The 68,238-nt window shown below is 53.2% G+C and overlaps 3 protein-coding genes and 1 long non-coding RNA gene across 5 annotated transcripts in view; 1 reads left to right on the top strand and 3 right to left on the bottom strand.

Moving 5' to 3' along the window:
* Positions 1 to 5,261, bottom strand: part of Hcrtr1 (hypocretin receptor 1) — a 7,281-nt gene extending 2,020 nt beyond the window's left edge. Inside the window, exons 1-6 of the mRNA XM_048349861.1 lie at positions 4,957 to 5,261; positions 4,591 to 4,769; positions 3,458 to 3,701; positions 3,071 to 3,186; positions 1,870 to 2,096; positions 1,308 to 1,429 (exon numbers count right to left, since the gene is read on the bottom strand). Of these exons, the coding sequence (XP_048205818.1) occupies positions 1,308 to 1,429; positions 1,870 to 2,096; positions 3,071 to 3,186; positions 3,458 to 3,701; positions 4,591 to 4,769; positions 4,957 to 5,155 (1,087 nt within the window). The 5' untranslated portion in view covers positions 5,156 to 5,261. The remainder of the gene's footprint in view (positions 1 to 1,307; positions 1,430 to 1,869; positions 2,097 to 3,070; positions 3,187 to 3,457; positions 3,702 to 4,590; positions 4,770 to 4,956) is intronic.
* A 19,846-nt stretch (positions 5,262 to 25,107) lies between these two features.
* Positions 25,108 to 36,680, bottom strand: Tinagl1 (tubulointerstitial nephritis antigen like 1). Of its 2 annotated transcripts, none has more exons than XM_048350734.1 (12): positions 36,564 to 36,680; positions 35,771 to 36,094; positions 34,827 to 34,890; positions 30,103 to 30,195; positions 29,776 to 29,890; positions 28,622 to 28,745; positions 28,385 to 28,535; positions 28,065 to 28,254; positions 27,917 to 27,962; positions 27,345 to 27,468; positions 25,685 to 25,730; positions 25,108 to 25,542 (listed from the first exon to the last, which is right to left on the bottom strand). In XM_048350734.1, exons 2-12 carry the CDS (start codon positions 36,078 to 36,080, stop codon positions 25,402 to 25,404), a joined length of 1,404 nt encoding a protein of 467 aa, XP_048206691.1. In that variant the 5' UTR covers positions 36,081 to 36,094; positions 36,564 to 36,680; the 3' UTR covers positions 25,108 to 25,401. The 2 variants fall into 2 exon arrangements, with proteins under 2 accessions (XP_048206691.1, XP_048206692.1); XM_048350735.1 differs by having other exon boundaries at positions 35,771 to 36,099; positions 36,563 to 36,641.
* On the top strand, positions 34,916 to 47,483 carry LOC125354839. Its single transcript, XR_007211553.1, has 2 exons — positions 34,916 to 35,210; positions 47,027 to 47,483. It is a non-coding gene; the product is annotated as an uncharacterized LOC125354839 (long non-coding RNA).
* Positions 47,484 to 54,685: 7,202 nt separating this feature from the next.
* LOC125355655 (antizyme inhibitor 2-like) lies at positions 54,686 to 62,743 on the bottom strand. Its single transcript, XM_048352101.1, has 9 exons — positions 62,558 to 62,743; positions 61,771 to 61,944; positions 60,807 to 60,979; positions 60,151 to 60,285; positions 59,033 to 59,198; positions 57,653 to 57,800; positions 56,476 to 56,576; positions 55,167 to 55,384; positions 54,686 to 54,710 (listed from the first exon to the last, which is right to left on the bottom strand). The coding sequence occupies exons 1-9, from the start codon at positions 62,741 to 62,743 to the stop codon at positions 54,686 to 54,688; spliced, it is 1,326 nt and encodes a 441-aa protein (XP_048208058.1).
* Between the last annotated feature and the right edge of the window lie 5,495 nt (positions 62,744 to 68,238).

Below are 68,238 nucleotides of genomic sequence, written 5' to 3'. Positions count from 1 at the left end.
TGAGCAGGAGGGAAGGGAGGGCTGGAGAGGGGACAGAGCTGATCCTCAAAGCAAAATGCAATTGTTCTGATTCCTTGACAGCACTCTGGCTCCGGGCCTGGCTCAGAATGTGGCAGCGTCTGGCTCAGGAGCCTCGGGTCACCTCTGCCCTTTGTGTGCAGGGGGAGGAGAGAGCTCAGGGCTCGTTCTGTTGCTGGGCTCTGCCCAGCTCAGCCCTGGGAGGAGACAGTGACAGCAAGGGCTCCTGCCAGGTGTAGTTTCGGCTGTGCCAGGCACTGTGCCGGGACTGTGGCCTCTGGCCATCTGACCAGCGCTAGACTCTGCTCCTATTCCAAAGCCCATCTCTTCTGCAGTGGCAGAGGACAGATCCCACTCTGCCCTGGCTCCCCCACACAGACAAGGGGAGAAGAATTTCTCCTGGCGCATGTGGCATCAGCCTGCCAGCCTCTGTGGTGCCCAAGCACGGGGCTGGGCACATAATAGAAACTCGGTCAGTGCAGACTGGACAAAGGCACGTGGGCCAGGAAGCCTGCCTGCCCTTGCCTCCCCAGCAAAAGCTCCTCTCCTCTCTCCTCTGAGTCACCATGTGACTGTGCTGCTGAGCTGTGCTCCCTCAACCCTCTTAGTCCTTCCTGAAAAATTTGTATCCAGCCTTGAGCAGTCACCTGGACAGATTTCCGAAAAGTCCAGGCCCCAACTGGAAGTCTGTGAGTCACTTCCACTGAGCCACGCCTGAGAGGCCAGGCCATGAGACTGGAAGGTGGTGAGCAGAGCGGGAACTACCGGACAGCAGAAACAGGTGACCCACGGTGGGCTGGGCATCTGGGGATCCACCTGGGAGACTAAGAGGGCTGTGGCTGGAGGCAGTGGGGCCAGGTGCCACCTGCCAGAATCTCCTGCTGGGCACGTGAGTGTCCTTCCAGAGGCCTGGGGCAGGGAATCCCACCCTCCTCCCCCAGGCCAGGCATCCTCTGGAAAGATGGACCACTCTGCCTGTGTTGGCCAGAGAGGGACTTGGCGGGACTTGCGCATGTGCAAGCAGGGCTGGGTGAGGCAACTGACGCTAGCCCTGCCCTCTCCCCTGGTCTTCAGCATCTGCCCACCTCTACCTGGCTGCTGGCCACTGCCTCCCGCTCAGGCAGGGCTCTTGGAGAGAGCCGAGTCTCCCTTGTGAGTGGGGGGTTCCCAGAGCAGGTCCGCAATGCCCAGGAGAGAACAGCTACCTCCTACCTCACCATCCCAAGATGGAGACTGCTGTTCTGGGGACTGCGGGGCCCTCCTGACCACCACCTGCCCAGCCCACTCACCACTGAGGAAGTTGTAGATGATGGGGTTGGCGGCGCTGTTGGCATACACCAGCCAGTGGGAGAAGGTGAAGCAGGCATAGACGGCTTCCCGGTCTCGGGCTTGGTGGAACATGCCGAACACCCTAGGACAGCAATGGAGCAGGTGACTGGGAAGTCCTGGGGCGCCTGCTTCTGGTCCCTATGACCCTCTTGGGAGCTTCTGGGTCTGAGGTCCTGACCACAGTTTGGGGTTCTCAAGCACACAGCATGACCAGAGAGGGCCTAGGAACAGGTCACCAGTTATCTGATCCTCTCCTTTCCTGATCCATCTTCTTATTCATCCTCATAGCACATGATAGCTCTATGGAGGCAGGGACTCTGTCTTGTATACCTGTTCACCCTGCACTTGACCTAGTGAAGGGCAGAGTGAGTTTGTACAGTCATCGGGACTGTCGTGCCCATGGAATGATGGAGGAGATTGACTCACAGAGGAGAAACAACCTGCCCAAGGTCACCCTGTGGGAAAGCAGTGGCCTGGGACAGCTCCTTCCCCAGCCCTGTCTCCCCGTCCACCTCCCCATACCTCTTGAGGACATTAAGGACACTGATGGGCAGGTAGCAGAGGGCGAAGACCAGCAGTACCACCATGAGCATCTTGGCTGTCTTCCTCCGAGCTCGCATCTGCTTCACCTCAGCCAGGAAGGCGCGGGCCCGAGGCTGGGACTCAGTGCTTGGGTCTTGCCCCTGGGCCTCCAGCTGGTCTGAGGGCCTCTTCCAGTTCCTCACCAGGGCCGAGGTGGTACCAGGGATCTGTCCAGCAGACACAGAGGCAGCATGGGGCTCATTCCACGAGAGAGGCCTTTTCTTTGGCTGAGTTCACCCCAGGCTGGACCCTTGGGCAGGTGGAGGTGGACGAGGGAGCAACCCCCTCCCCCCCCAAGAGGAGGGAACCTGACATTCATGAGAAAGATGAAGCTCTGGCCTCGCTGTGAGCAATGTCTTTTCTCTTTCCTCATAAAAGCACCATGCTTCTGGAAAGGTATTTTTAGTCCTTAGCTGCAGATGAAACACCTGAGACTCACAGAGGTGAGGGACCCTTGACTAGGCCCTGGGCTCCAACCTCTTTAGCTCTCCAGTTCCAATAAGCATAGGTTGTTTGTGCTGCCCCAGGTCAGGCCATGGGGGCTTGCAGAGGTGGGGAGAGGAGGAGGACAGCTGTGAAGCACCCGTGCCTCTGATCATGCCTCTCCACCAGGGTTGCAGTTTTCTGGGCTCTCATCTTAAGGCTTAGGCTGGCCTGGACCACCTGTCTACATGTATGGCTGGGATGACAACTGTGTGCCACCACACCCAGCTTTTATTGATTGAGATGGAGTCTACAGAACTTTTTGCCTCGGCTGGCCTCCAACTATGATCCTTTTGATCTCTGCCTCTGGAGTAAGCGAGGATCACAGGTGTTGAGCCACTGAGGCCAGCATGTAGATATATGTGTTGATTTCTGATTTTCTACTCACTAGCTGAGGTTCTGGGGAGACATTATGTTCTCTGAGTCTCACAGTTTTCTCACATGTCAAGTGGTAAAGAGGCTGAGGGTTGGCTATAACAATAGTGGTAGCTACTGTCATTAGTCATCCTTCTACCAGGGTAGACTCTAGCACTTGGGCCTCAAGTTTCCTGTGTCCCTGGGACTTGCCACTCTCCTGTTACATGTTCTGAAGGCAGGGGACCGTCCACTCCCTTAGACTGGAGCCCCTCCCAGCTCCGTGGCACCGAGTGGGCCTCACCTGGCGCCCCCAGAGCTTGCGGAAGATCTGGAAATAGGCCATGGCCATGAAACCAAGTGGGGCCAGGTAGGTGACGATGAAGAAGCAACTGTGGTAGATCTTAGGGTACAGGTCATCTGTGGAGGGATGAGAGATGCAAGGGTTAGGTCTAGCCTGAGAACCCCTGCCAGCCCTGATTAGCCATGCCACCCTGTCCCCACTAGGGTCCAATCAGGGCTGGGAATAGCTAGACCCCATGCAGGCACCATGGCAAGAACAGAACCTGGAGTTGCCTTATCTGTCAGTGTCTGCTCAGGATAGACTGCTAGCAGATGCCCCCACATCTGGAGAGAGCCCCAACAGTTGCCTGTCCTTGGGGGTATATGCTCAGGAGGTACCCACCATTACCTGTCCAGTGTTCATCACAGACAGAGAAGAGCCGGGTGCGATTGGCAAGCTCGGGCAGCACACTGCTGCATTCCATGACAGCAGCCTGGGGCACCATGACAGCCAGAGACACAGCCCAGATGCCTAGGATGGAGCCACGGGCTCGCCGGGCCGTGCTCTTGAACAACAGTGGATGGCAGATGGCATACCAGCGGTCCAGGGCGATGAAGCTGAGAGTCAGTACTGCCACAGACACGGACACGGCCTGTCCCATGGGGACACGACATCAGACACATGGAGGGTGAGCAAGGATGGAGAAGTCACAGCCCAGAGATGCCAGGTGCTGGCTGTGGTACAAATCCTGACTGTACTGCTTACTGCTGTGTGACTTTGGACAAGGCACTCACCCTCTCTGAGCCTCACCTGCACAATAGGAACATAGCATCTACCTGGCAGGACTCTGGTGAGAATAAAAGAAATCTTGTATGGAAAATGTCCAGTTAGAGACCTGGCACACAGAACTGCTAAATGCCAGGCAGGACTCTCCTTATCCTCACACCAACCCCATGAAGTGGGTGCTGTGTTACAGATGGGGAAATTGAGGCCCACAATGACCTTATCTGTCTACCTTTATGCTTAAGGTCACCAGATTGAATCAAAACCTGAGAACACCAGAAAAGCCATTTCTGTCACTCTGAAATGCCTTCCTTGCACCACGCTGTTAGGAAAGCCCTCCTGGGGGAGACAGAGATGAGTCTGACCAGAGCTTGGGTCAGCATTACCCCCACGTGTGCCCTCCAGGAGGCAGGGAAAAAGTCACGGGGGTACAACCAAAAGGCTATGCCAGCTCTGGTCAGCCCTTCTCTACCCCACTAATCCCATTTGGGCATCCTGGTGCCCACTCGGAGGACAGGAGGAGACGGCTTCCATTAGACCCCATGAAGTCTGCCCCCTGTAAGATCAGCAAGCAGACTCAGTGAGTGTCTGTGTCTGTGACCCTGTGGCCTGGTGCTGTGACTCTGCATGCTCATCTACGTGTCACCGGGAGAGATCCCCGTGTGAGTGCAAGCCTAAGTGTGGCTGACACCAGTCGGTCACAAGGGCATGACTCCTGAACAAGTGCGGCAGGCAGGGGAGAGGTCGGGAGAGCTCACCTGTAGGTAGGGGATGACCTTGCACAACGCATGGCCAAAAAGCCACGACTCAGTGATGTCGACTAGCAGGCTGGCTGGCAGGCAGATGGCTGTCACCAGCACATCAGCCAGAGACAGGTTGACAATGAAGTAGTTGGTGACAGTTCTCATGTGGTGGTTCCGCCACACAGCCAGGCAGACTGCAAGTGCAGGTGAAATGGGGTCAGCCGCAGAGCCACGCCTATCCCACAATCCGACCCCCCTCTGCCCTTCCATCTCCACCATCCCCAGTGTGGCTCTCCTCTGTGCAAGCAGGCAGCGGAGCAGGCGGGCAAGCGGGGAGGCCCCAGCCCCTCCCGCTCCCAGGGGCAGGGCTACAGCACCTACCCAGAGTGTTGCCCACCAGGGCTACCAGGAACACTGCCACGTAGGCTGCAATGAGGACCCATTCATACTGCTTAGGGTACAGATAATCGTGCCACAGGTAGCGCAGGAACTCGTCTTCATAGTCTGGAGGCATGTAGGAGGGTCCCCCGATGCTGGTGGGGACCCCTGTCTGGGCCCCTGGGGTGGCAGAAGGCTCCATGAGCTTGGAAGCCACTGCATCAGAGGGGCATCTGGGATCCGCAGAGGGCCACCCTCAGCCCACGTCCCTCGGGAGGCCTGGGTCTTGCACTCTGGTTTTTGGGGTGCAGAAGGTAGGAAGGAGGGAAGAGAAGAAGGAAAGAAGGAAGAAGGAAGGAGGGAGGGAAGAGAAGAAGAGAGGAAGGGAAAGATAGATGGAGGGAGGAAGGGAAGGCTGGATGGTTGGAGGGAGGGAGGGAGGGAAGGAGGGAGGGAGGAGACATTAGGGATTGTGCTACATGGTCCCTCGTCATTCTCACCCCAGAAGTGGTGGCGGGAGGCAGTCCTGAGCTGCATCCCAGTTCCACACAAAATGCTCTTGGGTAAATGCTTCCCTCTTTCGGCCTCAGTTTCCCCATCCAGTACCTACCTCCCAGCTGAGCGCGCCTAAGTCAAGTGCCTCCCCCAGTTCTCCCGGCCCCCGGCGCGGGAAGCCCGGCGTTTCTGGGTACGGTTATTAGGGAGCCCTGCTTCGCAGATGAGGAGATGGAAACTCAGAGAGGTTGAGCGGCTTGCTCAAGGTCACAAAGCCAAGCCGGGCTAGTGTGACGCCGCCAGCCCACTGGCTTTGGTTTTGGGTTGTACCCAAAGGGGTCGAGGGAATGGATGCGGGCTTAGGCCCCGCCCGCCAGGCCGGCCGGCCCCTTGCCGGCGGGGCGCGGACGCGCGGGCGCCCACAGTCACACATACACACACGCCCGTCCGGGAGGACGGCAGGAGGACCCCGCCGCCAGCCCCTCGGGCCCCGCGAGTCCCCGGGCCGCGATGCTCCCGGCGGCCGCCAGGGGTCGCGGGCGGGCGCCCAGGCCGCTCTCCATTCATAAATCCGGCCCCGCTCCGGCCCCTCCTCCGCCATCCCGCGCGGCGCGCGGACCACCGGGACCCGGGCGGGCCCACGGTCCCCGGAGGCCCAGGGGGAGACGGAGGGGGCTCCGGGCCCCATGGGGCGTCGGCCTGCTGCCCCCCCCCCACACCCCGCGAGACCTCCTCGCACCTCGGGGCTGCGGGGGGCGCATCGCGAGCGCCTGGGGTCCGCAGAAGCCTGCCGGGAGGTGAGCGCGGCCGGAGCGCGGCCCGGCCTCCCCACATCGAGGGGCCGCCCCCCCGAGCCTGGGCCCCCCAGTTCCTCCGGAGCCCCCATCCCCGGCCCGGGAGACGCCCCCCCCCACCCCCCGCCCCGCACCTGTTGGCTCCGGGACTCCCGCGTTCCCGTTTCTGGTCCCCGCACCTTGCGCCCCGGACGTCGCCTTCCTGCGGGGGAGACGGAGAGCGACCCCGGGCGAGGGCCGGGCTCCCCGCCCCGCCGAGGCGCCGCGGAGCCGGCGGTGGCGGCGCGGGCTCCGCCGGGCTGCGCGCCGCGGGGCGGGGGGCCGCGGGTCTCCGCTCCGAGTCCCCCGCCGGAGGCCGGAGGGCGGGAGCCACGCTCCTTCCTCTCCCCCCACCCCCGCCACGGCGCGCCCCGTCCCGCCTCCATCCACGCGCCCCTCGGTCCATTCATGCTGTCCGCATCCATTCAGCATTTACGCCCAGGGCCGCCCGCCCTGCGTCGGGGCGCAGCGGGTGCGTGGCGACCCGCCCCGGGCAGCGTCCGGGGCCGCGGGGCAGAGGCGCCAGCGCCGCCCCTCGCCGGTGAGGTGGGGGCTCAGGTGGGGCGCAGCCAGGTGTGGGCTGCTGCGGAGGCCAGCCGCCACGCATTCCAGAACGACAGCCCTATCCCGCATCTCCTGGCCCTACCTGCCCCAAATCTCTGTCTGTCACTTTCTCCCCACTTTTTCCCACCCTAGTCAGGGAGAAGAGGGGGAGCGGGAGAGCCTCCTTAATTCAACAGATATTTACCCAGCTCTGTGCCAAGCAAGAAGCCTATAATGACACAGCTGCCATTGCTATGGGGAGCTCCATGCGTGATCTCATGTCAGCGTCACATGGGCCCAGTGAGGCTGTGCTACCTCCCCATGTTGCAGATGACAACTCCTGGCCATGCTCAGTGACTTGTCCAAGGTCACAGATCCGAGGCAGAGCTGGAGTTCCAGCCCTTGCTCCCTTTAGATCTCCCAGCTCCCTCCTCCAGACCCGCTGAGGGCTTTCAGAGACAGGTACACAGCCAGACAATTTGCTTATAGTGTAGTTGGGAAGGGGTTCAGGGGGTCCTGGGGCCCAGCAGGGCAGGTGAGCTGGGCCAAGGTTCCTATGGCAGGACCTGAAGAATGAGAAGGTGGCTCTAGGGGGAGGGGCAGCGCTGGGGGGGGGATGGTTACTGGAAGAATGAGGAAGTCTTCAAGATAGAGGAGCGGCAGGTGCACTGGACTGCAGACTTGGTCTCCTGGGGACTATGGGCTGATGAAGGACACCCTTGGGCCTTGGCCATCCCCTGCTGCACTTGAGACCACACTCATCTCTGGGGAGGTGGCTCCTGAGCTCTACCCCCGCCCCCCATCTCCCCTGGGCAGCTGGAGTCCTTTCTTTCCCCAGGCACTGGAGATGCTGTCTGGCACAGCATGTATGAGGGGAGGTGGGCAGCCACTGGGCAGCCCGATGACCTTTGCTTCTGCAGAGCGCTGAAGGGGAGAACTGAGACGGAACCTGGGCTTTGTCCTTGGGCAGCTGGGGCATCACCACAGAGGGTGATGCGACATAGAGGTTCTCTGTCCTCCCTGCTCCAGGTGCTGGCAGAGGAATCCATGAAGGGCTCAAGAAAAGAGGAGTGGTGGCTGGAATGTGTGTGTGTGTTGGTATTTGAGTGTCTGTGTTCAGGCGAGAGCCAAGTGTGTCTGTGGGATTGAGAGAGAAAGAGAGAGAGACAGAGAGACAGAGAGAGAGAGAGAGAGAGAGAGAGAGAGAGAGAGAGAGAGAGAGAGAGAGAAGAGAGAGAGAGAGAGAGAGAGAGAGAGAGAGAGACCCTGTGCATGGGGCCCGGCCTGGGAGGTGTCTAGACGTGTCTGCACCTGTGTGGGTCTTGATTGACATTGTCCCTGTCTGTCTGTAAGGAGGGGTGGGGGGGGCTGTCTTTGTGGGTTTCAGTGTGCACGGCCTAGTCTCCTTGGCCCTCCAGTGTGTTTTCCTGCCAGTGTGGGGGTGGGAGTATGGGCACGCCCTGTGTCGTGGCTGTGTGAGTGTGCAAATGTGGAACTTGGTATCTCTTCTCCACAGCAATGACTCATCCCTCCACACCCCTCACCTAGAGCGATGACCGTTAGCCATGAAGGGGCTGGGAGGGGGCACAGCACGTGGGGGATGGGAGAGAGATCATGCAGGGACTCTCAAATGATAGCGGCTGCCAGCGAGGGTACCAGCTGAGCCCTGCACGGCTCAGAACCCAGCCCAGAGCTCGAGTTCAAGACCACCTAGACACCCCTGGGCTGGAGTAAGCAAGGGGGCTGCCCAAGTTCCCCCAAATCATTGTAGAAGGGGGTGCTTGTGTCTCTTTGGTGTGGGAATCATGGCTGAGATTTACCCAGATCCAGAGAAAATACCCAGTGCCACAGAGGGAGTCCAGCCCTCTCCTTCCAAGCAATCCCCAATTGTCAACCTTTCCTTCTTTATCCCAGATACCTCAAAGAGGGCTGGATGAGGGGGTCACAAGAGACTCCTTAAAGCAGTGGGCCTCTCTTCCTCCCCAAAGCCTGGCAAGCAGAAGGCTGTGGCCCCAGGTCCCTCCGGTGGACCGGGGGCCCATTGAGCTGCGGCTGAATGTGGAGGAGGCCAACTACTGGGTCTAGGAGCATGAGGGAGAGACCCCTGAGTGTCTGCTCAGAGGAAATTTAGAGTGGGGGGGAGGTCCCAGAGCAGAGATGCTCTGGAAATTCCACAAGGAGCTGCTGTTGAGTCCTTAGGCAGAGCAGCCCTAGCCTCTGGGAGCTCCCAGAATAACACATGCATCCAGGAGAGACTCGGGATGCGGGGTCTTCCATCTTCGGGCGGGGCACTCCAGGAGGGGCTCCAGGCCTCCTCTGCTGGGGGAGGGCCAGCCTGAGGCCTTGGCATGCTCAGGCTGTCAGTCAACTGCCGCCCACATGACCTTTTTCTTGGAAGCAGCTGGCCTCAGCCTTGTTGATCTAATCCTGTGCCTCTAAGCCACAGGTCCCTGTCACATCCATCTCCAAGTGTCAGCCTGGGCCCTGTCCCCAGGTGCTGCCTCCTCCGCTCTCCAACCCCAATGTGACTTACAGTAACCTCTGTCTGGCTAGGACTAGAGCAATTGAGAGGCAATTGGGTTTGGAACTTGCTGACACTGCTGCAGGCCTAGGATGTGGGGGGGACGGGGGAAGATGTCCCAGTGCTTTACAGAACAGAGGTCCAAAAAAGATGAGAGGCACCAGGCTGAGCTGTGGCCCAGAAGGCATTCCCGTGGATGGGTCTGGGGAACCAGGGATGAAGCTGTGGATTTGGGGTCCCTAAGGGCCAGTGACACTGGCCTCTATGAAGGAAACAGCCTGAGACATCATGTCCTTAGGCCCAAGCTGAGTCCCTGCCTCTATTTTCCTTTTGGTAAGTCCCTCCTTCAGGTGTGTGGGGCTGGAAGGGGCCAGCATCTGCTGGGAACCAGGACAGCATCTGCAAGCAGGGGCTGGGGCTAGAGAAAGCTGGAGGGAGCAGCACCCTGCCCAGTTGCTCTCCCCATACTGGGGGCCAGGCAGGCACCAGAGGGGGTGCTGCTGTGGAGGCTGGGGGACCCTCCTATAGACAGATAGTCGGAGATAGTAGGAAATGCATGGGGTGGGAGCCTGTGGAGTCGGGTGGGGGAGGAATGGGTTTAGAACCAAGAAGGATGAGAGTAGATGTGAGCCCAGGGAGGGACAGCCAGCACCTCTGGTCAGGTCTAAGGGGGTGGGGGTGGGAGGAGGGCCCAGGCTTTGGGACCAGAAACATGGGTTAGCTGCCAACTCTGCCTCTTCCTGCCATCTGCTCCTGGATCAGTCAGCAGCCTCTGTGATAGGCTGCATAATGGTCTCTGGTAGAGCTCCGAGGCAGAGCCTGTTCCTTCTAAGAGGAAGGCAGGAGCGCCAGAAAGGAGGCAGAGGCTGAAGCTGGAGTGAGCTGGAAAGGGCCACAAGCCTAGCAGTGTGGATGGCCAGGGATACTGGGGCACCCAGAGGCAGACCCTCTCCGCAGCCCCCAGCAGGAACTTGATTTTAGCTCCACGAGTCTTGTTTTGGACATTGATCTCAATGGAATAAGAGGATATACTTGTGTTATTTTCTGGCCATGCTGGGGTTTGACCTCAGGGTGTTACACTTGTTAGGCAAGTGCTCTACTACTTGAGCTATGCTCCCAGATCTTTTTTTTTGGGTCAATAGTGGGGCTTGAACTCAGGGCCTGGGCACTGTCCCTGAGCTAAAGGCTAGCTCTCTACCACTTTGAGCCACAGCACCACCCCTGATTTTTGGGTGGTTAATTGGACATAAGAATCTCACAAGGACTTTTCTGCCCAGGCTGGCATTGAACTGCGATCCTCAGATCTCAGCCTCCTGAGTAGCTAGGATTACAGGCGTGAGCCACTGGCACCCGGCAAATAATTTTATTATTATTATTTTGTTTATGTGGTACCGAGGAATCAAACCCAGGGCCTCATGCATGCTAGGCAAGCACTCTACCGCTCAGCCACATTCATTCCAAACACTCCCCATCTTTTTTTAGTTAAATTTTCAGATACAGTCTTGTGGCTTTTGTCCCCGCCTGCCTTGGGCCCAAGCTTCCTGAGTAGCTGGAATTATAAGTGTGAGCTATTCTGCTCGGCTTGATTTTATATTGTGTTGGTGGTTTGGGGGTTTATTTGTGTGTGTGTTTCATGGTATAGGTTTTGAACTCAGGACCTTCCTAGAGGACTAGCTAGGCAGATCCTCTTGAGGCAACACCCCAACCCTTTTTTTGCTTTAGTTATTTTTCAAATAGGGGCTCCTGCATTTTGCTCTGTTTTGCCACAGCTTGCCTCAGGCCTCCACCCTTCTATCTAAATGTCCCAAGTAGCTGGGAATGTAGCCAGGAATCACCTGTTTGCGGATGGAAGTCTCACAACTTTTTGCCAGGACTGGTCTTGAACTGAAATCCTTGCAGTTTCAGTCTCCTGAGTCCCTAGGATTCCAGACCTGTATTGACAGGGATAACTTTGAGTGAGCCATGCCAAGAAAGATGCAGAAGAAGAAGGGGTGACATTTTAGGCCCAGGGAGCAGGGTGCACACAGGCAAGGGTGGGTGTGGTGCAAAGCCTGTTGGGGGGGGCTGATTTGGCTGGAGGGTGCCCTCATGAAGAAGAGCATTGAGAGACAGAAGGATGGGTGAAGGGTCGGCTTGCATGTAGGCTGAAGAGCTTAGACACCATCCATCCTGAGGGCAATGGATCCCTGGGGGGACTGGGCAAGGGTGTGGCACAGGCAGAGGGACAGGCTGGCCCTGTGATATAAAGAAATTGGAGACTAATAAAGAATTTACTTTCCTTAAAAGCCATCTATGCAGCATGACAAATTACACCGGATTCTAGATACCCACACACAGCGAGAACAAAAGAAGATAGCCTTAGGAGACAATCACAAAGGTACAATGCCCAAGGACCTCCTCATAGGTATATAAAATAACATACATACTGAAATGAACTCCGAAGACATGGAAACAAAGGACTTTTTTCTTAATTTGTTTTTCATTTTCCGATGACTCTGTATTCTTCACCTCATGTAGAGTGTATTCACATGCATGTCTGGGGGAAGGTGGGAGGAGGGCACAGAATCAGAGGGATAAGGGTGAAAAAGTGCAGCAGTGGAGTGCACTGAACGTGATTGAACTATGCAACTTATGGGTGGAGAGAGGAGGGAGGGGATGGGAGAGAGTGAGGGAACAGATGACCCTGTGAAAGGGAATGTACTTATTACCTGATGCCTGTCAATGTAAACCCGCTGTATATCACCTCTATAATAACAATAAAGTAATCCTTTTTTTTTTTTTTTAGAAAGAGTCATCTATTCAGGAGAAAATGAAGTAAGGCCATTTTTAATTCTGTAGTGCTGCCATGGCTTCTTGAGTTAGAATGTTCTTATTGCAGCAGATGACCTGGCCAAGCAGAAACAATCATTCCTGTCTTTCTGCAGGCTTGTCCAGGGCTGGTAGGGTAGCTCTGCATTGATCAGGAAGCCAGAGTTGTGCCAAGGTAGGTCACGGTCACTGTAATGCGCACAAATGGTGACACCACGCTGCCTGGGTTTAACTCATGAATCTGCCATTTACCTGCGGGGTGACCCTGAATCGACTACTTAACTTCTCTGTGCTTGGGTTTCATCATCATCTCTAAAGGACATAGTACTAATGGAAATGACATAATACCATTCTGTCGGTAGGGAAAATACATTCACCCAAATACATTCACATCTTAATTGTTAGAGTCTGTAGCAAAAAAACAAACAAACAAAAACCTCTAAACAAACAGGACATTGAAGAAATGATTACTAATATAATTATGACAGCCTTCATGGAGGAGGGAGGCAGAGTCAGCGTCGCAGTGGCTGTTGTGCTGGAAGCCCGGAATAGTGACAGGAGGAAGGGATCAGGAGCTAAGGATTGCACTGGAAGCAGACACCAGCACGGAAGTGGGTTTTCCCTGTGCCTGCAGAAGGCAGACCCCACGAAGCCTCTGGAGCCTGGCTACAGCAGCCAAGGGAATGAATACATCTCCGTGGGTAAAGTGAGCACTCTGAAAGCATCTGACGTGTGACTAGCTCGTAGATGCTTCAGCTGTTATTACTTGCAGCAAGACTCTTGGCCTTTGTGCATCAGGCCTGGATGCGCTGACCCGGTCACCTGCGGCCCCAAGGGAGGCCAAGAACTAGAATTTTCCTAAGGAGAACCACATAAGTGTTCTATGAATAAGGGATGAGAGAGACTTACCTGGCGTGGTTCTTACTGCGAAAGATGAAGAGTATGGTGACAGTAATGCCTGTCCTTGGGTTTGGTGAGATACACATGCTTTCCAGCTCTGCTTTCTGGTGCCATTAATTTTATACAGTATTTCTTTTTCTTCCGTGTCAGAGGAGACGTCCATTATTACTCTTATCATCTCCCCACCCGCCTCCCCTAGCTCCTGTTTTTTTTTTTTTGGCCAGTCCTGGGCCTTGGACTCAGGGCCCGAGCACCGTCCCTGGCTTCTTCCCGCTCAAGGCTAGCACTCTGCCACTTGAGCCACAGCGCCGCTTCTGGCCGTTTTCTGTATATGTGGTGCTGGGGAATCGAACCTAGGGCCTCGTGTATCCGAGGCAGGCATTCTTGCCACTAGGCTATATCCCCAGCCCCCCCCCCCCCAGCTCCTCTTGCTGAACATTTTCATCTGGTTTTGCATCCGTACTTAAAAGACTCTGGCCAGGTGTGGGAGAGCACTGTTGCAATCCCAGCTACTCAGGACGCTCAGAGACGAGGATAATAGTCCAAGGCCAGTTCCCGTTCCAGGCAAAAAATAGCTAGAGCAGAAATGGGCCGGGCGTGTAGCTCACAGAGTAGAGCCCCTGAGTCCAAATCTCAGCAACACTCCCTGAAATATCCTGTCTATTGTCTACTTCTGAATTTCCAGTGATGTTCTAATTTGGTCTATTGCCTCTCCCTGAAAGTCAGTGAACTCTTTTCTAGAGTATTGCGCTTGTTTAAACACGATTCCCTACACACGCACACAGCATCCTGGGCCCCCAGAGAAGGCGCCACCGAACATCTTAAGGCTTAAATGGTGTGCAAAGGGAACTGCTGTTCCAGCTTCAAGTTCATGTGTATCTGTCCACACAGCCTCCCATCCTTGAAGTCATGCTACCCTTCAATTCATTTCCTATGTGGGTCATGACTTTCTTTTTAGGATTTTTGTATTGTCATTATACAGAGGAGTTCCAGTGAATGAGTACCTTTCTTTTTAGACAATGTCACCCCTTCCCTCGCTCTCTCCCGGTTTTTCTCTCTCATCCCCACTCACAAGTTGTATAGTTCATTTTTCACATAGTGTATAGTGAGTCCCACTGCTACATTTGTTCACTTTGTCCCTCTATTTCTGTGCCTCCCCTTACCCTTCCAAAGACAGATCAACGAACAAACAAGACAGAAGGAAAAGAAAACAACAACAACAACAAAGGAAAAAAATAAACCCTCTTGTTTCCATTTCCTGGGGATCAGGATGTTCTTAGACAACTTTTTTGTTCTCTTGTAGTTTCGAATTACTTTTCTCTTTGCCTCTTTAGAAAAGAAACATATGACTTTTAAATTGAGTCATTAAGACCTTCCAGCATCTTAATGACATTATTTGTTGAATGAAACCATTTTCTTCTTTAAAACCCTCTGACTTCCTGTTCTAATTTTGACTGCTGGCCCTCTGGCCCTCTGGTATTTGTAGTTATTGTCCTCGGGGTTCATTCCACTGCTTTGGGGATCTGTGAAGTCTCTGTCTGGGATTGTGTCCCTGCTTTGCAGGAGCACATCTTCAAAGAACATTGTCTAGAGATGTGCAGGGAAGCAAAGCTTTGGGGAGCTCTCAGTTGTCCTTACGTGGCCTGAGTGGGGAAGGCCCGACAGCAGACTGCAGTTGAGGGGCCCAGCTTACAGATAGTCAAAGCACCCCAGGCTCCCCACAACCCTGGCCAGGAGGGAGGAGAAAGATTTGTTCTAGACACCACCACGTCCAGAAGTTACTTCAGCCTCAGGAGAAAGATCCTGCAGCATCTTTAGAGAACAGTTCTCTGCCATTTTGAAATCTGCCCCTGTGTCTGTATGTTCCAGATGTGCATGACTTGTGTATATGTGTGTGGTATGTGTGTGACATGTGTGCATGGAATGTGTATGTGTGTGTGTGCATGATGTGCCTATGCATGTGTGTATGGGGTGTGTGTGCATGCTCTGTGTGCATGGGGGTATGTGTGTTGTGTATGTGTGTGTAAGCATGGAGTATGTACATGGGGAGTATATGAATGTGTGTGGGGTGTGTGTGTGTGTGTGTGTGTGTGTGTGTGTCTGTGGTTGGGTGGGGTGATTGATGACTGACTCCAGCTTGTACTAAATAGGCTTTCACTCACTTTCCAAACTTGCGCTGTCCTCATATCACATTTCATGTCTTACTACTTTATGATGATTCCTTATGGCAAAGTTTCCTTAAATGGACTCTCCTGGCCCTCCTCTGTAATCTGTGAATTTGCAAGTTTGATGTGACAGTTCTATCTTTAATTATTTGTAATTATACAGCCATATTTTCCAATCCACATGCAACTACTCCTCTGACTCCCTGAGTGCCAGGCTCGTTCGGTTATTCCTAACCACCACCCGCAGTGCGGGGTGCGCACACCCGCCTTTGGGGGAGCGTTTCTCTAATCGTTTACCCTGTCATTGCCTCTAATCAGTCATGGACGCCTCCTCTCTCTGGTTTGTGTCTCCCAGAGGATCTATTTTCACTCCTCCTCCTCCTCTTTAGCCAGATCCTGGCATAAATCAAACTCATTGTGGAAGGCAAAATCCCCGTCCTTTCGGCTCATGTGCGTTCGTGAGAACTGAGATGTCACTTCTGGAATCTCAGCGGCAGCCATCACTGCCTGGGCCCCATTGCAGGCCGCGAGCCTCAGCCTTCTCCTTCCCTCTGATGTCCTCCCACGTTTGGCCACAGCAGTGGAGGGGTCCAAGGAGTGACAAGAGCCTCCTGGGAAAGAAAATCCTCCCACGGACCAAGCAGGAGGGACAGTGAGGCCTGAGCCTGGTGGCAAAATCTCTGTCATCTCAAAGGAAGGATTTGGGGGAATTGCACGTAGCTATGACAACCGACTACCATGGGCTCAGATACATATTCAGGGAGTAGAAGTCCATATCTCACACAAATTGCCTCAAATGACAGGAAAAGAGGGGAAGTGCCTGCTGCATTGTAGAGAGCTCATACAACCTTGGTGCAGGTCTAGATGAGCACAGGGTGACACAGGAAGTTTGCAGAAGGCCACAGGTCAATTTCAATGGTGGCCGCAAATGCAGGTATTTCAAACAGGGCATTACCAAGCCAAATAAAGTGATAACTACTGAGTTGTGCATTTCTTCCAGGAATGTAGGACTATTTCAACATTTGAAAATTGTAATTTTAAGCCAGGTGCTGGTGGCTCTTGCCTGTAATCCCAGCTACTCAGGAAGCTGAGATCTGAAGATCAAAGTTCAAAGCCAGCTGGAGCAGGAAAGTCCATGAGGCTCGCATCTCCAGTTAACCACCAGAAAACCGAAAGTAGAGTTGTGCCTTCAGTTGTAGAGTGCCAGCCTTCAGTGAAAAAACTAAGGGACAGTGCCCAAGGTCCTGAATTCAAGTCCCCAAACTGGTGCGCACACACACACACACACACACACACACACACAGAGACAATAAAAAGAAAAGGAAGGAAGGAAGGAAGGAAGGAAGGGGCAGGTAGACCTATTTAGAAATGATATACCAAGTTTTCCTTTGCTTTTCTCCTTGGTCATTTCCTGCTAGGTGTGGATTTTTTTAATTGTATTTTTTCATTTTCTTTCCTTGTTCTTTCACTAATCATTCTTAAATTTTTAAGGTGCATTCTGTAGTTAACAATGCCTTCAGTGAATCAACGTCCTGTAGAACAATCATAGAACGTCTTTGTGCCCACACCATAGTTTCCTCATTTACATTGTTTTCAGGCTTTTTACTCTTAGGATTTTTTTTTTCTTTTCAAGGATCTCATGACGTAGCCTCTAGATGTTTATGCTAGGACTATCAAGTGCTGGGAAACTGGGTCACTTTTTTCTTTTTCTTTTCTTTTGTTGCTGTTATTGTTTTATTTGCCAATACGAGGATTTAAATCCAGAGCCTCACTTGCTCATTTGTCACTCTACCCCTTGGGCCACACCTCCAGCCCAGCTTTTCATTGGCGTTTTTGGAAATGGAGTCTAACTGACTTTTCTGTCCTTGACTTCAAGCTATGATCCTCCAGATCTCAGCCTCGACAAGTGTGAGCTTTTCTTTGTTCTTTTTCTATCTTTTCCTCCTTTTTTTTTTTGGTGCTGATCCTGGGGCTTGAACCCAGAGCCTGGGTACTAACCTTGAGTTTTTGTGTTCAGGGCTAGCACTGTAGTACTTGAGCCACAGTTCCACTTCCAGCCTTTTTAGTAGTTTATTAGAGATAAGAGTCTCACAAGCTCTCCTGTCCTGGCTGGCTTTGAACCATAATCCCCAGATCTTAGCTGCCTCAGTGGTTTAGAATTACCGGTGTGAGCCACTGGTGTGGTACCCAGCTAGGCCACCAGCATCTGGCACTTTTTTTTTTTTTTTCCATAGAGTTTGAATTCAGGGACTGAGTACTGACCTGAGTTTTCTTGCTAAAGACAAGCTGATGACTTTGTTTTTTCCTAAAGACTACCACTTTGAATCACAGGGCCACTTTCAGTTTTCTGGTGGTTAGTTGGAGATAAGAGTTTCCTGCCTAGGCTGGCTCTGAACTAGGATCTTCAGATCTCAGCCTCCTGAGTAGCTTGGATTACAGGTGTGAGCCACCAGTACCTGGTATTTTTTAAAATAGATTTTAAACAACAGTTTTAGTAAAGCATAATTTACATAAAGTATACTCTATATAAAGTTTACAATTTGATAAGTTAAAGGCACTGCCATAGTCCCCAGCCTTTCACCCAGGCAAACACTTCTGTCCTTTTGCTTAGTACAGATTCATTTGCCTTCTGCAATTTTACATGTGAGCAGAAGTGTAGTGTGTGTGTTCCCAATGGCTTCTTTTAAGTGTAATCACTTTGACATTCATTCACGTTTTAGTGCCATGTTAGCAAATTTTCTGTAGCTGTGACCAAAATACCTGACAGAACAATGTAAAGGAAGGACTTGTTTATTTTAGCTCATACTTTCAGAAAGCTCAGTCCAAAGTGTATGGCTGCTGGGATAGGGTTTGAAGTCAGGGTCTCACATTTCCCCTGGGGCACTACCACTTAAGCTATGCCTCTCCTTCAGGTTTTAGCTGGTTGGAGCTAAGTGTCTCTCAGATTTGTCTGCCTTGGCTGGCTTTGAACCATGATCCTCAGATCTCAGTCTCTTGAGGAGCTAAGATCATGGGCCTGAGCCATTGGCACCCAGGGATAACACTGTTGTTTTTTTTTTTTTGTTTTGTTTTGTTTTTTTTTTTGGCCAGTCCTGGGCCTTGGACTCAGGGCTTGAGCACTGTCCCTGGCTTCTTCCCGCTCAAGGCTAGCACTCTGCCTCTTGAGCCACAGCGCCGCTTCTGGCCGTTTTCTGTATATGTGGTGCTGGGGAATCGAGCCTAGGGTCTCGTGTATCCGAGGCAGGCACTCTTGCCACTAGGCTATATCCCCAGCCCCAACACTGTTTTTATTAGTATACATTGTTATACAAGAGGAGTTCATGGTGACATTTCTACCCATGCATACCATGTGCCCCCGGTTCTCTGGTAATGGCACCCCCTCTCCTGTTCTCCCTCCCCTGTTCTAAGACAATTTTAATAGGTTTCATTGCTTTCCCTACAAGTCTGTGCTTGCTTGAATTTCCTATGTTGGGTGTTCTGGGTTTGTTTTTGTTTCCCCTTCCAATCTTCATACTAGCTACTTGTTTCTTCTGAGTTTACTTCCTGAGTTTTCCATCCCTGTGGCATTTCCCAGGGATTCCCACAACCTGGGCCTTGTTTCCGGTCATGTCCTCCTTTGCTTTTCAATGCTGTGCTGATTTGTTTATCAAGGCTCCTAAAGGAAGCTGTTCAATTTTTTGGTTGTTTTGCATATTGCTACTTTTCCGTATTCTCTTTATTATTTCCTTCCTTTTCCTCTCTTAGGGTTTTCTGATTGTTTTTCCCCTGTGTCTGGGCCTGGATACTTAGTTCATTTGTTAGCAATTCTTTTTTTTTTTTTGAGATGTTTTTATTTTATTGCTGTTATAAAGGTGATATACAGAGGGGTTACAGTTACATGAGTCAGGCAAAGAGTACATTTCTTTTGGGACAATGTCACCCCATCCCTTGCTTTCTCCCAGTTTTCCCTCCCATCCCTACCCACAAGTTGTATAGTCAACATAGTGTCTAGTGAGTACCACTGCTGCAAACAATTCTCTCTGTGTTCCATAAATGCAGTTAAGGCTATAATTTCTCTTCCAAGTTCCATTTTAGCTTACTCCTATTCCATTTTTAATATCTTGTAATCTCAATTGTAATTTTCTCCTTTCCTGGTGACGTATTTAGAAATGAGCTTTTAAATTCCAAAACACACTAGATTTCCTCAGTTAGCTTTTTATTGTGGATCTCTGATTTTATTATATTGGAATTACAAAATGTGATGGAGTGGTATTGACATTATTATTATTAATTATTTACCCTGCTAGGGATTGAACCCAGGGCTTAGCAAATGCTAAGCCGCTGAGCTATCCCTCCAGCCCTATGTTGTTTTTTCTTTTCTTTAACTCAGTACCTCCACTCGCTCCCTCAGCCCGTTTGCTCCTCCTCTGCAGCCCTTACACCTCCTTGTAGCCCAGGGCAAGGCCACAGGAGGGTGCACAAGCCCCACTCCTCACTTCAGGTGCACTTTGATCACCAGTGGCCGTGAGCGTCAAATGGCATGAGTGCAGAGCTGGATCCACAGCTCCTGCTGGGTGCGTGCCAGCTGCGGGAAGCCGCGCGTGCCCTGGCACCCAGCTTAGGGGAAGCTCGGGCTTGGGGTCTGGCAGATAAGGTTGCCCACTTTAGGAGAATGAAATCAGACTCAGCTGTTATTTTCCAACCTTCTGCTCACAGCACACTGCATGGACATCTGGAACCTCCCAGAAGCAAGCAAGCCTTCGGGGCAGGGCCATCAATCTGCCCCTGATGCCCGCCATTGCAGGTTGACGACTCAGCGCCCAGGCGCCCACCTCCCACTTGAGACACCAGTGATTGGCAGTCCCAGTCGTTTGACCTGGGCTGTTGACGCTCACTGGCTGAAAATCAGAGTTTCCCCAGCTGCCCCTCACATCCAGTTAATTTTCAGAGGACTCTCATGAAACTCAAGAAAATACTCGCTAGCTGGGTGCTAGTGGTTCACACTTGTAGTCCTAGCTACTCAGGAAGCTGAGATCTGAGGATCCCAGTGCAAATCAGCCCAGGCAGAAAAGTTCATGAGATTCTTATTTCCAATTAATCAGCAAAGAAGCCAGACGTGAAACTATGGCTCAAGTGGTATAGAGTGTCAGTTTTTGTTGTTGTTGTTGTTGTTGTTGTTTTGGCCAGTCCTGGGTCTTGGACTCAGGGCCTGAGCACTGTCCCTGGCTTCTTTTTGCTCAAAGCTAGCACTCTGCCACTTGAGCCACAGCGCCACTTCTGGCCATTTTCTGTATATGTGGTGCTGGGGAATCGAACCCAGGGCCTCATGTATACGAGGCAAGCACTGTTGCCACTAGGCCATATCCCCAGCCCCAGAGTGTCAGTTTTGAGGGGGGAAAAAAAAAAACAAAAAAAGAGCTAAGAGACAGGACCCAGGCCTTGCGTTCAAACCCCAATACTGACATGTAAAAGAAAGAAAATGCTTGTATTTACTTTACTGGATTGTAGGATGCCAAAGGAGAGATGCAGGGGTGAGGTGTGGCTGGAGAGATACAGGGGCAAGATGTGCAGAACCGATGTGGACAGAGCTTCCCAGCCCTCCCGCCACAACCCTGCTCTGGGTTTTCCGGATCCTTCAATGCAGAGCTAGGGCTGGTAGCGTGGGTAGAGAGAGCCGGCCAGGCCTGGCCCCCTGTGCATTCTTCTGGGCCTCTCCCTGCGGCCTTCCCTGCTCCGGGCTGGGGGCAGGACTTCTTTGGAATGAGGAGGGTCTGATGATCTGCTCTCAGAACTGGGGTAGGTTGGAGATTATGCCGGCTCTAAGACAGGAAAGTGGGTGAGGATCAGAATTTTTATGACTCATGTCAGGGCAGAGGTTTTTGTGGAAACTAAAACTCACTAGGAGACAGAGTTATGGACCAGGAACTTGGGTGTGAGGAGAGAGATGTCATCACATGAAACCCACCACTGCTTAGTATTATGTCCCTAAAGTAACAGGGCTCTTCTCTCCTCTAAAGAGAATAAGATGGGCACCAGTTGCTCATGCCTGGAATCTTCACTACTCAGAAAGTTGTGATCTGAAAGATTGTCCATTTGAGCCCAACCCAAGGCAGAAAAAGTCCGAGACACTCCAAAAAGTCAGGCTGGAGGAGTGGATCAAGTGGTAGAGAGCCAATTGAGCAAAGTCAAGCAAGCTTAAAAACCATAGTTTTGGGGGTGGGGGAGGAACAGTCCTTACCTAAAGTGCTTGTCTTCCCCTGGTACCACCTCTTGGGTGGGCAAGCTGACACTTTCTGCTAACTGCCCCACCTTGGCTCGGAGTGGCACAGGTACAAGAGTAGGCGGCTGCTGGTAAGCTGCCCGGCCTTGGTCCTGCCACACCTCGGGAGGAGATTGCCAGAGCTGTTTCATACCCAGGGTTTCCACTAAGCAGGTGGAATTCTAGACAACATCACGCAGGGCCCAGGAAGGAGTTCTTTCAACAAGCCGGGGGAGGAATCCCTCGCTCATTCATCTCGCTGCACTCGTGTCCGAGTTCACCGGCAGGCAGGGTGCTCTGTACCTGGCTCTGCCACTCCCTGGCTGTGTGAGTCAACAGGCCACAGCCCTCCATGGCCTCCATCCCCTCCCCCCACTGGTCAAATGGGGGTAACCATCACCCCAAGCTATTCACCACCACACTCCTACCCTCCTCTTTCCCCACCTCTGATTCCATAAAGGGCAGTTGTGGCCTCTTGGCTGTAGTTCAGTTGATGGGCCTACAGGTGGGCACTGAAGTGGAGATGAACCCATCAGAAGAGTTCCTGGAAAATGGCCGAGGGTTGGACATGCTCAAGAGTCCTTACTGGCCATGTGCAGACACTCCAGAGAGAATGACAGAAAAGAGAGAGACCTTGGGAAGGAGAGACTACACCCCAGCAATATTGGGAGTCCCTGGTTCCAACCATGCTGGACCTGCTAATCCTCCCAACAGAACTCCGGGATTGCAGGAGTCGCCTTGCTACTGGGCACTAGGTTTGTAGAGAGACACTTCCCCCATGGGGAGTGGAAGGATGAAGCAAGTGAGTGCCTGGCCCACGGCAGCTCAGGAGACACGGATTCCTTTCCCTTAATGGGGCACGAGGCAGGGATAGGGTCTGGCAAGATGTCAGGAGAAGGGATGTCACTTAGCAGCCCCTGGGAGATTAGCATCTCGGGCTGGAGAACCCAGCAGGGTCCCTCCCCAACCTCTCCCCCAACCCCGGGGAAGGGGGCAGGAGACCAAGGATGGGGCTGAGAAAGAAAGGAATCCTGCCCTATTCTTTTTTGTTTTTGGCCAGTCCTGGGCCTTGGACTCAGGGCCTGAGCACTGTCCCTGGCTTCTTCCCGCTCAAGGCTAGCACTCTGCCACTTGAGCCACAGCGCCGCTTCTGGCCGTTTTCTGTATATGTGGTGCTGGGGAATTGAACCTAGGGCCTCGTGTATCCGAGGCAGGCACTCTTGCCACTAGGCTATATCCCCAGCCCCAATCCTGCCCTATTCTTTGCAGAAGAAGTTGTCACTAGGGTCTCACTGAGCCAGAGATGTATGCCAGGTCCCTGGAGATTCAAGATGGTGGGTGCCAAGAAAGGCTTTGGAGGAGTGGGACATTTGAGCTGGGTTGTAACCGATGAATAAGAGCTTGCCAGGCAGGCAATGGGCTTGGAGAGGTCGTTAGACTATAACGATCAATGCTTACTGCTACACCCAGTACAGAGCTGGGGACCGTGGGGATTTATACACTCTGAGTTTTCCACCTCAACCACTTATTAAGTGTGAATTCCATTAATTTGCTACGCTCTCTCAACTCTTGTTCTCTTGTGTGCAAAATAAATAATTGGTTATTATTTGGGTTTCTCTCTCTCTCTCTCTTGTGTTGAGCTCAGGGCCTGGGCTCTGTCACTTACCTTTTTCACTCTACTTGGTGTTCTTCCATTTGAGCCACAATTCCACTTTCAGTTGTGTGTGTGTGTGTGTGTGTGTGTGTGTGTGTGTGTGTGTGGTAAATTGGAGATGAAAGTCTTACAAACTTTCCTGGCTTCACAAGTCTAAGTTCTCAGAGTTAGGATTACAAGTACGTGGCATCCCTGCTTAGCCAAAAATGTTGTGTTTTTGTTTAATTTTTATTGTTGTTTTAAAAGAAAGGGTTACACGAGATAAAATATATAAAGTATTCAGAACAATGTGTTGGCAGAAACTTGTGGTCGAAACACTCCAAAGTGTTGAGTTCCTTATCTAAAACGTCTGCATGATGAAGTCCAATCCCTTCAATGAAGCCCTGGAGAAGTTTCCAGCAATGAGGGAAAGTTGTTTATCCTCCCACCAACCCAGGAGACAGTGGGTGCCCTTCGCCTCATTAAAGATGGACAAACCCGGCCAATAGTACAGAGCCCATGTGGATCAGAGCAGGGGCTGGCATCTCCATCTGTCCAAAAGCCTGTGCTTTTGGCTCAGAGAAGGGATGGGATTAACCCCAGGACACACAGCAAGGGGCCAGGGTGCCAGGATTTCTTGATAGGCAGCCTCAAGGACAGGGAAGGACAGGAATCTAGTTGGGAGTGCTTACATGTTCTCTCTCCTTACAGGAACACCTGCTGCTGCCACCCACCTCCACCCCCGCCCTCTCCCATCCCCAGGATGCTCAAGCTGAGGCAGGGCTGGGTGGAGGTCTCGGGGTCCACAGGCCAGAATGGCAGCCTCAGCCTTGGGCCAGCTTGACCGGATCCCCTCCCCTCCCTTCCTCACCCCTTGAAGCTTCGTCAAAGGTCCTGGTAGAAAATTCCAACCTCACCCCAGCCCTGTGGCCTCTGAACTGTTTTTTTCCAGCATCCTGGGGCCTGAGCCGCAGAGGGGGGTGTCCAGGGCCTCCCCAAGCCCTTCCTCAGGGTTCCCCGCCCAGTGCCGGCCTTGTCCCAAGGCCACTGGCAAGCCTCATCTCTGGGGACGGGCGGGCGGCAGCAGGCCAGGCTCAGGACGTCCTAGCAAACAGGAAAGGAGACAAAGGCCTCTGCTTATCGGGTGCCTGCATTCCTTTCGGGGGATGCCCGTTGGGGCCGTGGCTGGCCAGGGGCTGCAGGGACCCTAGCAGTGACCCACTACACCTGTCTTTCCTGCTGGCAGGAGGCGGGGTGAGATGCAGGGTTGCTTGGGGAGACCCCCATCCCCCGCCCCTCCCCCCTGTGTGCATGTGCACACACACACACACACACACACACACACACACACACGCACACACACTCACACAGCTCCTGGGCTCCTGGAAGAGAATGGCAACCCTTGGTAACCCATCACTGTATACTCCAGTACCCATGTGGGCACCAGCACCTGCCAAGGAACCAGACCCAATCCTGGTCCTCAAGGAGCCTCCCAGCACTGGGGGGGTGGGGTGTGTCAGCAGACACTCAGCTAACCCAAAGGCATTGGGACGTTGGGGCAGGGGCAGTGGGGGTGGGGTGGGGCGCATGGATTTTCTGCACAGGGCCTGGTGTACTGTGTGGGAATGAGGGAGCTCTGCAGCTGGCTTTGAAGTGGACGCATGACGGGACATTGGCCACGGGAGGAAAGCAAGGACCCTGGGCTGCCCCTACCAGGTTGCTGAGGCCCTAGTTCTGTGGGGCACTGGGCACTGGGCCAGTTCTGCTGACTGGTGGGCTCTCTGGCCCCCGGGCGGCGCTGAGTCAGCGTCTGAGGTGGTTCCCACGGCCCACAGCCCTGGGGGCTAAAGGCCACGCCATCCCCTCCCCCTTCCATGTTCTGGGGTCCTGACAGGACAGAAAAGAGGTCAGGGTTTGTAGCCCCCTTACCCCTGACGACCAGCTCAGGAAGTCCCTTCTGTGGTCTAGCCCCAGGCCACCCCAGCCAGCCCTGGAAAGTCTAAAGATACTGCAGCTATTATCAGTATTTTGTTTTTATTTTAAAACAGTGAAAAAGAAAAATAAATATCTTGAAGAATAAGAATACAGGGCAGTGGGGGAGGGGGCTGGGGGTGTCCTGGCCTCGGTGTCGGTGTTCTCAGGCTGGGGGGTGCCAGGGGCCTCCCCGCTGGGAGGTCTGGGGCTCCCAGGCCGGGCGCAGGATGAGAGCCAGGCGCCGTGCCCGCGCCCCAGGCCCCGGGCCGCCCCCAGGGCGCCCCCCGCCGCTGTCCTGCCGTCCTTCCCGGGGACCGGCCTGGCCTCGTGCCCGCGGCTCAGCGGTGACCCAGGTCCTCCATGCCCACTCGGCCCCAGACGCCCAGCACGAAGCTCTCCACGTCGCACTCGTTGGCGCCGCGCAGGATGCGGAAGCGGCCCCCCTCGCCCCAGGAGGGGCCCCAGGAGTTGGCAGCCGTCTGGGAATGGGTGAAGAGGGTCGGTGAGGGCGGGGGGGCGGGGGGAGGGGGAGGGGGAGCGGGGCGGGGGGAGGGGGAGCAGGGAGCGGGGAGGAGAGCGGGGTGGGGGGCAGAGGAGGGGATCGTGGCGTGGGGGGCTCACCCAGTACTTCAGCGTCGTTCCGTTAGGCAGCCTCTCCTCTCCCCACCTGGGGGGCAGACAGGGAGGGGAAGGGCGCTCATCGCACCTGCGCCCGGCCACCAGGCCAGGGGGGCGCTCCCTGTGGTTCCCGAAGCTTTGGGAAATTCAGGTGTGGGCCCTGGGACCCTGTTTGTGTTTTTGCAAGTACTGGGGCTTGAACTTGGGGGCCTGGGCACTGTCCCTGGGCTTTGTCACTCAAGGCTGGCACCCTATCCCTTGAGCCACAGCTCCACTTTTGGTTTTTGCTAGTTTATGGGACATAAGAGGCTCACAGTCTGTTCCTGTCTGTCCAGCCTCTGCCTCCATAACTGTTGGTCTGTGCCCCAAAGACAACATGGGGAGAAAGGCGCCAAGGTGTAAGGGGGGAGGGTGGGCAGAAGCCAGAATTTGCACCTGGGTCTCCATCCTAGGACACATCTTCTGGCCCTCCTTCCCTTAGGGAGCAGGGGAACGAAAGAAAGACCTAGAAGAATGTGAGTATCTTTGCAGTGGTTCACTTTGAACTACCACAGCAAAACACATTGCATAGGGCTGGACTCTGTGACTCATGCCTACAATCCTACTCAGGAGGCTGAAATATTGAGGATCAAGGTTCAAAACCAGTTCAGGCAGGAAAGCACGTATGAGACTCTTTGCTCCAGTTAACCATCAATAAATGGAAGTGAGGGCTGGGGATATGGCCTAGTGGCAAGAGAGCTTGCCTCGTATACATGAGGCCCTGGGTTCAATTCCCCAGCACCACATATACAGAAAACGGCCAGAAGTGGCGCTGTGGCTCAAGTGGCAGAGTGCTAGCCTTGAGCAAAAGGAAGCCAGGGACAGTGCTCAGGCCCTGAGTTCAAGGCCCAGGACTGGCCAAGAAAAAAAAAACAAACAATAAATGGAAGTGAAGCTGTGGCTCAGTCCTTGAGCAAAAGTGCTAAGGATCTGTGCCCAGACTCTGAGCTCAAGTCCTACTACCAACACAAAAATAAAGTAAGACGGACATTGCATGGGCTAGACATTCCACTGACTGCTGAAATCCATGACCTGCACGTCTGTTATATCAGAGGGGCCAATTGAGGGCTCCCTCCATGAGTTTGCCAGACTTGGGACAGGGTACAGGATGGGAGAGGCTGAGCAGCTTGCACCCTCTTGTATGTTTTCCTGGGGTTATCCTATCTCCATGGGCAAGGACAGGATTGTTCTTAGAAGCCCTTTGGAGGCTCTCCATCCTCCGTGTGGCTCAGGACTAGCCCTTCCTCTTTCTTCCTTTTTGTTGGTTGTGGGGCTTGAACTCAGGGCCTGGGCACTCTCCCTGAGCTCTTTCACTCAAGGCTAGCAGTCTCCCGCCTTGAGCCACAGCACCACTTCCAGTGGTTAACTGGAGATGAGAGTCTCACAGACTTTCCTGCCTAGGCTGGTTTGAACCGTGACCTTCAGATCTCAGCCTCTTGATTAGCTAGGATTACACTCCCTTCCCCTACCTGAATTAATGTTTTCTCCTTTGGAAACAAGACTGGCAGCCTTGGCTTTGCATGAACTGTAAGGATTGGAAACAGGCTCCAGAGGCTCCCGCCCCTCACCATTCCCCAATGGGTGCACCGTTGCACCCAGTCACCTGTGCCCACAAGCCCCTCACCCTGTGATCTTGACAGAATGGGTCCCATGCCGACGGTACCGCTCCGGCCTCCCCAGGCTCACGGGCGTGTGGCTGTAGATGCCTCCCTGGTACAGGAAGAAATCCTCGTGGACTTCCATGAGTGCTGTGGGCGGAAGTCGAGGTGGGGCTGCTCAGTCCTTGAGTGACACATTAGGGCTGCACCCTGATGCAAGACTAAATGTCCTTTTCAAGATGGTGTGTGTGTGTGTGCCAGTCCTGGGGCTTGAACTTAGGATCTGGGCACTGTCCCTTAGCTTTTTCACTTAAGGCTGGAATTCTACCACTTAAACCACAGCTCTACTTCTGGCTTTTTGCTGGTTAATCAGAGAGGAGAGTCTCATGGACTTTCCTGCCTGGGCTGGCTTCTAACTGTGATCCGCAGATCTCAGCCTCCTGAGTAGCTATGATTACAGATTTGAGCCACTGGTTTGGGCACCAGGGGGTTCTTGCAGGGAGGGGACATGGGTGCCCCTCCCAGTCCCAGTGGACTTTCCGTCAATGCTGTTCAGAACATCTGGGCCACTGTGCCCACAAGCCGGTAGGACATTTACCTTGGACGGGACCATTCTCCATCAATTCCTTCATGATCTCCTTCTCCTGGAGTGAGGAAGGACACAGTAAGGCTTCATTTAGCCTTTGACCAAACCTCCTCTTCCAACTCCTGCCTCTGTCCCTTGCTGTGTGTGTGTGTGTACTTACATCAGAGCCCAGGCGGTAGACAGGAGTAACCTGATAGATGTCATTGGCATCAACCTGGCTATTGGGACAGTGGGCTGTGGCCTGTCGCTTGCCCCGCCCCGTCGCCCGGCTGTGCATCATGCAGCGGGGTCTGGGCTCAGCCTCATCCTGGTCGCGGCTCGAGAATGGATAGCAGTTGTCAGACACCACCCTGGAGAGGCAGCAGGAAGAAGCAAGTATGACGATGTGGGACCACACAGCCCAGGTGCTGTCCCAAAGGAGGCCTTGCCCACCTCCATCCCCCTCGACCCCACCCTGGGCCTACACCTCCTGCCTCATACCCTCGCCGACGCAAGAACCACCAGGCACCATCGAGACGCCCACCTCGGCAGCCCTGCTGGCGGTGGGTGTTACAAGACAACAGGTTCTGAGGTGACAGGACAGGTGTCATGTGTCCCATGGAATGGATGGACACTCGATCAGATGCCACAGCTGGTGGGGAAAGCAAAAGGGCTGTCAGGGGCCAGGCCTTGGCTCTCCTCCTCCCCAATACCAACCCCTGGGGGCCCTGGACACACCTGCCGTGGAGAAGGCCCAGGAGCCTGCACAGTTGCCCTGGTCCAGAGGCTCATGGATCAGGTTAGGCCACTTTTTGGAAGCCTCGAAGGCGGTGGGCAGCACTTCACCAGGCTCTAGCACCGTCTACAAGGTGAAGGTGTTCTCATGTGCCCGCTGCCCTGTCCCTGCTGCCCCTCCCCAGCCCAGCGTTAGAGGGCCCCTGAGAGTCCAGGGCTTGCAGCAGGTGGCTGGATCTGGAAGCACCCTGCTGCTGTGGGATCCCCACTGCCTTGGAGTCACATGGGAGAACCAAGCCCCTTTCGGCGGCTCCCCAGTACTGGGTTAGGGTGACTGGTCCTAGTTTATAGATGGGGCACCTAGAGTCAAGAGCAGCAAAGTGGCCAGGCCAGGGCCATCGCTTCCCACTCTCAACCCCAGCCTCGTTCCTCTGCACCTTCCAATCTGCCACACCCTCCTTCCTACCCAGGCTTTGGCCTCCAGGCCCTGGACTCAGGCAGGGGAGGGGAAGAAGCGATCTCGTGATCAGGCAGGCTGCCAAGACAAACAGCAGGAGGCAGAAAATAGGCAGAGACACAAGGAAGCCAGGACTGGACCTGGTCACCCCAGCCTGGGGCTGAAGTCCCTACAGACGGAAGAATGGCCCTTGGCCCTCCTTACCTCTTTCTGCCTGCCATTGATGGGCAGATCCTCCAGCCTGGGCCCCACCCCTGTACAGCAGCACAAAGCTCCCCTTCCTCACTCTTTAACTATTTGCGTCTGGTTTCCATTTCTGTCCCTAAAGGGTCCCATGGGTGGGAGTGGGGGTAGCCCCCTGCTCCCTAGGGGTTCTGCTGAGTCGGCATTTGTTCCAAGAATTGCCGTTCTCTGGCCAAGCTGCAAGAGCATGTCCCTTTTTTCCCTAAAATACCAAGGTGACCTCCGAGTCCTTTGGGCTCCAACCCAACTGTACTGAGGCCAAGGGCATTTTTTCCCAGGCTGAGGAGGCTGGGTGGGGGTGTGGGGGGGTGGGGGTGGGTTCAGCCTGAACCACATGACTTAGAATCTGAGCCTAACATTGCCAGTGCAGCAACAAAGGCCCCGAGAGGGGAGTGACCTGCCCAGGGATACACAGCCTCAGACGAGATCAGTCAGCGCAGGCCCTGGGTGGACTTACATAAATCTCATTCATGTTCATGACGGAAGAAGATGGGCGGATGGTGCCCAGGCGGTAGCGGATGCCCTCATCCAGAGTCATGCCCCAGAAGGCGCTGTGGTTCCCAGCCTGCCACCTGGAGGAGAAGCAATGGGGAGAAGTCATTGATCTGCTGAGATCAGGGGGCCTTGGAGCTATGTGCAGGTGAGACTCACAGTGGCCAAGTACAGAAAAATTACATCCCCAATAAATCTATGCCTGCATGGCACGGCGTGCATCACAGGTGTGGCGTGTGCGTGCACCCCTGTGCCTGTTAGGGCTGCACACACACCCCCACCAGCCTCTTACCCATAATTTCCCTGATTGATGGCATTGATCATGTCTGGGTCCACTAGGCATGGTTCCTGGTCACATTCCCACTGCTCATTGTCCTGGCAGGTGCTGGGAGAAAAGAAAGAAAGGAAAACGAAAATGGGGGGGTGGGGACCCTCGAATGGGAGGAGGCCTCAGAGGATAACAGGAGCCTAGGTTTCTGTAGGATCAACTCAGAACTCCTCGGTGGCTCTGCCCAGCCCGGTGGCATTCAACATCCACTCAAGCTCATGACTCTCAAGTTTGTCTCTGTCACTCAGATCTCTGCCTGAACTCCACAGTCAGGGATGTTAGACTCAGCACACCCCAAGCCAAATTTCTGGTCTTCCTTTTTTTTTTTTTTTTTTTTTTTGGTCAGCTGTGGGGCTTGAACTCTGGGCCTGGAAGCTGTCCCTGAGCTCTTCAGCTCAAGGTTAGAGCTCAACCACTTAAAGCCAAAGCGCCACTTCCACTTCGTGGGAGATAAGAGTCTCACGGACTTTCCTGCCTGGGATGGCTTTGAACCATGAGTCTCAGATCTCAGCCTCCTGAGTAGCTAGGATTACAGACATAAGCCACTTTATTATTTTTTTTTAATATATAAAATGGCAACACTGTTTATGGGAGCTCAGGTCAAACCTGAGAATCACTCCTGCCTTTCTTTCACACGCTGATCCAACCATAAGGCAAGTTCTGTTAGGGACTACCTTAAAAAACACACCTGTAGAATTGGGTGCCGTGGCTCATCCCTATAATCCTAGCTGCTCAAGAGACAGAGATCAGGAAGACTGAGGTTTGAGGCCAGCCAGGGCAAAAATGAGCAAGACCTCCACCGGTACCAGTACGAACTGGGTGCGATGACACACTCTTAGAATGCCAGTTACACAGGAAACCTAAGTAGGTGAATTGTGGTCTAGGCTGGGAGATCTGATTTGAAAAAGTCCTTGAGTAAAAAGTAGTAGACTGCCTGCCTAACAGTAAGCACAAGGCCTTGAGTACCACCGGAAAAACAAAAACACAGCATACCCAGAATTCAAACCATGTCCTCTATCTCCTGCAGCAACCAGGGTCCCTTTCACCTGGGTTACTACTGCTTCCATCCCTGCATTGTTCCAGCATCTGCCCTGCGTCATCCCCCCACCCCCACCCCCAGCGTACTGTTAACGCAGTTGCCATAGTGATCCTGCTAAGCCTAAGTCATGTCATGTCCTTGCTCTATCTCAAACCCTCCGCTGGCGTCACCTCATAGAAGAGCCAAAGTCCTGGAGCCAAAGTCCTGGACGGTGACGTCAGGCCTTGCACAGCTTGTCCTCCTGCTCTGTGTAGGACCTGTTCCTCCTCCTAGACCCCGAGGTGAGGCTGGCTGCGCACTCCAGCCACACTCTCGCCCCGCGGCCTCTGAGCTGAGCTGCTCTTCCTCCCAAATTCCCACTGCTCACTCTGTTCTTCCAAGTCTCCATTCAAGGGCTGGGATGTAGCTCAGTGACAAAGCACTTGCCTAGCAAGTGCAACGTCCTGGCCTCGATCCCCAGTACCAAAAAAGGAAAGACAAAAAATACAGTTAAAAAAAAAACACCCAACCGAGTCTCCATTCAAGCGCCACCTTCTCAGGGACCCGTCCTCTGGTAACTTTTCGTTATTGTGCCTGTACTGGGGGTTGAACCGAGGGCCTAGACACTTTAGGGCTCAAGGCTGGCACTCCACCACTTGAGCCACAGCCTCGCTTCTGGTTTTTTGCTGGTTAATTGGAGATAAGAGTCTCACAGACTTTCTTTCCCCAGCTGGCTTTGAATCTCAATCCTCAGATCTCAGTAGCTAGGTGCAAGCCACCAGTGCCTGGCTCTCTGGTCACTGTCTTCAAATTCAGCCTCCTCCTCCTTTCTGTCTCTGCTTTCCTGTCTTCCTTCCCTGTCCAACATCCTAGGGTGATACGCATCCTTTTCCTCATAGATGCTAAAGTCCTGAGGGCAGGTGTTGGGTAGTATTGTTAATACCTAGGTAAACAAAGCCTAGCACCCAACAAATACTACTTGAGTGACTGCATGACTGAGGCTGTGTGTAAGAAGACAGACACTGGAGTGGGTTCAGGTCCCATCCCAGACAGCTAGTCATCTGACCAGTAGTTGCCGCTTCCTTCCATTGCTCGAGGGAAGGACGTACTAGCGCTGCTCTCCCGGGCTTCAGCGACAGGCTTGTGAAGGACTCGGTGCAGAGCCTGGCCCGCATGAGGGCCTTAGTGCAGGCCTGGCCCACGTGGGCACTCAGAATTGTTCTCTATTATTCATGTTCTCACTCGCAGGAACCCCAGGCCCCCCTTTTCCTGAGCTATAGACTCATGGCTGACCTCCAGCACCTCTGGACGTGTAATGGCATCCAAGACTCAAAATAACTACCAGCCGTCTCCAGCTGATACTCCCAGGGTTTTCAGAACAAGGCACCCAGCTGTTCGGATCCATGGCCTGGGCGTCCTGGGGTGTCCCCCGTGGGTCCCCCTTAGCCGGTGCCAGAGATGACACCTCACTCACCCATCTGCCTATCACTCTTCCACTGCACCACCCCACTCTGGTCCCTTGTTACCGCCCACCTGGACCAGGACAAGACTTTCCTAAGTCTTCCATCTTTCCAAAGTCCCTCCATCTCTACTCCACCATCCATTCTCCATCTGCTGGAAAGCCAGAGCCCCAGGTAAGTCAGACCCCGCATCTGCCTTTGGACTGCAGACACTTGGAACAAAACATTGCTTATGCCAGGCACCAGCGGCTCACACCTGTACTCCCAGTGACTGGGGCGGGGGGGGGGGGGGGCGGCGGGGGGCTAAGATCTGAGGATCACAACTCAAAGCCAATCTGGGTAAAGTCCCTGAGACTTTTATCTCCAATTAATCAGCAAAAAGTTGGAAGTGTGTGGTTGAAGTAGTAGAGCATCTACCTTGAGTGAAAAAGTGAAGTGAAAGCACACGGCATGAGTTCAAGCCCGAGTACCAGCACAAATATCAATTAATTAAATACAAAGAAATAAATACACAAACACGAGTCCCCACTGTGTCTGTGAGACCTCAGGAGCTGGCGGCACTTCCTTGGGCCTGTCTCCCTCCCAGCTCTGGCTTGTCTAGGTCCTGGTGGTAGGGCTGCTTTGAGATGCCCATTTCCTGGGTACCTCATCTGTATCCCTCCCCTAAAACACATTCCCTGTTTCTTAGTCTCCTCTAACTTGGACCTCTCTTATGTCCTCTTTCTCTTCCATAACTCCTACAGCAGCACAGCAGCCTGTCATGTGTGTGTGTGTGTGTGTGTGTGTGTGTGTGTGTGTGTGTGTGTGTGTGTGTGGTTTTCTGTGCCCTCCACCAGCCAAGCAGAAGATTCTGCAGCTCAGGGACTGTGTTTGCTGAGTTCTGGCTGTCCCTGGGCCCAGCACTGTGCCTGTGAAAAGTTGACCTTTAATAACTAGATGTCAACGGAAGGGCTGAATTCTGCGCATTCTAAGAGCTTTTACAAGCTCATAACTCTGCTATTACAAGACGCTAAACTGCCTCCTGGCAGGCCAGCCCCCGGCGCCCGCCTCCAGTGTGGCCTTATAAGGAGCCTCCAGGGGTGCTGAGCCCCACTAAGCCTGATTCTCCAGCCAGAGCATGGTGGTGTGCAAGGAGGGCTGGGGGAGGCTGTGGGAATGGGGGGGGGGTGCCCTGTCCCTCTTTTCTCTCGTACACTGAGCGGCTAGGCTGGACCTCCCGACGCCCTCCCAAGCCCCTCAGCCACCAGGAGCCGTCCAGAGGGGCAGGCAGAGTTGAGGTCCGCCACTGCCCCACGATCCCCACTGCCGGTGCCCCAGGGCTGCCCCAGCAGGTCTGGACAGGGCTGGTGGCAGCAGGTCCCAGCATTCCAGAGGGGCTTGAGAGAAAGTTAACCCTTCAACAGCCACCCTCTGTGGATCAGGAGAACCCGAAGCCCTAGTTCACCCCCGGAACATGCGCACATACTGCACTGCGTGCACTTGTGATCTCCCACCTAGACGCACGCACACACACGCGTGTTCCCACTCTCACTGTGACCCACGTGCTCCTCACCCCATGAGGCAATGGAAACAGCTTGTGCGCAATGCATTCCAAAAAGTTTCCTTCTCCCCCAGGGGCCTCCCAGTCCCCGGCAGAGGGATGAGGGGTGGAGCGGGTGCAGGGACCCTATTATTTCCAGTAAGGCCCCAGGCTTCCTACCCAACCCTGCCCCACTTCCCATCTGCTTACAGGGCACCTATGACCCCTTCTTCCTCCTGCCAGGAATAGGGGGTGGGTGGGAAGGGAGGAAGGTCACATTCCAGGGGAGGCCCTGCCTCGGGCCTGCCTGCGGGCCGGCGGCCATCGCTGACCCTCACCCATCCCAGGGCAGCGGATGCTGTACTCATGGCTTTCCTTCCTGGCGTCCCCTTCTGGGACTCTCCCGTGACAGCCAGGAGAGTGGGGAGGGGCAGCAGCCCAGCCCAAGTCAGGATTCCCGACTCGGAGGTGGCTCCTGGCCAGGCAGCCATGGCTGACCACTCTCAGGAATGTTTCTAGAATGCTGCCATATGAGGAAGCACCATCAGTGTAAAAATCCACACACGCCCCCTCCCCACCCACTCAGAAAAGGAAAAGGACTCAACCCCAGGAAAAGAGGGAAAGGGTGGCAGGGGTAGGATATAAAATCAGGTCTGTTGACCATGGAGGCCACAAGGCCCCACGCACTCACCAGCGATTGCAGTTGTCCCAGTAGGTCCCGAGGATGGGGTAGATTCGGCCCCCATGCAGGCACCCTGGTGGGAGGAGGAGGAGCAGTGATGGTCATCTTGATATCACACACACACACACACACACACACACACACACACACACACACACACACACTCCGATCCCAGCCCACAGGAAACGCAAAGCCAAACTATAGCTTAAGATATTTCCTGTGGGGCTCCACACCAACAGCTCCACGGGAAGTTACTCAATGACTCTAGCTTGGTCGACTCTTGCTTTACCTGGATGCCAGCCACCACATTCCTGAGATCCTTGGCAATTTAAATGACTTAGGGCTTGGAGATAGAGCGTGGAAGGGGCATGGGAAAACTGAGGCCCAGAGAAGGTAAGTCACCACTTTGAGATAACATAGCGTTCAGGGATAAGCAACTCAGGGATGGATTCTCCTCAGGAAAAGCCCCATGGAACTGTGGGGAATGCTGATGATTCTCCTATGGGTTTGGGGGTGAGGAGGTTACCGAATGGGGATGGGGGTGGGGGGGGTTGAAGGTAGAGACAGCTCTGACCCCCTGTTGGGTATGAGCTGCCTCAGAGTTACAAGATTTTGGGCAAAGGCAGAAGAATGGCAAGATGAACCTGGGGCCAGCCTCTCTCTATGCCCTATCAGTTCAAGGTTGAGTCAGCAGGTGGGGCCAGCACCTTCCACTTCCTTCCGGAATAGAGACATGACTGGGAGAAAGGGTGGGAAGCTGGCTGCCATGTCCCTGGGCCAACTTTGAATCCCAGCTAAGGATCATCTCTCAGGCTTGCTACGGAGTGGAGCTAGACCACAGGAGGGACTTCCTAGAGGGATATGGTCTCTCCCGGAGTCTGCCAAGCCTCCTCAGCCGTGCTGAGCCTGGGGCTGGCAGGGTGACTGGCTCCCCTGGTTGTCTTGGCGCCCACCTTGGATGGGAGGGAAAGGGGGCGGCACCCCCAGGCAGAAGTCCCAGAAGTCCGGGCAGCAGTCGGACACGGTGCGGTTGCAGAATAGGTCACAGTAGCAGGTGGCCCCCAGGTAGGGCAGGGCACAGTCATCCACGCGGCCCCGGCAGCACAAGTCCTGCTGCTGGCAGTACCGGCCGCCCGCGTCCCGGATGCCCCGCAGGTGCAGACCCGGCGCCAGCTCCCTGCGCCAGCGCCGCCGCCGCGCGCCTGGGGCCACCTGGCCAGCCAGCAGCAGCAGCAACAGCAGTCCCAGTGCACAGCCCCGCATGGTGCCTCCTGGGCCTGGGAAGGCAGAGGTCAGAGGTCAGAGGTGGTGAGCCCCAGAGATCTCCCTGTGTGCAACCTGGGGCTGGGAGGCCCAGGGGGTCCAGCTGGGGGACACAGCACAGGGACCACCAGCTGTGTGTCCTGGCTTCCAGAGGCAGGAAGGTGGGCTGGGCATGGAGCCTCTGCCTGGCCAGCACTGGGAACTCAGAGGACAAGGAAAGGGATGGGGTGGGAGTTGTGGTATTCTTGGGTCCCCAGCCAGCACCCATCCTTCGGGTCTCACACCCTGACCCCAGTCCTCGATTGTGCAGCTGCTCCTGACCAGCCCTCAGGCCCTGTCCTGTCCTCTCTGTCCTCTCTGTCCCTCTGATCCTGTCTCCAGTGCCTCTCCCTCCCTCTGCCATTGGTCCCAGGTCCTCTGCCTGGCCCCTGCTCTGCTCCCTCTCTGTCTACACCCTGTGCCCTCTGAGCAGGGCGTCCCTACCTGGTGAGGGGGTGTGGGCTGGACCCCGGCTGCCCTGCGCCTCCGCCTCCTGGCTGCGATCGATGTGCGGACACCGAGTTCAGGGAAGGGGTGGGACGGCTTATGTACCGCCCCGCCCGCCGGCAGCCGCTGCCCCTGCCCCGCCCCTGGTGAGTCGGGCTGCCGGGCTGCCGGGCTGCAGGAGGAGGGGCCTCTGATCACCTGAAGGGTGATCCCTGGGGTAGAGGGCTGGGGCTGGCCAGCTGGCTGGGAGGCTGGCTGGGATGGGCAGTCCCAGGCCGAGGAGGGGCAGGTGTTTGTCCTCTTTGAGTCTCCGGTCAGTGGAAGCTTTTCCTTAGCGGGCAGAACTGCAACTCAAGCGTAAAGATTTGTGGTCTGAAACTAGGAAGGACTTCCCACTGGGCCTGAAAAACTCCCCTAGAGAAGCTGAGACGGGGAACCAGGCTCTGAGTGTTGGCCGTGCTAGGGAGTGGTCAGCTCGCCTCTGACCCCTCCGTGGGACAAAAAGCTATCTACACCCTTTTGTCCAGTGACAGCAGGCTGGAACGATCGGAATTCTGGGGAGGATTCCAGGATTTGGGAATCTGCAGACCTTTGCCCCAGGGAGCACAGCTCTGGGAAGAGCCAGGTGTGTGGCTGCTGCCTGTACCCTAGGGCCCCCTTGTGGGGTCCTCGCTCCCCAGCCCTGGGAGCGCTGTGCTCAGCACGGCCCCCTCTGTCAAGCTCAAGGGCACCCTCCTTGGCACCTGCCCCTTTATCAGGGCCCTGCCAGCTGGCACCCCCTGCAAAGCTCCCCATCCCGCCTCAGGCCTAACTAACCTTCCTTTCACCCTGGCGGCCCTGGGCTCTGAACAATGGGGCTTCTGTCCCTCAGGGCACCGCCCTCCCTCACCTTGTGGCGCAATCTCCTCTTTTCCTATAAGCTTGGGCCTGAGCCAGAGGGCTCTCCTAGCCAGGGGAGGAAGAGACCACACCTGCAAGCCCCTGGGCCTCCAGGCCCGCTCCTCACCTGCCACAGTGCCACCCCAGGCCACCCCAGCCTCCCTGTATCCTCCCCCAGCCAGAGCACCAACCCCTGGCTGGCTGAGAGGCCAGGACAACCAGCGTTTGTTGTATCAAGGCTACCCCCTGCCATGGGGTATTGGGGGTGAGTTGTGGGCCAAGTGAGCGAGATGGGCGTCCCATCTCTGGTAAGGGATGGGGCGGTGACATCCTGAGGCCCAGCATAGGCACTCACACCCCCCAGAGCTACCTGTCTACTCCCTGTATGCAGAGTCTAAAGGAGAAACTGAGGCGGGAAGATCAGATGAGTCTGAGCTCACAGAAGGCAGGCTCCCTTCCTACTACCAATGCACCCTCCAGGGGCCACAGTCACCCAAGACAGGCCTTAACACCTTCCTGGTTGGAAAGTCCCTTTTCCAATCTTACCTCCAATTCATCTGCAATTCAAGGTGGGTCCCTTGGAATCAGTCAGTGTCACGTCCTCCAGCGAAGAGGCTGCCTCCAGCAGAATGAACGCCCTGCCATTATGAATTAGTCTCATGGGACTGGGACCCAGACCAGCCCAGCCCAGAGCCATCTAGCCTGTGTTTATCCCCAATCACCCCTTGTGAGTTCCCGCATGAAGCTGTGTATTCTGTGGGTGCTTACACGTACATATCTGCATTTATCATGTGTTTGTGCTTGTCAGACTGTGTCCCTTGGTCTGTGTCTGCCTGTCGATCTGTTTGCCTGCCTATTGGTTGCCTGTGTGTAGGTCTGTGTGTGTGTGTGTATGCCTTGGCTGTCTGCCAGGCCTTGTCTGTCACTCTGCTTGTCTATGCACTTACCTGTCTATCTGCCCCGTGACATAGTGTGTGTGTGTGTGTGTGTGTGTGTGTGTGTGTGTGTGTGTGTGTCCACAGAGCTGTGTGGGTGTCTATGTTGGTCGAGGGTCTGTCTGGAAGTTAGTGGATTATTCGCAGGACTGGGTGGGTGTTGTGGTGTGTCTGGGAGTGTGTCTAGAAGGTTGTCCTTGTCTCTCCCCACCTGTCGGTGTGTCTGTGCTGGTGTCTGCTTGTGCTGTCTAGGGGTTTGGGTTGTCTGTCTGTCTGGCTGGCTGTGCACAGGAGGCAGGGGCCGCCCCCCTCATTGCAGAGCTTGGAGCTGAGCCCATCTCTGTGGAATCTCGTGACTCACTGGGCTCCTTGGCCAAGAAGGAGAGGAAAAGGGTAGGGTGTAGTGGGTGCCGGACACCCCACTTTCCATTTCCATGCCTTCCTCCACCCGGCTCACCCTGGTGACTCATTCTCTGTGCTGTGCTTGCCCAGCATGGGGCCTCGTCCAAGGCCTGGGAGAAAGCAGCAGACAGGGCCTGGCAAGCTAGCAGCCGGCGCCCTCCCGCTTTCCCAGGAAGCCATGGTCTCCTCCGGGGCCTCCCTCAGGTGGAGCCCTGGGCAGCCCTGTCACTTCCGGGCCTCCATGTGCACCTGTCCCACAGGCTCCCCCAGGCCTGTCAGGGAGGTGGAGGTGGCAAGGGGCAGTGACAGCCACGCCCTGGCTTTCTTTCCTCCCCTAGAGATCTGGGATTCCTCCAGGCCTGAATCCCTTCCAGCTGCTTTGGACGCCCTGGATGGTTGAGAGGTGCAGCCATGCTCTGATCCAGCCTTCTGATCTGAGGGGTCCAGATATGCATGGCTCAAACAATGCTCTAGTCAATCTTGGGGAATCTTGTGTCTCCCTGTGGTCAGTTGGATGAGCCCAAAGCTCAGAGCAGTGATAGTGATACTGGGTGATACTGGGTGATATTGGGTGATACTGAGTGATACTGGGTGATAATGGGTGATACTGAGTGATGCTGAGTGATACTGGGTGATACTGAGTGATACTGGGTGATACTGAGTGATACTGAGTGATACTGGATGATACTAGACAATACAGAATGATACTGAGTAATACTGGGTGATACTGGGTGATGCTGGGTGATACTGGGTGATACTGGGTGATGCTGAGTGATACTGGGTGATACTGAGTGATACTGAATGATACTGTATGATACTAGACAATACAGAATGATACTGAGTGATACTGGGTGATGCTGAGTAATATTGGGTGATACTGAGTGATACTCGGTGGTACTGAATGATACTGGGTGATGCTGGATGATACTGAGTGATACTGGGTGATGCTGGGTGATACTGAGTGATACTGGGTGATGCTGGGTGATACTGGGTGATGCTGGATGATACTGAGTGATACTGGGTGATGCTGGGTGATAGTGATACTGGGTGATGCTGGGTGATACTGGGTGATACTGAGTGATACTGGGTGGTACTGAATGATACTGGGTGATGCTGGATGATACTGAGTGATACTGGGTGATGCTGGGTGATACTGAGTGATACTGGGTGATGCTAGGTGATGCTGGGTGATGCTGAGTGATGCTGGGTGATGCTGGGTGATGCTGGGTGATACTGGGTGATGCTGGGTGATGCTGAGTCTGTAGGAGGGAGCTGGAATTGTCTTCTGCCACTGAAGAGATTTAAATACAGAGTGAAATAATCTGTTGTGCAGAAGTCTGTTCCAGCTGTCCTACAGAGAACAGACAGTACTGGAGGGCAAAGGAAGAGTCACCGAGGCCAAACGGGAGGCTGGTGTGGTAACTTAGGCTAGCGGTGTGGAGGAGCGGATGGCCTAGGGGCATCGCGATCCGAAGCAGAGCTGGTGCTGGAGGCTCAGGTCTGTAATCTCAGGAGTCTGAGATCTGGAGGATCTTTGTTGAATGGTAGCCTCAGAAAAGTCTGAGATTCTATTTCCAAAACAATCAGCAAAAGGCTAGACTGGTGGTGTGTCTCAAATGATAGAGGAATAGCAAAGCAAGGAAGTCAAGCATAAGGCCCTGAGTTCAAACCTCCAGTACCAGGTGAGGGAGGAAGAGGAGGAAGAGGAGGAGAAAGAAAAGGAGGGGGGAAAGCAGGCTTGCCTTTCTAGCCTGAAGTGGACCTGTCCTTCTAGCCTCATGGCTTCAAGTGGCCACAAAGCCTCTGCCACTCCTCTCACTGAGCAAGGAAGACATTCTCTCCTTGTCTGTCTCTTCAGTGGAATGGGCTTGGGATGGCTGACGACCAACCCAGCAAGTGGCCCTGCTCTGGAAGGCAGGAGGCTGCACTGTCCTGGGTAGGCTCCACAGTGGTCTTTATTTATTTATTGCCAGTCCTGGGGTTTGAAGTCAGAGCCTGAGCACTGTCCCTGAGCTTCCCTTGCTCAGGGCCAGCACTCTACCACTTGAGCCACAGCGCCACTTCTGGTTCTCTCTGATTATGTGGTACTGAGGAATTGAACCCAGTGCTTGCTAGGCAAGCACTCTATACCACTAAGCCAGATTCCCAGCCCCTCTATAGAAGTCTATGGGGGGGGGGACCAGACACCACAGTGCATAGCCACTTGTGGCCCCAGATAATCCAGAGGCAGAAGTGGATCATTTGAGCCCAGTTCAGGGCCAATCAGGGAAAGACAGCAAGACCCCATCCCTACAACACATTCAGCAGTGCAGTAAACCAAGCAGGAGTGGCCAGGGAGGAATGGAGGAAGTATGTGCTTCCAGAACCGAAAGAGGCAAGTGTGTCATGATGGTTCCCTTGTAATCCTAGCTTCTCAGGAGGCTGAGACCTGAGGATCATGGCTCGAAGCCAGCCCAGGCAGGAAAGTCTGTGAGAATCTTATCGTCAATTAACCATCAAAAAGCCAGAAGTGGAGCTGTGGCTCAACTGGAAAAGCTCAGGGACAGTGCCCAGGCCGAGTTGGAGAGGGGGATCGAGAGAGAGAGAGAAGAGAGAGAGAGAGAGAGAGAGAGAGAGAGAGAGGTGTAGAGGAAGGACCAGGCGGGTGCTTGTGGGGCCTGCTCAGTCCCTGTCACTGAGAAGGAGGGAGATATGGGCAGGAGGTGTGTGTCCAGTGCTAAGCAAGAGGGACAGGTGCCATAGCCTTGCGTGGGAGGAAGCTGGAACAGGTTTGCTGGAGGCAGACTTGGTGGGGACAGATCAGGACAGATGGACAGCAGACAGGAGTCAGAGAACCGGAGCTGCCAAGCACAAGGAATTCTTTTCTTTCCTCTTCTTTTTTAAAGGAATTTTTAGCACAAGAGGAAGCAGGAAAACAGAGCATTAGCTAGAAGGGAATAGGGAATCATAGGAGGGTCTTGTCCAAATATAGAAGACACAAAACTTCCTCTGTGTTGATGGCCAGCACAAGGAGGGAGCTGGTGATGTGGAGAGAGGTTTGAGGAGCCAAGTTCTGCGTAGGGCAGCCAGTGAGGGGATCCCCTGTGCCCAGGATGGGGCTGGCTTCTAACGGACAGACACAGGGCCAATCCCCTGACACACAACAGGAAGAGGAGGTGTGTGTGGAGAACTAGCCAATCAGAGATAGAGACTTCCCTGGGACTCTACTTCTCTATTTCTTCAGTGGACTATGAGCAAGTCATAGCCCAAGGGAGGCTAGAGAAAGGAGGAAGGGTCGAGGACTAACGGTTAGGGGAGACATACCTGGAACTCTCAAACCCACCAGAGAAACACACCGGACTGTAGCAGGGTCAGTGATCATCTGAGGCTGCTGACTATAAATTTGTAATGAGCTCAGTCAACAGGTAAAGTGTGTGTGTGTGTGTGTGTGTGTGTGTGTGTGTGTGTTTTAGTTTATTTGTGTTGGTACTGGGGCTTGAACTCAGGGTCTGGGTGCTGTCAGCTTTTCCAATCAAGACTAGCACTCTACCACTTGAGCCACAGCTCCACTTTAGGCTTTTTGCTGGTTAATTAGTCTCATGAACTTTCCTGCCTGGGCTGGCTTCAAACTGCCATCCTCAGAGCTCAGCTTCCTGAGTAGCTAGGATGACAGGCGTGAGCCGCCAGAGCCTGGTTGGCTGCTCCACTTTTATGGTGACAGCTAATTCTCTCAAACCCTCAGGAATCCTGGAATGTTTGGAGACAGTGGCTCGCATCTCTTAATCGTCTCCATCACTTTTGATAAAGGACACTGCCTGGAAGTCACAGCTGGGGGTCACCCCCGTGTGCGTCCTCAGAGCTGGTGTTGTGCCTGGTGCCTGTGGCCCTGACCACGTTGGCATTTCACTTGACATTTCTGGGAACTATGGATCATCCCAGCCCGGAATATTGAGAACTACGGGCTAAATCTTGACAAGTACAGGGCTGTGAGCGCATCTTACACTTTTCCTTTTGATTTGTAAGCAGAAACAAGTCCCCCATGGCTTGGGTGACACCAGGTCTCACGGCAGAACCCACTTTTAAGAGCTGGGTCACTGCTGGGCACTGGGGACTCTTGCCTGCCATCCTACCTACGCCGGAGGCTGAGATCTGAGGATCGAATTGGAACCAGCTGGAACAGCAAAGTCTGTGAGGCTCTTAGAAGCGGAGCTGTGGCTCAAATGGTAGAATGTGAGGAAGGTAAGCAGGAATGAGTATGAGGCCCTGAGTTCAAGCTCCAGTATTGGCTCGCACAGGCACACACGCAAACACACACACACACACACAAGCTGGGTGCTAAGGGGGCAACCCCATGATGTGGCCTTATGGGTTGTGATGGGTTGACCTTATTTGGAGAAAAGTGCTCGTGGCTGTTAGGAGCTAAGGGTCTGGAGCTGTGAAGACTGCTGGATTGTCTGGGTGTCCAGGGCCCCACCCAAGAGCCATGTGAGAGTATGCAGACAGAAGACAAGAGAGCAAAGTGGCCTCAGGGACACAGGCCAGCCATAAGGAGCACCCAGAGCCACGGGAAGCCACAAAGAGGCAAGGAGTGGCTTCCCCCAGAGTGATTACAGGGGCTACCTCCCCAGCCCTGTGCACACTTCCGGCCACTTCCAGCCTCCAGTTACCTGGGAGAAAATGCACCTCTATTGTCTTATGCCAAGCTGGCAGTAACTTGTTTCACCAGCTAGGAATCCCAACGTGGTGGTTTCCAATCTGAGGTGAAGTCTGCGATCTCGTGTATTGATTAGATTGCCAAAGCTTAGGAAAGCTCACCCAGATCAAGCCAGCATGAAGCAGACACTCTCCAATTATCTTAAAGCTGGGTCAAGTGGCACTTGCCTATAATCCCAGCAATTGGGAGTCTGAGGTAGGAGAGCCTTGACTTCAAAGCCAGCCTGGGCTACAAGCATGACTGTCTTGGAAAGAAAAGAAAGGAAAAAGGAAAGGAAAGGACAAAGGTGAGGGGGGGAGGGAGGGAGGGAGGGAGGGAGGAAGGGAGGGAAGGGAGGGAGGGAGGGAGGGAGGGAGGGAGGGAGGGAGAACCTTCTTGGATTGGTTCAAGGGGTTGCCTGCCATGGTGGAGGGTGAGTTGAATTTGGGAGCACAGACCTCAGACCCAGATGGAGCAGGTTCTATCCCTGGCTTCACCATCCAGCAAATTGTGCAATCTGGGGCAACTTCCTTAAAATGTGCCTCAGTTTCCCCAAGCCCGCCCTCCCCAGCTACAATGTAGTTGTAAGGATGATATAACATCACAGACATAAAGCCGGAGCGAGGTCTATACTAGGGACAGGGCATGAATACAAAAGAAGAATCTCTTGTGATGAAACTCACTGGAACTGGAAGTGATGTGAACTGGGAAAATCCAGTAGACTCCAGCAGGAACCATGCAACTCTCCCGAGCCAACGTATACCAAGACCAGATCAGACCAGTCAAAACAGGATTAGCACAGTCTGGAATCCATGCGTGGGGCTGTCTCTGTTGGCAGAGCTGCAAGCAGACCCCGGCTCTCCACAGGACTGGGCAGCCAGCGCCCAGGGCCGAGGGCTACAGAGGCTGACTCGGTAAGCCGGCAGGCGTGGGATTGCTGCTAAAAGAAACACTGGGATTCCTATGGCAGCTTGTATCTAACATGCTGGAAACCAACTTTATGTGAATTCAACAAGAGACAGGGACTCCCAAGGGGCTCACGAGACCCAGGCTTAAGAAACACAGTTATGTGGGGGTACCAGCAGCTCCTGCCTGCAATCCTAGCAACTCAGGAGGCTGAGGTCTGAGTATCACAGTGTGAAGCCACCGCCGGCAGAAAAGTCCCTGTGAGGCTCTTGTCTACAATGAACCACTCAAAAACTGGAAGTGGAGCTGTGGCTCAAAGTGGTAGAGTACTAGCCTTGAGTAAAAGAGCTCAGGGACAACGCCCAGGCCCTGACTTCAAGTCTCACAACTGAACACACCCCCCCCCAAAAAAAAGTATACAGTAAAAAGTCTCACTGGGACGCTTTTACTTGCCCTGCAGTCTTGCCCAACCCTCCTAGAGAGCACTTGCTTTGGTTTTCCCTTTGGTTGGAATTGTCGGCCTTGCACTTGTTAGCCAAGTGTTCTACCACTTGAACCATAGCTCCAGCCCAACTTTGCGTTGCCATCTCCTGAGAGTCTTTATACAAGTGCAAAAATGCTTATATAGTCTTTGCACTTGTGTTCACCTAAAGCTAATAAAACGCTCCAGGCGGTGCCTTTTGTTATAGTCACATAGCCTCAAGATCTACATCTGTAATTCCAGTGCCTCTAGCTTTTTATACCAGTGAAAATGTCCTAGCACAGGAATGGAATGAATCCACTTGCCCTGCTCCCTTACTGGCGGGCTCAGAGCTGATTCTGGTTGTTATTTGGTTCTAGGGATTGAATCTAAGTGCCTGGCTCAGAGTAAGCATGGGCTCTACTTCTGAGCTTTACCCTCAGCCCCAGAGTCATGGTTGTTATTTTGGTATCACTAACAGAGCTGCTTCACAGTGAACAGGAAAGTGGACTGAAGATGTTGTATTCATTTTCTATAGCTGCATAATGGCTAGCCATACTCTGCAGTGATTAGTTCGAAGTCTACAGGTAGAATGTCGGGCTTGGTGTGTGTTGATCTAGGCAAAATCAAGGTATGGGCCAGGCTTGGTCCTCATTGGAAGGCTCTGGGGAAAAAAGGATTTGGTTCTGTATAGATCTGAGGTTCCTGTTGCCTTTCTAGCTATAGCTGGAGGCCCCTCAGCTCCAATGGGGTGCTCACAGGCTTTGTCAAGGGGCTCCCTTCAACTTGGAGCCAGAAATCGCACTATAGGCCTTTCTCAGGTTCCTGATGAATAAGCTTTTGGAACTGGGGGAGAACTCTGCTTTCAAAGGGCTCACCTGATAAGGCTCAGCATGCCCAGGATAATCTCTTAATCTAAGGTGAATTGTCCTGGGACCTTACCTATATCTACAAGATTCCTTTTTACCACATCATGTGATCTAATCACTGAGGTCACAGTCTCCTTGTATTTATATGTACACACACACACAGCCAGGAGATCACTTGGGGGGGATCTGGAGTTCTGCCTACCTCAGGCATCTTTGCTGCTTTGCTGGACAGTGCCATCTTGTCCCCCATAAGGCTGCTTGCTCGAAGGCGCCTCTCACTTGTCGTGATGCGCGTGCCTGCGTCTCCATGTGCTGCCCCAGGAATGTTATCAAGCCTCTGGATTTCTGCCAATCCGATAGGAGAGAAATGGAATGTCAATGTATTCTAAATTGTGTTTATCCTCTTGTAAATAGGCTAAACATTCCTTCAAAAGCCTAAGAGTCATTTCTAGTTCTCTTTAAGCCTTTTAGTTCTGTCTCCAAACATCGAAATCCAAAATGAGTCAGAAACCCTTCTATGTTTTATTCTGCTGCTTTTATGGTTTCTTTTCTTTTCTTTTTCTTGCTCTCTTCCTTTCTTTCGTTGAAAGCATCTTGCTATACAGTTGAGCTTGGACTTGAACTTGAGATTCGGGAATTACAATATTCTCTACACTTCCCAATTTGGTTCTGTTTTTCAGTCCCGTGGACCCTAGGGTTTCTCTTAACATTTTCTAAGCACTGAACGCAGAGCTAGACCCTCCTCCCCGCAAGGCACCCACTTTGGGTTAGCAAAAGGGGTCTTCAGGACGGCCTCTCGTTCCCTTCAGCCCTCCCAGAAATCCCAGCTTGCTCCAACTTCCCTTCCTGCCCACCAACATCTGGCTTAAGGGGGCACTGCTTCTCTGAGGAGCCTCCAATTTAGAGGGGAAAGCAAGCCCGTGGCCAGTCTGGAGCGGAGTAGAGAGAGGAGAGAGAGAGAGAGAGAGAGAGAGAGAGAGAGAGAGAGAGAGAGAGAGAGAGAGAGAGAGAGAGAGAGAGAGAGAGAGAGAGAGAGGAGAGTGCACAAGGAGGGAGGAACTGGTGTCTGAGTTGAGTCTTAAGGATGCAGAGATAGAGGAGAGAGAGAGACATCTGCACTGGCTGCAAGGCCGGCAGGCAGTGGGAAGCCCCGGGAGAGGAAATCCTGGAGGGGATTTAATGGACCACAGGTCCATAATCATGGGCAGGAGCAGGGCATGGCTGAGTTCTGTATTCAGTGCCAGAAGAGGCAGCAAGCAGAGTTTGATGAATGAAATCAAGCAGAGGGAAATGAGGTTTCAGAAGCTAAGCTAAATCATCTCTCTTTATTCTGACAGTTGGAAGCAAAGACCACCAAGCAGCCCTGGGTTGCATCAGGTGGAGCCCGGGCACTCCCGGCACACCACTGTCCCCTGGTGGCCAAGCTAAGAATTGTCTGTGACCGACCTCCGATGCTGGATTCCCCAAAAGCCACACTGAAGAATTAGCTCTAGAATGGACTTCAGCCAGCACCAGGGTTTTAAATTCCTAGGCGGTCTGTGTAATCGCACACCTTGAACCTGGACTGACGCAACCCCGATCATTTGCATGTCTGGGTCCTGAAGAAGCAAATGGAAATCTTTGGAGGAAGATTGCCTAGGATCTACATTAGTCACAATATGCTTCCAAGTGCCCTGGAATGAAATCCTGGTCAAGGACCTGGTGACAAACACAAACTTGTAAAGGATCAAATGCTGTGATTATTTCACATACAGCATGAAACATCTATGCTTAAGTAAACAAAAGACAAGCTTGGAAACATACTTGCGTGAATCAGGGAAATTAAAAGAGTTAACAGTTGAGTTGGAAGGAGGCACATTTAAATTTCTCAGAATAAAAACAACAACAATTAAAATGCAAAAATAAAAAACAAGTTAAGGGCTGCGAATATGGCCTAGTGGCAAGAGTGCTTGCCTCATATACATGAAGCCCTGGGTTCAATTCCCCAGCACCACATATATAGAAAAAGCCAGAAGTGGCACTGTGGCTCAAGTGGCAGAGTGCTAGCCTTGAGCAAAAAGAAGCCAGGGACAGTGCTCAGGCCCTGAGTCCAAGGCCCTGGAATGGCAAAAAACAAAACAAAACAAGTTAAAGCAGATGGAGTATAACTGAACAGAGCACAACAAATAAGAAGAAACAATCTAGAACATGCGTGAGAAGATGGTGTTTTGAAAAACTATTTAAGGTGCATATTGATGAGTATGCCTGTAATCATAACTCCTCAGGAGGCTGAGATCTCTAAGGATTGTAGTTTGAAGCCAGCCCAGGTAGACAAATCCATAATATTCTTACCTCCAATTGACTAACAGAAAGCCAGAACTGGAGGTATGGCTCAATTGGTAGCATACTAACTATGAACAAAAAAATCACTCAAGGACCTGAGTATAAGTCCCCGTACCACCACACAAAGAAAGAATATATATATATATATATGTATATATGTATATATATATATATAATGGACTTTCAAGTTGGTAAGTATGGTTTAACCAAAATTGACCCTATTCTGGGGCTATAAAATAATTCTCAACAAATTTCAAAGAATTTAAGACATACAGACTATATTATGGATCACAATTTCATTGAATTGGAAAACAATAGAGATACAGATCTCTCAAGGTTTGGAAATTAAACAATATATTGCCAAGTAATCTATAAGTCAAAGAAGTCAGAATAAAAAAATTTTAATACTGAATTATAATTAGGGCAAAATAACTGGGCGCTAGTGGCTCAGGCCTGTAATCCTACTCAGGAGGCTGAGATCTGAGGATCTTGATTCAAAGCCAGCCTGGGCAGGAAAGTCCGTGAGACTCTTATCTCTAATTAACCACCAGAAAACTGGAAGTAGCACTGTAGCTCAAAGTGGTATAGCACTAGCCTTGAACAAAAGAAGGTCAGGGACAGTGACCAGGCCCAGAAGTTCAAGCCTCACCACCAACAAGATAGATAGATAGATAAAGCAAAATGTGTGAAAATTTGTGGCTGTAAATGTTTAAATTTCAGGGATAGTGGAAAAGAAGAAAGATGAAAATGCAACAACAAAAAGAGGAAGAGCTAAAAAAAAAAAAAGAGAGGAGAAAAAGGCTAAAAAAAGAAGAGCAAACTAAACCCAGTGTGAGTGAAAAATGGGAACAAGTAAAAATAGAAAACACACAACAGAGAATTATAAAATGCTTAAGTTGGTTCTTTGAAGAAATTGCCAAAAGGGACAAACCCCTAGCAAGAATAAAAAGATAGCCAACATCACGACAGCAACCCAAACCTAAATACTACCAACATTAGGATGCCAAAAAGAGCATCATTCCTGAGTCTACCCTTTAAAAAAATAATAAAAACAGAATAAGGGAGCTGGGAGTGTGGCCTAGTGGTAAAGTGCTTGCCTAAAGCTGAAAGTCGTCCTGTGGTTCAAGTGGTAGAGTGCTAGGCTTGAGCAAAAAGAAGCCAGGAAAAGAATAGGGGGATGCTATAATCTCCTTTACACCAGTAGATTTAATTTAGATAAAGTCAATGAATTCCTTGAAAGAAACTGAGGCAGGCAGATAGCTCGGGGTCCCTGGTTGCCAAGGGAACTGGTGGATGTACTCTCTCCATGGTTACCAGGGCCACTGGTAAAACTAAATCTATTCAGAGGCTGCCCCTGGCTTTCAAAGAAATGCCTGAGCCCACCAAAAATCCTTAGCAGATGTGCTGATAAAAATTCCTGGGGCCAGAAAAAAACAAGTTGGGCAAAATAGTTCCAGAGACCCTACCTCAAAATGAAATGTAAGGGTGGAGGTGTGGCTCAGCAGCAGAGCACCTACATAGCAAGCAGGCAAGCTCTGAGTTCAAATCCCATAACTGCTAAGAGAGAGAGAGAGAGTAAAAGTTTTATTAAAAATAGTCTGGGCACTGGTGGCTCACACCTGTGATCTTAGCTACTCAGGAGGCTGAGATCTGAGGACCTGAAGTTCAAAGCCAGCTCAGGAAGGAAAGTGTTATCACCATTTGGCAGAGCCACATTAGTTATGTGTCCTTGTAAGCAAGGGTTATGGTTTTAAAATATCTTTTAAGTAATCCTGCTTGTTTTACCTTTCAAACCCTTCCCTTGCCTCTGTGCCCCATTGTTGTCCAACCCTTAACTGGGGCAAGTATATTCCATTTGCAGTGCTGTTTACATCCCAATTAAACTTCATTGATCTTTAGAGAACCTCCCCCTCCCCCCATTGTTATTTAATTTGACATTCCTACTGAACTGTTCCTCTGGATACCAGTGCCTTGGTCTGTGTTCATCTGATTTACCTCAGCCTTCCTGGCTTTGGCAAGCCCAGCCCCCAAGGAAAGTGATCTGTTTGCCTTGGCCAGCTGCTTGGGCCCTCCCAGCCAGGACAGCTGTGTTAGGTCCAGTGGTAAGTGATTTTCAGCCTGCAGGAAACATAAAGATGAGGATAATATCCCTGGCTGCAAAAGCCAGATCCAGACACGCCCAGCTCAGATCTCCCTGGACAGGGAGCCAACAAGTGCTCTTGCTTTAAGCCATTGATTCTGCTCTGGTGTTGCATGGTGTCAGATGGAAACAGAAGTTGGACAGACATTTCATGAAAGAAGGTTTACACAGGGCCAATATAGCACGTGACAAGGTATTCGACAGCATTAGTTGTTAGGCAACATCAACTTCACTTCCACCTCTAACCACAATGAACCTGGCTGCTGACAATCAGGAAGTGTGGGTAAGAGGATCTCAAGTTGGAGGTCTGACTGGGATACTTATGAGACACTACCACAAAAGGTAAATAAAAGAATATCAAGTTCCAGTGGTTCACACTTGTAATCCTGGGAAGTCTGGAGACTGAGATCTAAGGATCAAAGTTTGAATCCAGCCAAGGCAAGGAAGTCCATGAGACACTTATCTCCGATTAATAAGTGAAAATTGGAGAGTGGAGCTGTGTGCTCAAATGACAGAGAACTCACCTTGAATTAAAAAAAAAAAAAACCACACACACACAAACAAAAACTAAAGGGACAGTGCCCAGGCCATGAGTTCAAGCACACATGCACACACATATACACAAAGAATACTTCAGCAGCAAACAAACCACAAATCTACATTTAACATGGCATCCGCAATAAAGCAAGAATGCTCCCACTCTGACCCATTCTCTCCTGAGCTCCTGTACTCAGCCTTCTCCTGTGCCGATGATGAGGTTCCTGATCATTTACTCCGTGGCAGGAGTTCCTGCGATTGCTATAGAAATTATGTCTGTGCTTCCTTCCAACCAATTCCACCTCTTTGTTGGTTGTTAAGCTTTAATTTCCACAGGAGCATAGTGATCTCTTTGTTCTTGATGTTGTTTTGTGCCAGTCCTGAGGCTGGAACTCGGGCCTGGAAGCTGTCCTTGTGCTTCTTTTTCTCAAGGCTAGTGCTCTGGCACTTGAGCCACAGTGCTACTTCTGGCTTTTGGTGGTAAATTGGAGATAAGAGTCTCGTGGACTTTCCTTCCTGGGCTGGTTTTGAACTGTCCATCCTCAGATCTCAGCCATCTGAGTAGCTAGGATTACAGGCATGAGCCAGCCCATTGTGTGATGTTGCTGAAGCCAAGGGAAGAGAGAGTTTCGAGGTCGTGGTCGTGGGTGGGGACTGAGATCAACACCTATTCACATCTCTACCACCGGCCCACCCAGACCTTACAGCTCTGGGGCTCCTTCTCGGTCATCTCTCCAGCCTCCTATGCTATCTGGTCTCTCTTTTATCATGACACCTCTCCAGACACTGAATTATGTGGCAGCTGCCATTGCAAGCTATCCTTCCTTGTTTATTTCCTAGCTTCCTTTCAATCATCTTTCCTGGATCCATTCACAAAGGTGCGAGTCTGGCAGTGGCCAGTAGGTGGCAGCAAGTCACAATGGTTAAACCGTGAAGCTGCCTCCACTGTCCCATGCATCAAGTACCTCGTTACCCAGAAACCCATTTTCATCCCTGGGGATGCACATGTCCCCGGGGCCCTGGAGAGAGGGCAGTCAGACATCTGACATTTGTGCAAACCCCGGTTCTGACACATACTAACTAGACGACCACGGTAAGTGGGATCAGTGTGTAGTCTCCAGTACGTAAAAACTACCATTGGACTGGAATGGGCAGCGTAAAGCTTTGCGGGCTGCAGGGGCCGTGTGTGGAGCTTCTGGCTACGTCATTTTCCACGCTCCCCCCACTCACCCCAGCCTCCACCTCCTGCACCTGCGCCCCATATGAGGTAGGACATGGCTGGAGACAAACCCACCAGGGCACTGGCTTCACTGTCAGGTGAACCCCCCCCCCCCCAAAAAAAAAAAACAACAAAACTCTGAGTAGCCCCTATGACTGAACCACCCCCTAGTTCAGAGGCTCCATTCACTGTCCCAGCATGGTGACTTGCACACCTGTCCCCCCTCAAAACACCAAGGCTTCCTCCTGCCCCCCTCTCCCCAGCCTCCACTCTTCTCCGTGACCTTGGTGCTCAGATCAGAAGAACATGCCACATTCTCCAGATTTCCCACTGCCTGGGTACACAGAGCTTGCTACCCTGCCTAGAATGGGGTTTCCCCCCTACACACACACACCTTTCACTCACCCATAGGTGTCACCCACAGTCTCACTTCTCCTTCTGCATCTATGAAGATGCTGGCTTTCGGCCTCCTTCTTCCAGCTGCCCGCCTCTTACCTGCTCTGACCCCTACACCTCTGGCTGGAGGAGCTACCATGCCTCCCACCTACCCTGTCCCACCTGCAGCCGCCTTTCAGTGCCCCAGGAACACATGGCCTCGAACCACAGTGGCCTCTGTTTCCCCAATGTGGTCTGGTCACCTCTCTGCAGCTCTGGACACTGCTGAGTGTCCTGGCGCTTTGTCTTTTCCCTCTGGCTGCTCTCATTGGCCTGAGAATTGAGTTGAGGTGGGTCCATGTCAATCACCCCTGCCCCACGCAGAGGTGTGGGGGCCTCTCATCCTGACCCCCGCAGAGACCAGCTCTTGGAGGACCCCAATTGGAAGCCTAAGTCTCTCTCCCTCTTAACCTGTCCAAAGCTGAGTCCTGATTTCAAGCCTCCCAATCTGCTTCCCCAGAGGCCCCAGGGGTACGGAAGCCGCTGCAGTGGCTTGGCTTCTCTTTGTCTCCCAGTTCACTTGGAGTTCCTTAGAAAAGGCTCTGGGCTCTGCCTGTGACATTCATGTGGAGTCTGACTGCTTCCCCCACTTGCCGACCCCATCTTAGCTGGTCCTACCCATCCCTGCCGCACACACACAACCTTGTCCTTTTGCAAGAGCTGGCCCAAACCTCTTGGCCCATCTTGCTGCCGTATCCCTCTCAGGCCTGCTGCCTTCCTCCAGCTGTACAGGACGGCACCATCAGACTTGCCACAGAGCGCAACAGGATCAGCTGAGACCCTTTCCTGCCTCATCTCCTCGCCCTTCCCATTCTGCCACATCCCTCCCCTTTTCCCTTCCTCCTTTCTTCTATGTATCTCTCTCTTCCTCCCTCCCCCTTTCTTTCCCTCCCTCCCTCCCTCCCTTCCTCTCTCCCTCCCTCCTTTCCTTCCTTCCTTCCTTCCCTTCCCTGTTTTCTCTCTCCTCCTCTCTCCCTCATTTCCCTTCCTCTCATTTTCAGTCCTAAGGATCAAATCCACACATTCTCAAATGTGCTCTATCACTGAGCTCCTTCATGTGTTTCTTGAACACTCTCCACCGGGCTGTGGACTGTTTCTCATACCAGATCTCTAACGGGCTGCCTGTGTGACTCCTTTGCTTGCCTTCCCCAGGTCCTGGGTCCCGCCTCACTCCCTCAGAGAGGCCTCTGACCCCCTTGACCCCCTCAGAGCCCTCTGTGGCTTACTGCCCCCGGCCCTGTGTCCGTTACCTCTCAGCCTTACTTCTGCTGCATTTGGTCATTTGTCTATGTTTCATTTATTCTGTCTGCTCACCTGGAAGGTGAGCTCCACAGTGTGGGTTCTGTCTGTCTTGTCTGTGTGTCACTTGTGACTAGACCGCGTTAGGAAGATGAGGCCCATCACATTACTGAGTGGGTGGATGGATAGCCAGATGGGTGGACGGACAGGTGGATGGGTGGGTGGATGGATGGATGGATGGATAACTGAGTGATAGTTGAAAGATGGATGAGAGATGGATGGGTGGATGGATGGATAGACAGACAGGCAGATGTATGGATAAGTGGATGATAGATACCACAAGTCCCATGGGACCCACAAAACACACCAACATTTATCTTGGACCCACGTAACTTTGTTTCTCTAAAGCCCACTCAGGTTTGCGTTTACAAACATCTGAGTGTGGGTCAGCGCTTGCACGCCGGATTCACAGGTTGGGGAGGGTGAGCGTCATGTTGTCCCGAAAGCTGTCCGGGTCCTCTGGCTTCCGTGTGAGCTGTCTGCAGCCACTCCTGCCCACATGCCTGGGGGACAATGCTTTCCAGCCTAAAGGATGCTGGAAGGCTCCTTCTGGCTTTGCCTGGGCAGAGCTGGCAGCGGTGGGATCAGTAGTGCTGGCTGGTGAGGGGGAAGGACTCGGAGGCTGTGGGTGGGAGAAGACTGTGTCAGCAAAGCTTGGAAGACACCCAGGGGGCAGTGGCTTGGCCTGTGGGGCGTACTCCCTTCCCCTCCCCTCCCTGCAGGATGGACGCCATTCTCTTCTGGAACCTACAATTCCCCACATACTGTTTTTGAAGTTTAAGAAATGCTAGGGCCAGCAGGGGGCGCCGGTGAGCCATAAAAAGTTCTCAGTTCCCTGGGAACCCACAGTCTAGTTAGGGGCTGGCCATGGGCGGGAAGAGGGGGGACACTGCCTGGTGCTTCAGGTGCACTTCAAATCTGGCTTCGTCACTACAGAAGCAGCCTGCTTCCTCCAAGAACCCACCCCATCCCCCTGCCCCAAGCTTCCCCCACGCGGGCAGGCCCACCAGCCACTGGAACTGCTCTGTCGGGACCTCTCCCCATCTAAGGTGCTGTCTCCAGCAGGCTCCTGTGGAAAAAGGTGGTACCATTGGAGTGTGTTATGGATCCCCTCCCCCTCCTTGGGTGGAGAGGACCCCAGGGGCTGTGGGGAAGCCTGAGGCTGGTGTGTGTGTTGTGTGTGTGTGGGGGGGGGGGCTCATCTAAGAACCGGGGAGCCAGTGCCATAAGTCAGAGTAGGTAGGACTTGGGCGATGGCATTGAGGACCCGCAGTGAGCTCTGAGCCTGCTTCATGTCCACCCAGCCCAGGCCTTCGGAGCTGCCCAGGTAACAGAGGCTGAGTCTGGGTCAACCCCATAGACAGAGGCCAGGGTCAAAAAGCAGGCAGCTAAGCTGGGCCTTGCCGGGGCCAGTGGGGGCGCAGGGCATCTCCCAGGCCTGGGGATCCCAAGCTCAGCCGCCAGCTCTCATGAGAGCCCCCCACCCCCACCCTGCACTTCCTGCCCTTACTGCTCCTCCTCGCACCTGAGCTGGGGGCTCATGGCATAGCAGATGGCAGCAGGCTGGAAGCCATTGAAGGTGGAGCTCATGGAGCTGGTGTAGGCGCCTGTGGAGGGGAAAATGAGCCAGTCACCTACATCCAGCTCGGGCAGCTGCACATCTTCCAGGAAGAGCCTGTCAAAGGCGTCGCACGTGGGGCCGTAGAGGGTGCAGGGGAAGAGGGGGGGCTCGGAGAGGAACTCCTGCAGGGAGCAAAGAGGGGGGCGCTCAGAGGAGAACGAATGCAATGGGTCCCCTCTCCCCCAGCTCTCCCTGGGTGGGCAGCAGCAGGCCTCTGAGGCCCGGCCAGCAAGGACACTGCCATTTATCCAACCACAGTGATCAATGGCTGAGTGGCTGCCCAGTGCCATACAGTGGTCTCAGCCTTTGGGATAAATGCTGAACCAAACAAAGGCCTTGTCGACACAGAGCTCACATTTTATATGCCCCTTCCTGGCCCTGCGGGGAAGAATTTCTTCAATGAATCCTCACTCCAAGTTCAAGTTAACTGTGCGTTGTCATCACCAGGGCTTGTTTTTTTTAATTATACATATGGATTGATTTCCAGGTCTATGCCTCTGAGAAATTTTGATTTCAGGTCTGGGGTCATGGCTTGAGCAGTGTGGAGCTTTTTTTTGGGGGGGGTGGGGTGGGGAGGAGAGAGCTTCTTTTGTGTGTGTGCCAGTACAAAGGCTGAAACTTAAGGCCTGTGTGCTGTCACTTAGATTGTTTTTTTTTTGTTCAAAGCTGGTACACTGGCGCCATGCCTCTACTTTCAGCTTTTTCCTGGTTAATTGGAGATAAGGGTCTCTCAGATTTGTCTGTCTGAGCTGGTTTTGAACCACAATCCTCAGACCTCAGCTTGCCAAGCAGCTAGGATTACAGCCATAAGTCACCAGTGCCCAGCAGTCGGGGGCTTTTAAAAGCTTCCCAGATGACTCTCATGGAAAGCAGTTAGAGACCACTACTTCAGAAGTCTCCATCTCCATTGTTTGAGGATCCTGGAAACACACACACACACGTGCACACACACTCACCTGTGTACACAGATGCACACAGAAACACCTAACAGTTTCTCCATGTTGCTGCTTTGGGACCACCACACATCGTCCACAGACCCACATACCTGTGCAGGTGTGAGTGGACTGGCCACACACACAGATGTGCACAGATGCCTTCTTGTATCCACATGTGGGGTGATTGTCAGCAGCGCTGTGGACATCCTGAGACCCCCATCTCATTGCTCAAGGCACGGGGCTGGACTTGGTGGCCTCAGGGCCCAGGACTCCCTTACCTTTGCCACAATGGGTGTCTTGGGAACGGCCTCCCGGAGGAAGACTCGGAAGACACCATAGTGGCCATCATTGAGGTAATAGATCAGCTTCTGGAGGCCTCCTGGGGAAACAGGCAGGAGTGGGCGGGCTTGAGCCATCCCCTCCCTCCCCTCCTGAGCACACACGGACAGGCCCAGGCTTCCACCCCCCTGGGCTCCTCCCTCTTCTCCCCCCCACGCTGGACTCAGGTGCTGTCCCAGGCCTTCACTGGCTCTGGTGAGAGACCCCGTACTGAAAACCCACCACGATTCCCAGCTCTCCACACGTGAGAATTAAATAAATCCTCTTAACTACTCAACCCCCAATGTGATAGCTGGGGAAAGTGAGTCTTGCAGAAGTTCATAGGGGAATCTGAGCTAGGATCCCTCCCGAGCCTTCATCCTTCCCCTTGGACCTGGTGTCCTGAGTATGTCCTGCCATGTGGTGCAGAACAGAGCCCGTGCTCTCTGGGAGATGGATGTGCTTGTTTCGGTGTCCTTTCCCCATGCAGTGATTGTAGTCTCTTGTGTGTGTGTGTGTGCGCGCGCGTGCGTGTGCGCATGCGTGCCAGTCCTGGGGCCTGGGAGCTGTCCGTGGCCTTTTGTGCTCTGTCACTTGAGCCACAGCTCTACTTCTGGCTTTTTGGTGTTTAACTGGAGATGAGAATCTCATGGACTTGGCTACTGGGGCTGGCTTCAAACCACGATCCTCAGATCTCAGCCTCTTGAGTAGCTAGGATGACAAGCATGAGCCACCAGTACCAGGCTTTGTGAACTCTATTCTGCAGGCGGCACATTTCTCTGTGTGGCACTGTCTCGCTGGCTGCTCAAGAAGTGAATACCTGGGTTTCAGGACTTCCCCTCCCTGTCTACTAGAGACCTCAAACCAGTGATGCTGACCTGGGCGTGGTAGTGCCTGTCTGTAGCCCAGCAGCTGGGAGGAGGATCTTGAGTTGGAGGTCAGCCTGGGCTACATAGTAAGACCTACTCTTAAGAAACAGTGACGCTGACAGACTCATCCCAGTACTCAATTCTAGTCTTGTTTCTTCCTTTAGAGACACAAGAACAGGGCCCAAATCCCTTGCACATCCTTTCTGCCAGGTCTGGGGACACCTGGACAGTGCCCATCCCCCCACCCCCACCCCCGCGGGCTGCCTACCAGGCATGTGCACGACCTTTTTAGTGATGATGTTCACGGCCGTGGTGCAGATCGGCTCCGCGTAGAAGCGGCCCGGCTCTGCCATGACTTTCACACCAGTCTCCTCCGGGAAGGCCTGGGCCAGGGCAGCGCTGATCACTCTCGCTATCTGCGGGGACAGACTCTGTGCACTGGCCTTGGCACTTTGGGACGTATGCCCAGCCCCCTTGATGAGGGGGCAACAGATGCAAACATGTCCCCCCCCACCAAAAAAAGAGGAATCTGAAAAACCTCACTCCAACCAATGGTTTTGTGCAGTGGTGCACCTGTTACCCTGGCTACAGGAGGTGCAGTGGCACCTGTCAGTCATCCCCAGCAACATGGCAGGGCAGAGGTCAGAGGACTGCAGAACAGGCCGGCCCTATCTCCAAAATATCTGATGCAAGAAGGTACTGGAGGGGCTGGGGATATAGCCTAGTGGCAAGAGTGCCTGTCTCGGATACACGAGGCCCTAGGTTCGATTCCCCAGCACCACATATACAGAAAACAGCCAGAAGTGGCGCTGTGGCTCAAGTGGCAGAGTGCTGCTACCCTTGAGCGGGAAGAAGCCAGGGACAGTGCTCAGGCCCTGAGTCCAAGGCCCAGGACTGGCCAAAAAAAAAAAAGAAGAAGATACTGGAGGGGTTGAGGTGTAGCTCAAGTGGTGGAGTGCTTGCATAACAAGCTCATAGTGCTTGAGTACCACCAAAATTATGTGTGTGTGTGTGTGTGTGTATATGTAGAGAGATACATATGTATATACACGTAGAGGTGTGGAAATGAGGTTCTAATGGCTCACACCTAAAATACTAGCTCCTCAGGAGGCTGAACTCCAGAGGTTCAAGGCTGGAAGCCACCCTGGGCAAATCTTTAAGATCCCATCTCCAAAATAACCAGAGGGGAAAAAAAGTCAGTCCAAATGTACCCACTGCCTACATATGAAACTGTAACCCCTCTGTACATCACTTTGACAATAAATAATTATTTTCTTAAAAAAGTCCAGATTTGCTTCAAGTGGTAGAGGGCCAGCCAAGCAGGCAGAGCAGACTGAGACCTTGAGTCCAAACCCCAGTACCAGCAAAAAAAAAAATAGTTGCTGGAGGCATGGCTCAAATAGTAAAGCACCTAGCAATTATAAGGCTTTGAGTTCAATCCCTAGTACATCTTTCTCCTGAAACAAGATCTCTGACCAAAGATGAACTCCAGTGTCTGCATACAAGCCATGATTTCCCAAGCTCCACCTACACACACACACACACACACGCGCGCGCGCGCGCATGCGCGCGCGCACACACACACTCATACACGCCTTTGCACCACCCCCACCCCCCACCCACCCCCACCCCCGGTGACCCTGCTCACCTCCTCAAATCTGGCCTGGGAGCCCTCTGCTCCAGGAAAGCCCCCTCCCAGATCCAGGAGTTCCATGTCATGGCCAGCCTTGCGACCCATCTCAAACACCAGTCGGCAGTCAGCAATGGCCTGCGCATAGCTCTGGGGCGAGTGGCAGTCAGAGCCCACATGGAAGCTAAGCAGGCCGTGGACAGGGACAGGGAGACACAGGGATGGAACTGTGGTTAGAAACACCCACTCGGGCGTGAGACCTATGCTAAACATGGGGTGTCCAGAGACACACCCACATGATTGAGGAAGGGACTCCTGACTGGGCCTCTGCCAGCCCCTTCTCTCGCTGTCACTGCCAGGAAGAAGGCCCCCCTTTCTGCCCCTCAGAAGGCATGGAATCAACCCACTCCCTTCCCAGGGCTCCCAGAGGCTGGGTGAGTCACCAAGGCCATGGACTGATGAGAGCAAGCTGTCTTCCTCAGGTTCAAGGGGCCCCAAGATACGGAGGAGTCAAGATCAAGTGCTCTGTGTGTGTGTGTGTGTGTGTGTGTGTGTGTGTGTGCACATGCACACTCGCTCGAGTTTCAGAGGGAGGGAGAGAAGGAGGGAAGGGAAGGAGAGGGAGGGGGAGAAGGACACATACATCCGGCTTCTTGGCTCTGAATAAAGAAGCCTCTAGGTGTTGTAGGGGAGCTCAGGAAAGAGAAGCCACCGCTTAAAAGATCTTTAGTGGAGAATCTAGGCCGCTGGTGAACTCTTGTCTCAAAGACCAGCAGCCTAGAATGCTGCTAACATAAAGCTTATAGAGCCCAAAACCACATCCAGCTATGGAACTTATCACAACAAAAGTAGCAAAAGAAGCCAAGAAAACCAGGTACGGCTACTTAAACCTAATAAAGGTGTTAAATATAAGCAAAAGCAAACCAAATGTGGGCACAATCAAGGACCAGGTATCTAAGGGAAGTAAGGCTTTCCTGGAACTTAACAACTCAAGACACATTTGTAAACCAAAGACGGTCCTCTGCTACCAAGGCATATTGCTTAGACCCTCACAGGAGGCCCAGGGCAGCCCCAGCTGGCCAGGGCACGCACTAGTCAAGGTGGGCAGTGGAAGCAGGACAAGTGAGCCCCCTTACGTGGCTCCAACCACAGCCAGCCCTAGGCCTCTGGCAGAGGTGAGCAGGGGTCCGCATTCCTCCAAGCTGGCCCCAAACTTGCCGCTGAGGGGGAAGGTGCTCTGGCTGTGCTGAGTCTGGATCCGGAGAAGCAGCCTGGAGGAGCACGGGGTGGTGTGTGGGGGTGTGTGCAGAGACCGGCAGCCCCGCCCCCGCTCCCCACTAGCCCCTGCCTGAATCAGTCATCCACACTACCAGCCACTACCAGCCATGGAGACCCAAGGAGCAAACACACATACTAGGCACAGGGCAAGGCTAAAACTGTGAATGGACTTTCTTCAGGTTCTTGTGTTACAGAATCAGAGACGTTAAGCCTCTTTCCCACAGCCACACAGCAGGTGATGAGGAATCTGCCATGGGAGCCCTGGTGTGACTCCAGGGTGGGTACTTTTCTCACAACACCACAACACCACTGATGCCAGGTGTCATGTCAGGCTCTGTCCTGTGTCTGTGCTTAGACACTGGCATTTATTTGGCACAGATAAACACCAGGGAAGGTGCTGGGCCCAATAACCCAAACTCCAGTGCTCGCTGCAGGTGCCTGTCCTTGCCTCGGGGGCTGCCCGGGGACTACCTTCTACCCTGTGGCCGGCTCCACCCGCCTCTACCGCTCTCACCTGGCCCCAGGGTGGTGCTGGGCCACCTTGGTCAGCTCCCCCTCGCAGTCAAAGGTCAGCAACTGCACCCCATGGCGGGCTGCATACTGGATGTGGGAAGCGGCCTTGCAGGGGTTGGCGAAGATGATGCGCGAGGGGGCCACGCCCAGGCCCAACACCAGCTCCAGCTCCAGCTGGCGGGGAGAACGCTAGTGTTGGGGACCGCCAAGGCTGCGCCTCCATTCTTTAGGGGCAGAAGCAATGGCCTGGATCAGTGGGACTGTCCTTGACCAGGGAGCACACTGGGAAATCCGAGTCAGCCTTATCTCTTTTTCTTTTTTGTGGGTCCTGGGACTTGAACTCGGGGCCTGGGCGCTGTCCCTCAGCCTCTTTGTGCTCAAGGCGAGCACTCTATCACTTGAGCCACAGCGCTACCTCTGGCTTTTTCTTAGTAGTTTTTTGAAGAGTCTCATGGACTTTCTTGCCCAGGCTGGCTTTGAACCATGATTCTCAGATCTCAGCCTTCTGAGTAGCTACGATTACAGGTGTGAGCCACCAGCACCCAGCTAAAGATAATAATTAAACAACAACAACAACAACAAAACCCCAAAAAACAGCCAGGCACGGGTGGCTCACGCCTGTGATACTAGCTTACTCAGGAAGCTGAAATCCAGAGGATCAACATTTGAAGCCAGCCCAGGCTTCAAGGAGAGTCCTCAAGACTCTATCTCCAATCAGACAGCAAAAAGCAGGGCTAGAGGAGTGGCTCAGACCATAGTGCACCAGCCCAGAAAGCAAGCTGAGCAAACAAAAATCCTTGATCCCTGGTACCAGCAAACAAGTAACAACAAAAAGAAACTCCCCCCTTCTTGCGGCTGCTCGGGGGTGCTGCAGTTCCTAGTCCAGGCCCTCTTACCATGGGTCTTTGTCCCCCGGGAAGCCATGGGCTGGTGGGGGAGGTGAATGGCCGCTGGCAGAGTCATACCTGGCTGGCACAATCGAAGCCCAAGCCCAGGGCAGCCAGGACTTGCAGCACCCAGGGGCTGCTATTGGTTTGCACGGCATAGAAGGGCTGGACCTGGGGCAATGCCCGGCAGAAGGTTTCATGGCGGCTGACCAGCATGTCCAGGTGGACCACCATGAAAGGGTCTTGGTTGTCCTGCGGGGACAGGAACGAGGAAAGAAAGTTGGGTAGCATGTTATCTCGTTAAATCTTCTCAACGCCCTTGTTTCTCCCATTGTAGAGATGGGAAAGCCAAGCCTCCAATAGGTGAATCACTGTCTCAAGGTCTTGGCAAAGAGATGACTAGAGTCTTGTAACTCTTTAAACTAGGGCACGGGGCCAGGCATGGTAGCATACACCTAGAATCCAGGCTACAGTGGTAGATATAGGGAGATCAAGACTCAAGGACAGCTGGGGCTGAAAAACAAACAAGAAAAAGGACTAGAGATATGATTCAAGTAGAAGAACACTTGACTAGCAAGTTCAAGGCTCTGAGTCCAATCTCCAGCACAGCCAAAAATAAGAAAAGAAAAGATTAAAATTGCACAGGAAGGTAATGGGATTTCTACCCCCAAGTCATCTCAATGGCTTCCCCCTGGGTAAATCCCAAGCGCTGGCCTGGGAACTGGAGGAAACAAAACTTATCCAGGACCCCCAGCAGATAGGGACCGCGGTGAAAGTCTTATCTAAGCCACGAAACAGGAAGCCTTCCTTCTGCCCACCAAAGGAGGGGCCGAGCCCCAAACCTCCCCTCCTGCTCCCTTCATACTGTGCCAGAGAGCTCCCAGATCTTCTCCAGGACCGCCTGCTGGGCAGATCCCCCAGGCTGCAAGGTGATCTGCTCTGCTGGTGGCCACAGGCTTGTGGGTGACTTAAGGCTCTTCTTGGGACCCTCAGGGGGGAAACGTGCTCCTGAGGCTCGAGTTGAGGCCCCTGCCAGGGATAGTTCAGGCATCCTGGAAAGGGACCATCTGAGAATTCAGCCTTCTCCCCCTCCTCCTCCTCCTCCTTCTCTTCCTCCTCCTCCCCCTCCTCCCTCCTGCTTTCCTTAGGGGCCAGGCATCCCTGTCCTGGCGGAAGTCCTTGGCCCCAGGAGCTCCGTGGAGCCCTGGTGAATTCTACCATGTCACAGGCCTGGTGTGGGTATCAGCGTCCACCCTGCCTGGGAGCACTGAGGTTCTTCACAATAGCCAGCCCCCAGTGGCTTAGGACTGAGGTTCGAAGCCAGCCCAAGGCAAAAAGTCCATGAGACTCTTAATCTCCAGCTCATCACCAAAAAACTGCAGGTGACTGGGAGACAGCAAGGGGAGGGGTGATATGATCCCCAAAAAAAGTACTGGGGGATGGGAATGTGGCTCAGTGATGGAGTATGTACCTAGCATGCATGAAGCCCTGGGTTCGATTCCTCAGCACCACATATATAGAAAAAGACAGAAGCGGCGCTGTGGCCCAAGTGGTAAAGGGCTAGCCTTGAGCAAAAAGAAGCCAGGGACAGTGCTCAGGCCCTGAGTTCAAGCCCCAGGACTGGCAAAAAATAATCTTCACATTCAAGACAAGAAACTGAGGCTCAGAAGAAGACACATGGAGTCCAACGGGCTGTAGATGACGGGCCATCAGAACCAGGACCCAGAGTATGACAGGGACCCCGGGAGACGCTTCAGGAAGGAGATGCAAGGCTGGGGAAGGAGTCATGCTCCCCGCAGGGGTGGGCGGCAGGGGTGGGCTCCCCCACACCTGCCACAGACCCCAAAGACTGAGGAAGAGCCTGGCAGGGAGCTTTCACCGCAGCCTCTCCCCATGCAGCCTCACCACGCAGCCATGACGCCCTGCGTCCTCAGATGCACCCCTGAGAGCGGTGCAGACGGGGCTCCTGGTAAGTCCCTCACAGGCTCTGCTCCACGTTCCCCCGAAGGGAAACGTGAGCCTGGCTGTGCTCAATATGTACCCATGTCCCCCACCCTGTCCTGCACCTGGTGTCACCTGCTGGCCCTCCAGCGCTTGGGAGGAGTCACCTCTGCATGTCAGCTGTCACCCACGGGCTCCCGCCCGCCCTTCAGGCTGGAACCCAAGTCCTGGGCTGGGTCGAGGGCACTGATCTTCCTGCGGGTGCCAGGAGACCGGTCGTTCTTCCCTTCCCGCAACCTGCGTCCTGCCCACTGCCCTCAGTGGCTCGGCACAGCAACAGTCCTGAGCTCGGCTGGCTTACTGTGCACTCTCAGCTATGTGGGGCTGGGGCCAAGTCAGGTGACCCGCTTGAGCCAGTTTCCTCACCTGGAAAATGGGACAACCAAGGGCAGACTGAGGACGGGGGGGGGGGGGGGGGCGGGGGGGAGGCGATAGGTGTGTGCCTCCCTGGCACTGTGGGTCTGTGTGTTTGTGCTTCTATCCAGATGACATTCTTGGCAGCATTGGGATTTGAATTCAGGTCTTCAGATGTTCTACCACTGCCTGAGCCACACTTCCGACTCCTTTTTGTGTCCTAGTTATTTTTAAGATAGTGTCTTCCTTTTTGACCAGGCCAGTCTGGACTGCAGTCCTCCTATTTACACATTCCACCACAGCTGGGGTTGGCGGGGGGAGAACACCACCACATACATCTATTGGCTGGGATGGGGATCTCTCAAACCTTTTTTGCCTGGGATGACTTGAACCCATCCTACTAATCTCTCTCCCCTGAGTAGCTGGAGTTGCAGGTGTGAGCCACTGTACCTGGTTTGTCTGGATGTAAGACTCTACAGAGAATATACCTCAGTAAATATTTGTAGAACCCTAAGAAGGGGGTAAAAGTGAACAGAGCAGGGGAGGGTGAAGGGGGTCAAAATACGTTATGTTCATGTGTGAAAATCGGACAGTGAGGCTTGTGCGAGATTGGCATGTGAAGTGTAGCAGGAAAAGGAGAGAGAGAAGGGGGGGGGGTGAGTCTGATCAAGGTACATTGTACGCATATAGGGGCATGTCAACATGCCCTGAGCTGGAGGTTTGACTCAAGTGGTAGAGAACCTTGCCTTTGCCTCTCCAGTCCTGGGCACACTAACTCCCTGCTGGGGCCCAGGGGCCTCAATCCTCTATCACCTGGGTCACCCACTCCATGTGGCCAGTTGCCCCTGTTGTAAATAGTGGCAGGGGTTTCCTTTTGCTGGCTAGCCCCTATCGTCCCACCCCCACCCCCAGCCCTGCCCATGTTGCCCTGCCAGTTGGTAGAGACCTGGCCTAGATAGAGACCTGCCACACTGCACTCCTGAGAAGACACGGTGAGTTGCCCACCCGGGGCACATCACGGACATGCCCCATGTGGAGTGACAAGCTGGGATTTCATTAGGACATTCTGTCAATCGCAACAGCACTGGTGAATCCAGAAGGCATTTAGCTAAGCGAAATAAGCCAGGCACAGAGAGAGACACAGACCATAGGATCTCACTGATTTGTGGAATATAAAGAAGTTGCTCAGCCAGACTTGGTGGCACATGCCTGTGACCCCAGTGATTCAGGAGTTGGAAGAGAGCCACAGAGGGGCAGCTGACAGGAGGCAGACAGCAAGCAAGAAAGGATGATAAATCCTGACCTTTTTCTGAATGTGGACCACACATTCATTTATTTGTTTTTATTTCTATAGATTTCTGTTTCTTTCTGTTATTTATTGTATTGAGTTTTTGTTAGTATCAATTTAATTGCATAAGGAAATTTAAAATCATTCTGGCTGGCACTCTACCACTTTTCAGCCTTTATTGAGGTATGATTGACAGAGAGAACCTTATGGGTTGAAGGTGTACAACCTGAGTTGATGTTGATGTACACTGTGATGTGGTCAGAATTTTCATATAGAAGCGAGAATGTATAGTATTGGTCTTTCTCTGTCTGATCTATCACTCGACATTCTGTACTCCAGTCTCCTCCTTGCTATATGGCAGGATTATATGCAGGATTTCTATGCTACAAATGGCAGGATTCTCTTTTTTTCTTAGGACTGAATCATATTTGCTGTAACATCTGCTTCAGAGGATTATGGAGTGAGTGATAATATAGATAAAGCCCAGAGCTCAGGACCTCGGCGACGTGACATGGTGACAGGGGCATTTAACTGCAATCAGTGAAAGATTGCCTCAAACAGGGATTTCTAAACACCTTACCTTAAAAGTGGAGACATAGGATGGGCACTGGTGTCTCATGCCTGTAATCCTAGCTACTCAAGAGCTGAGATCTGAAGAATGTGATTTGAAGCCAGCCCTGAAGGAAAAGCACATGAAGACTCTTATCTCCAAGGAATCAATAAAATGCCAGACGTGGAGCTGTGGCTCAAATGGTAAAGCGCTAGCCTTGAGCAAAAAAATTTAGAGACAACACCCAGGACCTGAGTTCAAACACCATGATGGCACACCCCTCCCCGCCCCCCGCCCCACACACGAAAACTCAAATACTGTAGTGGGTATTAGTTGTGTCTTGTGAAAGCCTAGCAATTTGAAACACCTTCTCTAAGCCCCACCTCTGCCAAATAGCAGCAAGAAACAGATTTTCCCAGACTCCTTTGCAGCCAAGATGCAGGAGCTTGCCATGTGCCCTGTGATTTTTTCCCCAGAATCCTTTGCAGCCAAGATGCAGGAAATGGACGTGTGCCCTGCCTGTGGAGGGAGACTTTGATGTGGAAGGTGCCCGTGAGGAAACACATAATCCCTAACACATAATCCCATTGGTTCAAAAGTGGCAGGCAGACCAGGGACTTGGCTTCTAGAAGTGACTGTGGCAGAGATTTGGGGATCTTGTTCTGAATCAGTGATGGAGTCTTTGAGACAGCAGTCTTTGGGTAGTTTTACTCTTCCTTATTACAAAGTTCCTACATCTGACTGCTCATCATTCTTAAAATCTGGTGGTTCATGACTGTAATCCTAGCTACTCAGGAGACTGAGATCTGAGGGTTTCAGCTGGAAGCCAGCAGGGGCTGAAAAGTCTGTGAGACTCTTATTGCCAGTGAACACCAGCAAAAAGCCAGAAGTGGAACTGTGGCCAAGTATAGAGGGCTAGCCTTGAGCAAAAAAGCTACCTAGGCCCCGAGATCAAATCCCAGTACTACCACACACATATATACACAAAAATCCAGTGAGCTAAATATGGTACCCATACACAATGGACACAGTCATTAAGAAGAACAATATTATGTTATTTACAGGAAAACTGAAAAGGCTTTGGACCAATCATGTTAAGTGATATATGTATATAATATTTATCAAAATAAACTCCAAGAAATGGAATTAAGAGGGTTTTTTTGTTTGTTTTCTTTCTGTCTTGTTCATTTATTTGTCTTTGAGAGGGTAAGGTGGCACAAAAATGGAGGGACAAATGGGCGAACAAATGCAGCAATGGAACTCACTAGACACTATGTTGAAAATGAACTATACAACTTGTGGGTAGGGACAAGAGGGAAAAATTTGGTGGGAGAAAGATGGCGCCGACAGAATAGGGAGGCACCCCGACTCGCTCCAACTGAATAGCGAGCTGGAAACTCCAACACCCAACACCCCATCAAGAACCCAGCAAAACCAGCAGCCAGAAGCAGTGGAGAAACGCAGGAAAACAAAAAGGAGCAAAAAAGAAGAACCGAAAACCTACACGGAGCCGGAGAATCTCCGGGGCACCCTCCCCCCACCAGCCGACCCTGGCCCAAACAGGGCCAGGCTGGGAAAGGGGAACCCGGCGATCGGCAGACAGGCTGCCAGGAGCACAGAATTCAGATAGCGGGAGACCCTACGGACACAAGGGAGGGTGCGAATCAAGACACACACCGGCAGTGACGAGAAGTTCGGGTCCACGCCGGGTTTGGACAAGGGAACCCAGCGCGGCAGAAAGAGGGAACTGGGGAAGCCACCACGACACTTCGCCAACCCCTGAAGGGCCAACGGCTGCGCGGGACACACACACAAAGCAAGAACAGTGAGTCTCCCATTATCCCCTCCCCCAACGGGAGACCAGCTATCAGAGACCCAAGCCCTACAAAGAAGCTAGATCTCCCTCCCTCCCCCTCCCCACCCCGAGGGAACAAAGAGCCCCCAAATCAGGCGGGGAGCTCCCATCAGGCGCTGGGAAGTCAGTTTAGCCAGGGAAGGGGCGGAGCAGCCCCAAGGCCCCACAGGTTCCTGAACTGGCAGAACCGGCCCCGCCCCCTTCCCAACAGGGGCCTGCAGTGCAAGCCCCACCCGAGGCACCTGGACCTCGCAGACTCTTACAACTAAAATCACAGGCGCTGGTGGGCAATACCAGCCCAGCAGGGACACCTGGACCTGATCACGTTCCCCCCTCGCAGTGGAGGCAAGGTCTGAGGGTGCTAACCCACACCCGGACAGTCGATCCCACTGGGCCCCACACACACCGCCCCCCCCCGCAACGGACTCGTGGGAGGGCGCAAACACAACCCAACAACCCAGGGCTCGCTCTAGGAGACATATCCCGCTAAAGTGCCTG

This window comes from Perognathus longimembris, chromosome 7 (assembly GCF_023159225.1).
Source record: "Perognathus longimembris pacificus isolate PPM17 chromosome 7, ASM2315922v1, whole genome shotgun sequence".
In the NCBI taxonomy this organism is placed as follows: domain Eukaryota; kingdom Metazoa; phylum Chordata; class Mammalia; order Rodentia; family Heteromyidae; genus Perognathus; species Perognathus longimembris.
This window is presented reverse-complemented; position numbering and strand designations above follow the sequence as displayed.

What these genes read in the sequence shown, in the direction of transcription:
- Tinagl1 (XM_048350734.1), bottom strand. Translation starts at nt 36,080, where the DNA reads ATGCGGGGCTGTGCACTGGGACTGCTGTTGCTGCTGCTGCTGGCTGGC. An exon ending in TGGGACAACTGCAATCGCTG is followed by an intron (nt 30,196 to 34,826) that starts GTGAGTGCGTGG and finishes CTTTTCTCCCAG; the next exon opens with CACCTGCCAGGACAATGAGC. An exon ending in ATCAATCAGGGAAATTATGG is followed by an intron (nt 29,891 to 30,102) that starts GTAAGAGGCTGG and finishes CTTCTCCTCCAG; the next exon opens with GTGGCAGGCTGGGAACCACA.
- LOC125355655 (XM_048352101.1), bottom strand. Translation starts at nt 62,743, where the DNA reads ATGCCTGAACTATCCCTGGCAGGGGCCTCAACTCGAGCCTCAGGAGCA. An exon ending in TCTGGGAGCTCTCTGGCACA is followed by an intron (nt 61,945 to 62,557) that starts GTATGAAGGGAG and finishes CTGTCCCCGCAG; the next exon opens with GACAACCAAGACCCTTTCAT. An exon ending in AGACACCCATTGTGGCAAAG is followed by an intron (nt 55,385 to 56,475) that starts GTAAGGGAGTCC and finishes TGCTCCCTGCAG; the next exon opens with GAGTTCCTCTCCGAGCCCCC.